The sequence below is a fragment of the Cryptomeria japonica genome, chromosome 9 (assembly GCF_030272615.1).
Source record: "Cryptomeria japonica chromosome 9, Sugi_1.0, whole genome shotgun sequence".
Taxonomy (NCBI): domain Eukaryota; kingdom Viridiplantae; phylum Streptophyta; class Pinopsida; order Cupressales; family Cupressaceae; genus Cryptomeria; species Cryptomeria japonica.
Window position 1 is genome coordinate 59,394,663 of NC_081413.1, and position 72,089 is coordinate 59,466,751.

The following is a 72,089-nucleotide window of genomic DNA, read 5'->3' on the forward strand; positions in this document are numbered from 1 at the left end:
ACACTTGACAGGATCTACCCAAGCTAGAGAATACTTTTGACAAAATAGGGTACCTAGGCTCTGATACCAATTGTCGGACACAATGGATCACTGAGACGGGGTTGAATCAGTGATTTAAACACTTTTTATTCAACATGGAGATACCGGTAATATATAAAACAAACCAAGCGCTAACCGATAGCTCAAACAGTGCAAACAAGGTGTATGAAAGGACTTGCTAAAACATTAACATAATGCATGCACAAGAATGCATCACACAACACAAGATATATGAGGAAAATTCAATTCAGGAAAAACCTCGATGAGAATAGCTATTGGAGATCTTCTTCTCTAATCTAGCCTCACAATGTAAAAGATTTGATTACAATTTTAGGGCACCAACCCAAGGAGCACCAACCCCTAATCAATTTATATTCTACAACCTAAAGGAGCTACAACCCCTGTACTAAGCTCCAACTTAGTGAAAATAACATAAAACTAGGTTGTACAAATGAAATCACTTTTGCAAATGAATTTTTGCAACCTTACAATATTCTGCTCTGTCGGTTTCAACCTTACCAGTCTGTATTCTCTCCACTCACTCTACAAATTTTCTCTACTGATAACTTTTCTAAGTCCCCTCTCACAATGTCTTCACTCTTCAACTCACCCTTGAGCACTCTTTATCAGGTACAAATTTTGTTGGCTTTTCACCTATGTGTTCTATGCTCACTCCATCGGTTTGTTCCTTACAATAGTTTATCCTTCTTCTCCTTACCGATCTAGTCTTAACTCATAAACACTTTAAGTGTCTATCTCTTCGGTTCCTAGACAACAATTTCACACTTGCCTTCACTCTGTAGCAGCAACAATCGTAGTCTCAAGTCACGATCTTTAAACTTGAGCTTCCCTACCAAGAATCAATTCAATCTTAGGGTGGTTAGGGTTTCCTTCATTCGACCAAATCTCCATCAAATCTGATCCAATCTATCTTGGATCGATCACATGCATTTGAGGAATTGTACATGTTTTCCATTATCCAATGCATATTTGCTAAAGATAGAAATCCTGACCATGATCCTCAGCCTTGATATCTATCGAATTATTGATGACCCAATTGTTTCCTTCTCCAGGTCCTCTTGCAATCAAATTTCTTTGCTTTGATCCAAGCACCAATAACTCCCTAATCTTTCTCTGTCACTCTTTCTTCCTCAAGCCTCATCAATCTGTTATCATCTTGTGATTTGTGGTTGTTTCATTAATGTCAACTAGTTGTTTCAACAACCATGTCAATGGAAACTTCACCGACCTCTGCATGCTTGCCACCTCAGCTCCACATGGTATCATATCGGTCATACACTGAGCTCACCCAAACAAGGTCGGTTTACACTTGAAAATTCACCAAAATCATTCTGACACAAGCCCTTATTGGTATGAACTTCTCTTTATGCTAACTGGTAGTGCACACTACACCGATATCACATCTTCACCTCCAGTGGTTTGTGATCATTTTACCATTCTACCTCTTCATCACAAAGAGATAGTCATCCTTCAAACTGGTTTATGCTCTACTGGTTATTACTCAACATGCCAATACACACATGCATCTCACCTCATACAGGTGAAGTTACTGATAGTCTCAATACCTACTTGTCTTCCACCATACCGGTTGACAAGCCTTCATGTTAATCTTCCTTCTACTGGTTCAATCTTCTTTATAGCGTGTGACATACCTTTATTGGTAACCTGCAATACCAGTTGTCATCAATGACAACTCAATGCTAACACTTTTAACCAGGAATATACTAGTATAGTATGAAACAAATAGAGTGTTGACCGACATACCAAACTATGCAAACTAAGTGTGTGAAAGGATTTGCTAAAACATCAAATAACACATATAGAAGAATGCATCACATAACAACAAATATACGAGGAAAACCCAATGTGGGAAAAATGTTGGTGAGAATAGTTGTTGGAGATCTTCTGCTTCAATGTAGCCTCATAGTGAAAAAGATCTGATTACAATTTTAGGGCACCAACTCAAGGAGCATCGACTCAACGGAGCACCAAACCCTATAGTAAGCACCTACATAGTGAAGACAATATAAAAATTCAAATACATAGATAGATTCCCTATTGCAAATTAAGTTTTTCAACCCTCCAATACTTCGCTCTACTGGTTTCAAAATTACCAGTATGTGAAACCTCCATGCACACTACAACACAACCTTTTTGTTGATCCTTACTCTATTGAAACCTCTCTCCTTCTGACTATTGGATTCACTTCACACCTCCGCACACTTTGCCAGGATTTTGTCTCTACCGGTTTGTTCACTATCGGTTCATACACACCTTACCGGTTTCACCTTCAACACACTGTCACTTAGAATTTTCTTGTTTTTCAATCAAACAATATTTTTTTTCTCTCTTTCATTCACCATCTTGATCACATTTCATTCCATAGTGGCCGCCTCATCGATTTAGACTTGTATATTTAAAAACAAGTTTTCCTACCAAAAGCAAATTCAAACTTTAGACAATTAGGGTTTCTTTCCTCCAACCAAATCCGTATCCAATCTGATTTGATATACTTTGGATCACTCACCTGCCTTGGGGAGATGCATATGTACATGTTTTTATTCATCAAATACATGTTTGCTAAAAATAGCAAACTTCACCCTGCTTTGCAACCTTGATCTTTGTCGACCTCATTTCACCCAACTATTTCTAACTGAAGGTCAATTTGCAATTAGATTTTTTGCCTTGATCATAGTGCCAACAACTGCCTGATCATTCTCTGTCATCCATTCTTCCTTGATCCACATCAGTTAAATATCATCCTATGCTTTTTGGTTTTATCATTTAATAACCACCAACTGCATGATAAACCATGCCAATGATAATTTCATCAACCCATGCATGTTTACCACCTCATCTCCATGAAGGACACATCACCATATATTCAACTCACTGACAAAGAAGTCTATTCTAACTTGATCAACCAGAAAACCCTTCTATTGGTAAAAAACCTTACAGGTGTGTCTGTCATATTGAACAACAACTCTTACCTACCCTTCTATCGATAAAAACCCTTACTGGTGTGTCTATCATATTGAACAACAACTCTTACCTATAGTACATCCACCTGACAAATCATCTCATCTTATTGTATATCCTCATGCACTTCTTTCTGTTCTGCTCACCAGGTGTTGTTGTGGTTCATCAATATTCCTCCTCTTCATCACCAACAACCAGCTAGTCTTCATACTAGTTTGTGCCTTACTAATTATTTCTCAAGTGTTCCAACATACTCCTGCATGTGTAGCTTCTCACCTCATGCCATTGATATCATTTGTAAACTCAGAACATACTTCTTTATGCTGGTACAATCTTCTTCATATCAGTTGACACCCTCTTCCAGTAACTTGCAATTCTGGTTGACATCAATGGCAACTCAATGCCAACAAGTTTTCCCTCTTATCATTATAAATATTGATTCCCTTATTGTTTAAACATGCAAGAATATTTTATGGAATCCGTTAAGGAAGTGACACCCATATCCCATAGTGAGGAACATATACCTATTGGCATCGCATGAAGATTGCATTGATGAAATATAGTATTGTCATTGATGTCAATAGAAACCGGTAATGAAGTTGTATTGCAACCAATAATGATGTAGTAAAGCAACTGGTATTAAAGTAGTGAAGGCAATCAACATTATTATTGAAGCCGGTAACCCTAACTAATGGAGATTGGAGAATTAGTTGTGATGATCTATGATCAAATGATGGTCGGAGATGAAGATGCCATGTATGCATGTTGCACGTGATGAGTTTTGAAGTGGATTTGGTAAGTAGAGGTAACCATTTATTTTGGGAATGATCAATTGCATGGTATGAAGTGACAAATGCATGATGAGATACAAGATCCAATGTGTGGTGATCCAAAAGCAATTGAAGTTGTCTAGAACACTATGTTGTTGATTTCTATGTAATCTAACAATCAAGATTGAACCAATATATTTGTAATCTCTATGAGATTTGTAGGTTTTGTGTTGTGTTACCGACCTAATATATTTTATTATAAGGTCAATGATTTGATTCAATGTAGTGTTGGAAATTTGGTTAAGTGTGTGAGTGCTTGTTACTGAACCAGGAGGTGTGTCAGCAGAATGTTGTGAAGGTAGATAGGAGTAGAAAATGATCTAATTAAGAAAGAAAGTGTTGTTACCATATCAGCAAAGAACCTATTGTTCTTTAATCATTACAATAGTTAAATCCCTTAACCAGGCAAGCTTTAATAGGCTTGTTGTTGAAATCCTCTAATAAGGTGATCCATTAGCTTAGATTTGAAATCCTCCACCAAGGTTACCTTTAATAGGGTATTGTAGTCAATCTGTTAACTGGGTGGTCCTTAACTGGAACTGTTCTTAACAGGAAATTATTGTAATAGCTTCTAACAAGTCTTGGCTCCTAACAGGGTGATCTTAAGAAGAGTTCAGAATAATTGTGGGTATTCATCCCCACCATGGTTTTTCCCATTTGAGTTTGAACGTGAAAAATCATTGTGTCAAGTGGTGAATGATTTTGTGGATGTGTTTTTTGATATGGTTGATTTGATTGACTGGAAATGATCTAAATTTTTTTTTTACTGATATTAGTGAATTGGTTTAGGGATTTGTCAAATGATAATTAAGTTTCAAGAATTGTTACATTGTATCATTGATGTTTTGGTTAACTAATAAAGTTTGATAGTGTAGCTGCAATTTTTGATATAGTGACTAAACTAGTTGGTTTAGTGATTGGATTCTAAGTTGAAAGTTTGTTTGGTGAAAGTTTAATTTATTTTCTATCTACTGATTCACCCCCCCTCTCATTAGTTGACTAGATCCTTATAGTTTCATTATACTATTAATTGGTATCAGAGCTATCCAGGTCCTCTTGAGTTTAAGCCTATTAGCTTGAGGAAAAGATCTAGGAGAACATGATGAAGAAAGAAGGTCTTAAGTTCAATAGAGAAAACTACAAAATCTAGAGTGATAGGATGAAGATCTATATCAAGATCTTAGGAAGTCAATATTGGGAACATGTTGTTACTAAATATAACTTTCCTAGTGGGATTCTGACAGATGATCAAAAGAAGGAGCAACAGGAGAACAATCAAGCATTAGAGGCCATCATCAGTTCCTTATACAATTCAAAATATGTTGATGTTCATGGAATGGAGACTACATATGAAGTATGGAAGAAACTGGAAGAAATCTATAGCAGTGATGAGCATGTTAAGTTATCCAAGGAAGGGAGTCTGAGAGGAAAATTTGATGATATGCGGAAGACTAAAGGTGAAAAATTTCAACAGTATGGTCAGAGGATCAAGGAAATAGTCAGAGAAATTAAAAGTGTTGGAGGCATAGTGGAGGATGCCACTATGGTTAGCAAGGTGTTAATAACCCTTCTACTAGTCTATGATATCTGAGTTGTAGCCATTTAGGAACTCAAACCTATTGATAAAACAAAGGTAACTCTTGACTCTATCATTGGTAAATTAACTAGATTTAAATTAAATAGTTTTGATGGAAGTGTTTAGAGACCAGAATCTATATTTAAAGCCTTAGTTTCAACCCCACCAGTAAGGAAAAGTAGAGAAGTGAGTTACAGTCATGAGTCTAGATCCAACAAACAGGTAGATGCTGAAGTTAGTCTGATTAATCTTCAAGCATTGTTGGCCAAGCAGTTATCTAGAGGTATCGATAAGTACAAAGATAAATTACCACTAAAGTGTTTTGCATGTAACCAGATTGGACATATCATTGCTAACTGTCCAAATGGAGATAATAAGGAAAAACATGAGAAATATAGGAAGTATAAAGGAAAAGGTAAAATAAATTGTCTCATTGCAGTGGATGGAGGAATTATAGATGAATAATATGAGGAAGATGCAAATGAGGACATTGTCTTTGTTCCTATTAAAGAAGAGATATCAGATCATAAGGCATTGGTCTCTCATATGGATAGTTTAGATGACTAGATTATAGACAATGGTTTTTCACACAACATGACTGGTGACCGAGGTAAGTTTCTTTCTTTGAGGGAATCTGGTGGAGGTGTTGTCAGATTTGGGAATGACTCACCCTGCATGATGAAATGGAAAGGATCCATCTCTCTGAATGGTAAAAGCAATGCAAATGATGTCTATTGGGTTGAAGGATTGAAACACAATCTTTTGAGTGTTGCTCAACTCAATGACAAAGGTTACCCACTAGAATTCAAGAATGGAGTGTGCAAGATTTATGGAAGCAAAGGTGAACTAATTGCAACCAAAAATAGATCAGAGGTAACTTGTTTCATTTAAACTCTAAAGGTAATAGTTGTTTAATTGCAAAAGTGGAAGATAATTGGCCTTGGCATCGAAGATTTTGTCATGTAAATTTTGATAACATTGTAAGATTCAGTAAGTCCGAATAAGTAAGAGGTTTTCCATAGTTTGACAAATTGGTGAATACTTTGTGCAAGGAATGTTAGTTAGGGAAAATGACATCCTCAACCTTCAAGAGAATATTTCTCAGCTGAACATTTTCTAGATTTGGTTCATATCAACCTATGTGGACCAATGAGGACTAGGAGTATTCAAGGTGATCAATACTTCATGATATTTACCGATGATTGCTCAAGGATGATGTGTGTCACATTCTTGAAAGATAAGACAGAAGCATTTAGCAAGTTTAAGGCATTCAAAGACTTAGTTGAAAATGAAAGTGGAAGAAAGCTTAAGTGCTTAAGAATTGATTAAGGTGCTGAATTTACTTAAGAGGAATTCACTAGATACTATGAAAAATAATGAAATTAAGAGGCATCTTTCTGCACCTAGAACACCACAGCAGAATGGTATTGTAGAAAGGAACAATTGATTAGTAGTTGAGGCTTCTAGGACTATGCTAATTCAAGGAGGTGTAGCTAAGACATTTTGGAGAGAAGTTGTTAGTACAACTGTATATACAATGAACCAGATACTGCTTAAAAGAGGTAAGGACAAAACACCCTATGAGTATTAGTATGGTAGATCACCAAATGTTAGTTACTTCAAAATTTTTGGTAGAAGATGTTTTATCAAAAGAGGTGATTATATTGGTAAGTTTGATGCCAAGAGTGATGAAGGCATACTTCTTGGTTACTCCACCAAGAGAAAATCTTACAAGTGTTACAACAACTGGACTAAGAAGATCATTGAAAGTGTAAATGTTTGAGTAGATGTTTTTCCTAAAAATTCAGGTGAAACCAATGAGGAGAAGGAAGAAGAAGAACCTTACACATTGTTTTTGGAACTAGAACCGGTAAAACCAGAAGTTGGAAAACTGAACAGAGAAGCCCCAGTTCAACCGGAAATGGAAGGTCCAGCAAAAGATGAAGAAAATGAAGAAGAAGAAGAACCCGAAAAATCAAGATCATGTTATTCCAAGGTATGTTAGACTCAATCATAGCCCAATGAGATTATTGGAGACATGAATGCAAGTGTGTTAAATAGAAGAGGGATAAGAGAGAACTCTTGTATGATCACCATTGAGCCTAGAACAACAAAAGAAGCCTTTGGAGATGAACACTGGATCAAGGTAGTGGAAGAACAACTTGACCAGATAGAGAGGAACAATACACGGTCACTTGTACCTAGACCAGAGAACAAGACTGTAATAGGTACAAAATGGGTATTTAGAAATAAACTGAACAAAGATGGAGTGGTGGTCAGGAATAATGCCAAACTTCTATGCAAAGGATACGCACAAGAAGAAGGTGAAGATTATGGTGAAACATTTGCACGAGTTACAAGATTGGAAGGAGTAAGGACTCTACTTGCATTTGCAGAATAGAGAGGATTCAAAGTATATCAAATGGATGTGAAATTAGAATTCCTAAATGGACCATTGGAAGAGGAAGTCTACATTGAATAGCCAGATGGTTATGCTTGAACTGTAGAAAAGGATATGATGTGCAAATTACATAAGGCATTATATAAATTGAAGAAATCACCAAGAGCATGGTATAAAAGATTTCACTCTCACTTAGTGAATATAGGTTTTCAAAGAACCAGTGAAGATAGTAACATATATCTCAAGACAAAAGGAGATAAGGTACTAGTAAGTGAGGTATTTGTGGATGATATCATTTTTGGAGGAAATGATGATATGTGTCACGACTTTGCTAATGAGATGAAGAGTAAATTTGAGATGTCATTGGTAGGTGATATAAAAAATTTCATAGGTTTGCAAATCCAACAGATCAAGGAAGATATTTTTATCACACAATCCAAGTTTGTGAAAGAAGTGTTGAAAACTTTTGGAATGGGAGATTGTCAACCAGTTGGAACACCAATGGTTATAGGTTGTAAATTATCTAAGGAAGATGATTATGCATCAGTTGATGAAAAGGATTACAAGTCCATAATAGGTAAACTACATTATGGTTTCCAGAGTAGACTAGATATTTCTCATGTAGTAGGATGGGTTGCCAGATTTCGGAAAAGTTCGAAGGTGACACACATGGTTGCAACCAAAAGAATTTTCAGATACCTAAAAGGCACAATTGATTATGGATTATGGTATCCATATGTAAGAGAATTTGATTTAAAAGTATATATAGATGCAAATTGGGAAAGCAATATTGATGACATGAAGAGTACAACCAGAGGAGCATTTTTTCTTGGAGGTAGACTAGTGTCTTGGAGCAACAAGAAACAAAGTTGTATCTTTCAATCAAGAACAAAAGATGAATATGTTGTAGCATATATTAATTGTACCCAAGTAATTTGGATGAAACACATTTTGGAAGGTTTCAAGTTGAAGATATCAAAATCGATAATATTTTTTTGTGATAACACAAGTGCTATAAACATTTCTAAGAACTTGGTGTTGCATTCTAGGAGAAAGCATATTGAGCTGAAGTATAATTTCCTAAGAGAGAAAGTGTGAAGAAAAGATGTGTCCTTGGAGCATATATCTACAAAAGAAAAACAAGCAGATATATTTACTAAACCTCTACCTAAGGCTACATTTGAGTATCTTAGAGGCAAGTTAGGGGTTATACTCCTACATGAAGTCAATTAAGAAGATGTTGAAGACATCAATCCCAGAGCCTATTGAAAATCTTGAAGAAGGATTGGTGTAGAGTGGAGCTACTCCACAAAGGGAGAAGCTAGTTACAGATCGATGAAGCATGAAACTATATGGTTTACCTTCACTTTGGCATTGTTGTCAAAGGGGAAGAATAAGTGTATAAAATTGATAGCCAGTTACCAACTGAATACATGAAGATACAATTGAAGGAGAGTATATGGGAAAAATGTAAACTAGGATTCCTATACCTGTGTATATAATTTAATCTCAATCATCACAATCAGTGGGTATTAATATTTGTATTGCCATCAATGCCAAAGGGGGAGAATGTTGGTATTGCATGAAGATTGCATTGATGAAGTATAGTGTTGTCATTGATGTCAATAGTAACTGGTAATGAAGTTGTATTGCAACCGGTCATGAAATTATATTGCAATTGGTAATGATACAGTAAAGCAACCGATAGCAAACTAGTGAAGGCAACCAGTATTATTATTGAAGCAGAGAGATCAACTGGTAACCCTAACTAGTTGATAAGGACAACCCTAATCGATGGAGCTTGGAGAATCGGTTGTGATGATCTATGACCGAATGATGATCGGAGATGAAGATGCCATGTATGCATGTTGCACATGATGAGTTTTGAAGTGGATTTGGTGTGTAGAGATAACTGTTTATCTTGGAAATGATCAATTGCATAATATAAAGTGACAAACGCGTGATGAGCTATATGATCCAATGTGCGGTGATCTAGGAGTAGTTGAATTTGTGTAGAATAATGTGTAGTTGATTTCTACATAATCTAATGGTCAAGATTGAACCAATATGTTTGTAATCTCTATGAGATTTGTAGGTTTTGTGTTGTGTTACCGACCTAATGTATTTGCTTATAAGGTTGATGATTTGATTCAATGTTGTGTTGGCAATTTGGTTAAGTGTGTGATTGATTATTTCCAAACCAGGAGGTGTGTCTACAGAATGTTGTGAAGGTAGATAGGAGCAGAAAAGGATCTGATTAAGCAAGGAACTGCTATTACCAGATCAGAAAAGAACATGTTGTTCTCTAACCCTTATAATAGTTAAATCCCTTAACCAGTTAATATTTAATAGGCTTGTTGTTGAAATCCTATAACAAGGTGATCCATTATCTTGGATTTGAAATCCTCTGCTGAGTTTACCTTTAATAGGGTATTGCCTTTAACAGTGTATTGTACTTAATCCCCTAACCGAGTGGTCCTTAATCGGATTGGTTCTTAACAAGAGATTATTATAAAAGCTTCTAATAAGGCTTAGCTCCTAATAGGGAAAACTTCAAAAGAGTTTAGAATACTTGTGGGTATTCATCCCCACTATGGTTTTTCTCATTTGGGTTTCCACGTGAAAAATCATTGTGTCAAGTGGTGAATGATTTTGTGGATATACTTTTTGATATGGTTGATTTGAATGACTTATAAATCTACATAGATATATTTGAATGACCAGAAATGATCCGAAACATGTCTTTACTAATATTAGTGAAGTGGTTTAAGGATTTTTTAAATGATATTTAAGCATCAAGATTTGTTACATTGTATCATTGATGTTTTGGTCAACCGGTAAAGTTTGATAGTGCAACTGCAGTTTTTGATATAGTGACTAAACCAGTTAGTTTAGTGATTGGATTCTGAGTTGAAAGTTTGTTTGGTGAAAGTTTAGTTTATTTTCTATCTACTAATTCAGCCCCCCTCTTAGTAGTTGACTAGATCCTTATATTTTTATCCATCCCACTGACTATTCACATCTGCATGGTTGAGTTCGCATCTGCGTTGACTTCCGAGATGTGAATAAAGCTTCCCTTAAGGATGAATTTATAGTCCCGAACATTGACATGATTGTAGATTAAATTGTGGGTTATGATTTTCTCTCTTTCATGGATTGTTTCTTGGGTTACAAACAGATTCATATTAACCCGAATGATTAGTATTAAACCATCTGCATGAATTCTTGGGGAACCTTCTACTATGTTGTCATGCCATTTGGGTTGAAAAATGTATGACCAACCTATCAACAGGCCATGACCTTAATATTACATTATTTCATCCATAAGATCTTGGAAGATTATGTCGATGATATCTTGGTAAAACTAATTGCTTGCCAAGTGTATATTCAAAATCTTAAAGGCTTTGGTTGTATAAGATGAGACTGAATCCCATTAAATGTCTCTTTGGTATTCTCTCACTGAGGAATCAATATAGATAATGATAAAATTGATGCAATTGTGAACATTGTTGTTATATGGAGCCTAATCAGACTTGGAGATTAAATTTTCCTTACTTCTATTCACATGGTTTGTTGGCCATTTGGAGGAATTGATTATGTGTTGCATTGATGTTTTGTCATTGATGGAAACACTAGCTATTTTGGTTTCTTTACCCATATCCTTTTGGTCCTGGTAGGTTGTTTAGTTTATGGTTGGATTAGATCTAGTATGATCCGGTATGTTTGGGTTATGGAATTGGCTTATTAATGCTACTCAGATTCATGTTCAGTCAGTTGGTCTTGTTCTAGTGATAGGATGCTATCTTGTATGCTAGTAAGCTTGGTTTGTTGTTTCGGCGAGGGTTTCACTGGTAGAGCTTTTTTGAAGATCTTTTTATGTTATGCATAAGTGGTGTTGGTGCAACTTCTAGTGGAGATTCAAGATGCTGATGGTCATCATGTTCAAGAATTGGTTGATTGGGATCATTTCTTTAGCGTGTATGGACCTAAATTGGGTCCCGATTTATCTAGGTTATGGACCAACGATGTAACATGTAGATTGGACCTCTCGATGTGTTTCTGAGATGTCTTATGGGTTGTATATTATTTGTTTGGTCTTAGGCTGACATGTTTTGTAATTATGTAATTTTTTTATTGTCTGGTGGCTGACCTTATTGTTTGTGGTCAAGGGTTTGTATATATGATGTAAGATCTCATTTTAAATCATTTATTGCATCATTTTAGATCATTATCTCATTTTAGATCATGTGTGGGTAGGGAAGATATTAGAAAATTAAATAGTAACTGAAGAACAAGAAAGAGGAACAGATAATCATAAGACTCCTAGGTATGTGAGGTTGAAGCAATCAGAAGATTAGATCATTGGGGATAAGAAAAATGGAGTGATGACAAGAAGGAGATTGACATCTAATGAGGTATGTTTAATTTATGAGGTTGAACTGGTATTAGTAATTGAAGCATGTAGAGATAAATGTTGGATGAAAGCTATGGTAGAAGAATTAGATCAATAGAGAAGAATAACTCATGGACTTTAGTTCCCCGACCTAAAAATAAGAATGTTATTGGTGTTGGCATTATGTGAACTGGTATGAGGACATGATGACATTGTATGTTGTCATTGATGTCAATATGCTGAAGAAGAGAGAACTGGTATGTTACCAAGAACTGACATATGTGAGAACCGGTATAAAATTGTGAACTGGTATATATGCCAAAGTGAAGCGGTGTGTTTGTTCAAGGTGAACCGACATGTGGTTATGGGAACCGGTACATGGAATCTTTGTATGAGTATCGGTTTGTAGTCTCAACTTTAGGGTTTCTAGTTGAAGTGCTTCAAGCCTGTGCAACTCAACCGGTGACTTTGTGTGATGTGTTAGCATTGTAATGAAGAACAGATCATGTTGCCACGTCAGCCTTGTGCGCGTGAAGGATCTTGCATGAAGGAGAGTGTTCCTATCTACCTCAGGAATGTGCGAAGTCTGTAAATAGTGAAAACGCGTGATGGGTTATCAGCTCCCATGAAAGTGGTGGAAAAAAATGATGGAGAATGTCTTGAGATCGGTTCAAGACTGTTGCATTTAATGCAATATGCTCAATAGTCAGGATTGAACCATTTGAATTGCTTAACCTAATAGGTTTAGGGTTTAGGGTTTATGCTACCATCCTATATGTTTCCTATAAGGTCGATGTTATGTTTCTTTCTGAGGTTGTTAGCAAAAGTTGTGTGTGTGTATCCAAGTGAAGAGATACGTGATTATTGCCAGACTAGAGGAGAGAAGTGATACCTGCAGAGTGTAAGTGTAGAAGGTGAAGAGGAGCTAAAGGGGATTTGCATTGGCATTGAGTTTTGTTACCAGATCATTGTAATACCTGTTGATCTCTAACCACTTCAATAGTTGGGAAATCCCTTAATAGGGTAGCTTTAACTGGCTTACTGTAAATCCTTTGACAGGGTGACTCAAAACCATTGAGTTCTTGAAATCCTCTTATAAGGTAACCTTTAACAGGGTTTAACCCTTAAACGGGTATTCTAGCCATCCCTTAACCGGGTGATCCCTAATAGGATCGGTTCCCAACAGAACCTATTGTATCAGTCTTTAACCGAACATGGCTCCTAACAGAGTGGACTTTTAAAGAGTTCAAAAATAGCTTTGGGTATTCATCCCCACCATGGTTTTTCCCAGTTGAGTTTCCATGTGAAAAAATTGTGTGTCATGTATGGTGTTCTTCATGTGATAGTTTAAGTGATGTGTGTCTAAAGGTAAATCATGTTGATCTAGCTGTTTATATACTTATGATGATAGATTACCTATTCATGCACTAGGGTGAAATGGAAATGAAGTATTAGATTGTATGAAAAAAAAAGTGTTAATCGGTTTATGCTTGTCTCAGTTATTCTGGGTTTTTGCCAGTTGTACTCTGTTTAAGACCACTGTTGCTGTTTGTCTACCAAAGCATAGTGTCTGCTAACAAACTGGTTTTAGGAATGTGTTTTGTCTATACTGATTCACCTCCCCCTCTCAGTACCCGTTTTGGTACTATTCGTTCATCATTGAGTTATCAATTGGTATCAAAGCATCCTCCAGGTCCTCTGTGTTATCAATTGGTATCAGAGCATCCTCCAGGTCCTCTCAGTATGGCTTGAGAAAAAGATCCCAGTCTAATGATGAAGAGAGAAGGTCCAAAGTTCAACAGAGATAATTTCAATATATGGAAAGACAGAATGAAGATATACATCAGAAACATGGGTGCTCAAAACTGGAGCTATGTTGAGAATGCTTCTGTTTCCCCTACCCGTATTGTCACCAATGACCAAAAGATAGAGATGCAGGAGAATGGGCAAGTCATGGAAGCCCTAGGAGAATGGGCAAGTCATGGAAGCCCTAATTAGTAGTTTATCTAACATTGAGTTTATTGATGTCCAAGATAAAGTAAATCCAAAAGAAGTATGGGATACTCTTGAAAATATCTATAGCGGTGATGAGCATGTAAAACAAGCTAAGGAAGAAATCCTTAGAGGGAAGTTTGAAGACATGCAGATGGTTGAAGGTGAGACCATTCAACAGTATGGAATAAGAATCAAAACTATTGTCCGAGATATCAAGAGTATAGGTGGTAAAATGGAAGATTCCACTATGGTAAGCAAAGTTCTAAGATCCTTATTACCGGTCTATGCAATAAGGGTTGCTGCTATTCAGGAGTTGAGATCAATAGACAAGACTAAGGTATCCCTAGACTCCATCATTGCAAAGTTGATATCCTATGAGCTAAATAGTTTTGATGGTAGTGCTCAAAAGACTGAATCATCTTTTAAAGCTTCTATTGTACCATCCAGAAAAGGAAAAGAAGCAAGCACCAGTGGTGAACCAAGACAGAGTAGAGAAATGGATGATGAGGAGATTCTAATGGAATTTGAAGCTCTTCTTGCCAGGAAACTTCCTAAAAGAACTAGTAAATATAGAGGTAAGCTCCCTTTGAAATGCTTTTCTTATAATCGGATAGGACATATTGCTGTAAATTGTCCTAATGGTGACAACAAGGACAAACTGGAAAGGTTCAAGAAATTCAAAGGAGGAAACCAGAGAAACTATTTTGTGGTAGTTGATGAAGGTGTCACAGATGAGGAATCAGAAGAAGAAGAAAATGAAGATATTGTGTTTGTTGATGTCAAGGAAGATGCGTCAGATAAAAAGGCTCTTGTCTCCCACTTTGATAATTCCAATGAGTGGATTATTGACAGTGGTTGTTTTCACCATATGATTGGTGACTAGAGCAAGTTTCTATCCTTGGAAGAGTATGATGGTGGTGTGGTTCACTTTGGTAATGATTCACCATGTATGGTCAAAGGTAGAGGGTCCATCTCTCTGAATGGAAAGAGTAGTGCTGACAATGTGTATTGGGTTGATGGTCTCAGATACAACCTTCTGAGTGTTGCCTAGCTAAATGATAGTGGTCTCACTCTGATATTCAAGAATGGAGTGTGCAGAATCAAAGGAAAGAATGGTGAATTGGTGGCCACCGGCATGCAAACCAAAGGTAACCTATTTCAGCTGAATGCAAATATCAGTACATGTCTTATGGCCAAGTTTGATGATAGCTGGATATGGCATAGAAGACTCTGCCATGTAAACTTTGATAACATTGTGAAGGCCAGTAAGATCAAGGCAGTTAGAAGGTTGCTGGTGCTGGGCAAACTAGAAAATACCTTGTGCAGAGAGTGTCAACTGGGGAAAATGTCTTCCTCAACCTTTAACAGTAAACCTTTCACTGCTGACAATTTACTTGATCTGTGCATACTAATTTGTGTGGTCCTATGAAAACTAGGAGTGTGCGAGGTGATAGGTACTTCATGATTCTCACTGATGACTGCTCAAGAATGATGCAGGTCACATTCTTGAAAGATAAGTTTGAAGCTTTTGGAAAATTCAAACCTTTCGGAGCATTAGTGGAGAAGGAAAGTGGCAAAAGGATCAAGTGCCTTAGAACTAATTAAGGAGGGGAATTCACTTTCGGTGAATTCAACAAGTACTATGAAGAACATAGCATGAAGAGGCAACTGTTTGCACCCTGGACTCCACAATAGAATGGCTTAACAGAGAGAAATAAACGGACTATGGTTGTAGCAGCAAGAACAATGCTGATTCAAGGAAAGGTTGCTCACACCTTTTGGAGAGAAGTGGTGAGCACTACAGTCTACACAATGAACCGGGTACTCATCAAGAAAGGTAAGGATAAAACTCCTTATGAGTATTGGACCGGTAAGACACCTGTGGTTAGCTACTTTAGAGTGTTTGGTAGCAAATGTTACATCAAGAGGAGCGAACACTAGAGAAAATTTGATGCGAAATGTGATGAGGGAATATTCCTAGGGTATTCCACCAAGAGAAAAGCTCTGAAGTGTTTCAATAAAAGGACTCACAGAATTATGGAAAGCATCAATGTGAGAGTTGATGAAACATCTAAGAAAATTGAGGAAACTGATAGTGAGCAAGCAGTAAATGAATTGGTTGTAACCTTCTGGGAATCGGTTGCCAGTCAACCAAGTACCATTAATAGTGTTCCTACATCGGTAGATGTAGATGTTGATACTAATGGAGATGTGGATGAAGAAGAAAAGCAAGAGGAATCTATTAAGACCATTCCTCAGTATGTCAAACTGAATCATGATCCTAAGCAGATCATACGAGATAAGGATGTAGGAATCCTTACAAGAAGAAAGGTCAGAGAAAACTCATGTAAGATCTCTGAATTTGAGACTAAATCATTCAAAGAGGCATATAAAGATGAAGAGTGGATCAAGGCAATGGAAGAGGAACTTGACCAGATAGAGAGAAATGGTACATGGTCTTTGGTACCCAGACCAGAGCATAAAAATGTCATTGGTACCAAATGGGTTTTCAGAAATAAGCTAAATGAGGATGGCATAGTGATTAGAAACAGAGCCAGACTGGTGTGTAAAGGATATGCCCAAGAAGAAGGAGAAGATTATGGAGAAACCTTTGCTCCTGTAGCCAGATTGGAAGGAGTTTTGTATGCTTCTTGCATATGCATCTTTTAAAGGATTCAAAGTATATCAAATGGATGTAAAATCTGCATTCCTAAATGGTGTACTTGAAGAGGAGGTGTATATAGAGCAACCATATGGGTTTTCCCTATCTGAAGATAGTGACATGGTGTGTAGGCTACATAAAGCCTTATATGGTCTAAAGTAAGCACCTAGAGCATGGTATGAATGCCTGCACTCCCATCTTGTGAAGATTGGATTTGAGAGAACAAGCGAAGATAGCAATATCTACTTGAAATCTGAAGGAGATCAGATCTTGATCTATGAGGTATTTGTTGATGAAATTATCTTTGGTGGAGATGACAAGATGAGTCATGAGTTTGTAGATGAGATGAAGAAAGAGTTTGAGATGTCACTCATAGGGGAGATTAAGTTCTTCATTGGACTGCAGATTCAATAGATGAAAGATGAAATCTTTATCACTCAGTTCAAGTATATCAAAGAGGTGTTGAAGACCTTTGGCATGGAAGATAGAAAACCGGTTGGTACATTGATGGTGATAGGTTGTAAACTATCTAAAGAGGATGACTTAGCATTGTTTAATAAGATAGAATACCAATCAATGATTGGTAAGCTGCATTATGCAGTGCATAACAGACCAAATATTGCACATGCAGTTGGCATTACTGCAAGGTTCCAAAAAAGTCCAAGAGAATCCTACTTGGTTGTAGTCAAGCAGATTCTTAGGTATCTGAAGGGAACTATTGATTATGGATTGTGGTATCCATATAGCAAGGATTTCAACTTGAAAGTATTCACAGATGCTGATTGGGTAGGTAATGTGGATGTCCGGAAGAGCACAACCAGTGGTGCATTCTTTCTTGGTGGTAGACTGGTCTCATGGATGAGTAAGAAGCAGAGTTGTATCTCTCAGTCTACAGCGAAAGCAGAGTATGTTGCAACTTTCATGAACTGCACTCAAACAATTTGGATGAAGCATGTATTAAATGGCTTCAAAGTTCCTGTATCTGAACCGAGAAGTATATTTTGTTACAATACTTGTGGAATTAACATCTCCAAGAATCTGGTTTTACATTGTGGAACCAAGCACTTTGAGCTTAAGTATCATTTCTTGAGGGAAAAGGTTCAGAACAAAGAGATTGCACTAGAACATGTTTCCAGTAAGGAGCAGTTAGCAAAAATATTCACCAAGCCTCTCCCAAAGGCTACATTTATGTAATTAAGAGGTGAATTAGGGGTGCTACCCCTTCAGGAGGTAAACTAAAGGTATGTGCTCCACATCAGTCAGGTATTGCATAGAATTTTTTTTTTTAGGATAGATGTGTTGAAGGATGCCACTCCTCAGGGGGAGCAACATAATGGAACAGGGAAGCTTGTGCCTCCACTTTGGCATTATTGTCAAAAGGGGAGAAGAAGTGAAGCAGAGAAGATATCTACAGAAATTGGGGGAGAAGATGTGAAGCGGAGAGATATCTTTGCATATTTTCATCAATGCCAAAGGGGGAGATTGTTGGCATTATTGGAACCAGTATGAGGACATGATGACATTGTATGTTGTCATTGATGTCAATATGCTGAAGAAGAGAGAACCAGTATGTTACCAAGAACTGGTGTATGTGAGAACCGGTATAACATTGTGAATCGATATATGTGCCAAAGTGAAGTGGTGTGTTTGTTCAAGGTGAATCGACATGTGGTTATGGGAACCGGTACATGGAAGCTTTGTATGACTACTGGCTGGTAGTCTCAACTTTAAGGTTTTCGGTTGAAGTGCTTCAAGCTTGTGTGACTCAACAGGTGACTTTACATGATGAGTTAGCATTGTTACGAAGAAAAGATCATGTTGCCATGTCAGCCTTATGCACATGAAGGATCTTGCATGAAGGAGAGTGTTCCTATCTACCTCGGGAATGTGCGAAGTTTGTAAATGGTGAAAACGTGTGATGTGTTATCAACCGCCATGAAAGCAGTAGAAAATGAGTGATGGAGAATGTCTTGAGATCGGTTCAAGACTGTTGCATTTAATGCAATGTGCTCAATAGTCAGGATTGAACCATTTGAATTGCTTAAATTAACAGGTTTAGGGTTTAGGGTTTATGCTACCGACCTATTTGTTTCCTATAAGGTTGATGTTGTGTTTTTTTTTGAGGTTGTTGGTAAAAGTTGTGTGTGTGTATCCAAGTGAAGAGATACATGATTCTTGCCAGACCAGAGGAGAGAAGTGATACCTGCAGAGTGTAAGTGTAGAAGGTGAAGAGGAGCTAAAGTGGATCTGCATTGGGATTGAGTGCTCTTACCAGATCATTGTAATACCTGTTGATCTCTAACCACTTCAATAGTTAGGAAATCCCTTAATAGGGTAGCTCTAACTGGCTGACTATAAATCCTTTAACAGGGTGACTCAATACCATGGAGTTCTTGAAATCCTCTAACAAGGTAACCTTTAACAAGGTTTAACCCTTAACAAGGTTTTCTATCCATCCCTTAATTGGGTGATCCCTAACTGGATCAGTTCCTAATAGAACCTATTGTATTAGTCTTTAACTGGACAATGCTCCTAACAAAGCGGACTTCTAAAGAGTTCAAAAACAGCTTGTGGGTATTCATCCCCACTGTGGTTTTTCCCAGTTGGGTTTCCACATGAAAAATTTGTGTGTCATATTTGGTGTTATTCATGTGATAATTTAAGTGATGTGTGTCTGAAGGTAAATCATGTTGATCTAGCTGTTTATATACTTATGATGATAGATTACCTATTCATGCACTAGGGTGAAATGGAAATGAAGTATTAGATTGTATGAAAAGATAAGTGTTAACCAGTTTATGCTTATCTCAGTTATTCTAGGTTTTTGCCGGTTGTACTCTATTTAAGACCGATGTTGCTATTTGTCTGCCAAAGTGCAGTGTCTGCTGACAAACCGGTTTTAGGAATGTGTTTTTGTCTATACTGATTCACCCCCCCCCCTCTCAGTACCTGTTTGGTACTATCCGTTCATCATTGAGTTATCAATTAGAACTAAATAGGTTTTTAGGAATAAATTGAATGAAGATGGAGAAGTTGTAAGGAATAAATCTAGATTGGTTTGTAAAGGATATTCCGAAAAGGAAGGAATTGATTATGATGAAACTTTTCTACCGGTAGCTAGGATTGAAGTTGTAAGATTATTTCTTGTCTATGTTGCACATAAGAACTACAAGGTATATCAGATGGATGTTAAGTGTGTATTTCTGAATGGGTATCTTGATGAGAAATTTTATATTGAGCAACTTGATTTTTTTTACTTTCAGATGATAAAAACATGGTTTGCAGGCTAAGGAAAACTTTAAATGGACTGAAACAGGCACCTAGAGCCTGGTATGCAAGGTTGCATAAATATCTTTTGAAGCTTGGTTTCACTAAAGGTAATGTTGACAGTAATCTATATTATAAAGTCACTGATGATGATATACTGATTACTGAGGTATTTGTTGATGACATCATTTTTGGAGGTGAAGATAAGTTGTGTATGAATTTTTCTTAAAATATGGAGAAATAATTTGAAATGTCTATGACTGGGGAAATGAAATTTTTCTTAGGTTTGCAAATTAATTAGACTAATAAAGGTATTTTCATCTATCAAACTAAGTATGGTAGCGAATTGTTGAAGAAATTTAGTATGGAAGACTCTAAATCGGTAAGTACTCCTATGGTAACTAGTGAGAAATTGACAAGGAAAGATGTATCTACACCAGTAGATCCTACAAGATAAAAGTCTATGATTGGAGGTCTACTATACTTGACTTAGACTAGGCCTGACATAATGAATGTTATTTGTATTGCATCAAGATATCAAAGTGATCCTAGAGAGAATCATGAGAGTGTTATGAAAAGAATTATTAGATACTTACAAGGTACATCTGAATATGGTTTGTGGTACCCTAAGGATGATGACTTTACTTTATGTGCATATACAAATTCTGATTGGGCTGGTGATGTTGATGACTGGAAAAGAACTTCTGGTGGAGCTTTATTTCTTGGAAAGAAGTTGGTTTCATGGATGAACAAGAAACAATCATGTACTTATTTATCTACTTCTGAATTTGAGTATGTTGATGCTGCTACTAACTGTAGACAAGTTCTTTGGATGAAGAAAGTGTTGAAGGACATTAAAGTGCATTGCATTGGACTGGTAGTTATTCACTGTGATAACTCTATTGGTATTGACATATCAAAGAATCCGGTATTTCACTCTAAGACAATGCACATATCTATCAAATATAACTTTTTGAAGGAAAAGGTGGAAGAAAATGAGGATAGACTGGTTCATGTGAACACTAAAGAGAAGATTGCAAATATTTTCACTAAATGTTTTCCTAAAGAATCATTTGAGTACCTCAAAGGAGGATTAGGGGTTTATGCCCCTCCAAAAGAGAACTGATTGATGCTCTTTGGCATCTGTCTGGTATGTATTATTAGATATATCATTCATTCTAGACTGATGTGGGGATGCTACTGGTCGGGGGGAGTAGTTAGCCTTGTGATTTAGTGGTTTTTGGTTTTCGCTTTGATATTTTTGTTAGATGGCATTGATGTCAAAGGGGGAGAGATATTCATGTGAAAAACTTAAGGAATGTATACTTCAGGGGGAGTATGTTTCATAACTTCATTGATATATTCTTTTGTGGGAGATTTATTTGGAATTTCTTGGCACTTGGACGTTTTTCACATCTTGTGTTGCCATCAATGCCAAAGGGGGACATTGTTGGCCATTTTGAGGAAATGATTATGTGTTGCATTGATGGCAACACCAATTGTTTTGGTTGCTTTACCAGTATCCTTCTAGTCCCAGTAGGTTGTTTAGTTTCTGGTTGGATTAGATCTGGTATGATCCAATATGCTCTGGTATGTTTGGGCTATGGAATTGGCTTATTCATGCTACTTAGATTTATTTTCAATCAGTTGGTTTTTTTTAGTGATCAGATGCTATCCTATATGCTAGTAAGCTTGGTTTGTTGTTCTGGCGAGGGTTTCACTGGTAGAGCTTTGTTGAAGATCATCAATTTTATGCATAAGTAGTGTTGGTGTCACTTCTAATGGAGATTTAGGATGCTGATGGTGATTGTGTTCGAGACTTGGTTAATTGGGATCATTGTTTTAGCATGTATGGACCTAAATTGGGTCCCAGTTTATCTAGGTTATGGACTGGCTTGATGTAACATGTGGATTGGACCTCTCAATATGTTTTTGGGATGTGTTATGGGTTGGATATTATTTGTTTGGTCTTAGGCCGACATGTTTTGTAATTATGTAATTGTTTTATTGTTTGGTAGTACACCTTTTTGTTTGTGGTCAAGGGTTTGTATATATATGATGTAAGATCTCATTGTAGATCATGTGTGGGTAGGGACAAGGATGTATATGAGAGAATAATGTAACAATCATTCGGTTAGAGGATTTGGTCTATCATTAGTGATCATTTTTGGTCTATGCAATAGGATTTAGTCCTCTGGTATTAAGCTTCACCAAAACTATACGCAAGCATAGGGGATGCTATCTTTGCAGTTCATTCTTTCTTCTGGATTGTAGTATGGATTTCTATGTAGTCAGTGAGATTGCTTTTGTGATGAGTAGTGCGCCCTAGGCTGTTAGCCTTCCTACAAGTACAGGCCCCTCAATTATAATTCATATACTTACTACAAAAGTATTATCTGACTGTGGGTAGGCTTCCCACCATGGTTTTTCCCTTTACCGGGTTTTCCACATACAAATCTTGGTATCATGTGGATGGTATTTATTCTCTGATTGTTGTTTATGCTTAATTGGTTTATCTGCTATTTTTTTAATTGGTTTATGCATTCCAATATTTATCTATTGGATTCTAGTATTAAAGTTTTAATTGCTTAAGGTTCTGCCAATTTGAGATAACTAATTCAACCCCCCCCCCCTCTTAGTTGTTTTCCTATTATTTGAACTGTCTAACATGATTTCCCCGAATATTTTTTAATGAGGGTTTGGGGTTAGCACCCCCAAGATGAGGTCAAGGGGTAGTGCCCCTAGCACACTCCCTATCGTGATATAGGGTGGGGTCGAGGGGTAGCACACCACGAGGCCAAAATGACTTATTATTTAATAAGGGTTTTGGGTGTTATTTTTCTATTCACTGACATGTTGTAACCCTAATTTTGTAATAGACATAAGTCTTGATGAAAAAGATAAGGGTTAGGGTTATTTTGTAGAGAATTTTGTAGCATTTTGCAGCAGTATTGAGTTGCAAGGGATTGTTGGTTTTAATCAATTTGATTTACTGGATAATAATATTGGACTATCTTTTTGGTGGACGTAGCTTGAGTTTGGGTTCAACCACGTTAAAATTGTCGCCTCTTTGTTATTTTTTTGTGTTGTTCATTCCTCTATTTAATATTTATTTTCATATAACTGATATTTTTTGTGTGTAAATTCTAACAAACATTCCTCCACCCAGGAACACTTCTCAGCTTCATAGCTTGCAATGAAATATTCAAGCCATTCATAGATTTGTGGCACAATTTTCTAATTGTACTCTTCCTTTTACATGGATCCTAAAGAAAGATGTTCATTTAAAATGGAATGAGGAATGCCAAGAGACTTTTGATTCTATTAAGAATTACCTGGCTAACCCTCCTATTCTAATGTTGGCTATGTTTGATATACCTTTCTTCCTGTACATTTCTACCTCATCTTATTCTCTAGCAGCCTTGTTAACCCAATGCAATGATGAGGGTAGAGAAAGAGCAATCTATTACATTAGTCACACTTTAATAGAATATGAGAGTAGATATTTTTCTGTGTAAAATCAATGTCTAGCTCTCATCTTTTCTACACAAAATCTAAGATAATACATCCTCCATGCAGAGATGTGATTTATTGCTAGGAATGACATCCTTAAGAATCTCTTTTCAAAGTTTGATCTCTCAAGAAGATTAGCTAAGTGGATGATGATGTTTTCTAAGTTTGACCTAGGGTTCATAACTCAGAAGTCAATAAAAGGGTAGGTCATCACTAATCAGTCGGTTGATGCCCCATTGAAAAGTCTTTTCCTACTTTAGATCTTTTTTCTGATGAAGATGTGTTAGTCACTGATCACAAATCTATATGGGACATGTATTTTGATGGATCAAGGTGTCAGACTAATCAAGAGTAGGTGTGGTCTTAATTTCACCTAAAGGAAAGCCATTCCCTCTCTCTTTTTGTTTAGAATTTCATTGCACTAACAACATCGTTGACTACAAAGCCTTGATTACAGGGTTCAATACCATGATTGTCATGGGTGTGAAAAACATCCACATTCATGGAGATTACAAGCTTATCATAAATCAAGTTGCAGGCACATATCATGTTAACAAACTAAAATTATCTCAGTATAAGGATTTGGTCACAACCATACTAAATCATTTCACTAGTTACATAGAGGACAATATTGCATAGAGGGAAAACCATCGTGTAGATGTAATGGGAAGTGTTGCTTCCTTTGTAGGTCTGAACTTTAGTCAAAATGAATATCATTTTGTGGTACAAGTCCTTCACTCTCTGGCTGTGATTGACCATATCTAATTTGATAAATTCATATGTGGTCATATAATTTCAAAAGAATGGTTTCCACATAGCTATAACTACCTGAAAACCAAAAGTTTTCTTAATGGTGCCAGTAAGAACTCACGTGTGCAAATTCGAAAGATGACTGCTTGCTATATTGTTTTATCTAATTCTATTTATCAAAGATCCTATAATTATCTCCTTTTGCATTGATTAATGAAAGATGAGATACCCGTTTCCCTCTAGGAAGCCCATTCTAGCTCTAGAGGTGGGCATTTTGGGAGAAAGTCTTTGATCCACAAGTTGATTCACATGGGGTATTATTGGAAAATAATGGAGCAATATTGCTTTTCCTTTGTCAAAAACTGTCCCGAACGTCAACAACATAGTAACTTGATTCAATCCCCCACACAGGAGCTCCAAAATCATACTTCTACATGGCCTTTTTAAACATGGGGGTTGGATATCATTAGCAAGATATATCCCCCTTCATCTAATGATCATGATTTCATCATCATTGCTACAAATTATTTCATAAAGTGAATCAAAGCTATACCATTGAGATCCACCATTACTGACATGATTTTTGGTTTCATCATGGATAATATAATCTCTCATTTTCACTTACCCACTACCCTTGTTTCCGATAATGGTATGCCATTTAAGAACAAAGAGGTTAAGAAGTTCCTCAAGAAGTTCCACATCCAACATCCTTTTTCTAGACCTTATTATCACCAATCTAACGGTCAAGTGGAAGAATCTAACAAGAATATTGAAAATATATTACGTAAGACCTTTGCCAAATGTGGCAAATACTGGCATGTTCAACTAGTATATGCATTATGGGCCTATCACATGAGTGTCTGTACAACCACCGGGACAATTCCTTGTAACCTCATGTATGGCGTTGATGCTATCATGCTCCTTGAGTTGGAGATTTTTTCATTGTGTGTCTCCCTAAAAGGGGTTATCGATGATTATTCTTATCGTACTCTTCATCTCAATCAACTTGATTTGTTGGATGAGCGAGCTATTTGAAGGCCCCTCAACATCTTCAAGATTATCAAAAATCTTTATCTCGACAATATAACCAAAGTGTGCTACCTCGATCCTTTAAGATAGGTGACTTGGTTCTTTGTGAGAATCAGAGATTTTTAATGTGCCATCTGATCAAAGAGGGAAATTTATCTTGAAATGGTTAGGTCCATATATCACCACCTTTGTTTATGGTTCAAGTGCCTATGGCTTATCCTATATGGATGGTATACCCCTCAAAGAACCTATCAATGTTGCACACCTACATCAATATTATGCATAGAAAACAAGTTATATATACCATATGCATGACACTTAGGTCTCTATAGTAGTCATGTCATCGTATATATATCTTCATCAACATGACATTTACCCATTTTCATGTTATGAGGTGATTATGTATATCGATGTCTATGTGTGTGTGAGTGTTTGTACACATATTCTATCTATATCTTAAAACGTCTATACAACAATTATCATGGAATTTAATCATGGATATATATAACAATATGTCAACTTAAATTATGATGTATATATAATATAAACCATCCATCACGTGAGCATATATAATGAGTATATCAAATAACAAGTACATCCATCCATAATAACACAAGATAAGATAGAAATGCAGAATCTCATATATATATATATATTTGTGTGTGTGTGTGTGTGTGTGTGTGTGTGTGTCTATCTATGTGTGTGTGTATGTATGAAGTCAATGTCAACATACATGTATCACATCACTATAAAACCACATGATGTTGGCATATGTGTCTCTGATATACATGAATACATCTATATATATATCAAAAGAATGATATACATCTATTAAGATAAAAAATGAGTTCATTCGTAGAAGTCTGAAGATCTCATGACCCCTGAGGATGATGTATCCTTGAAGTCACGAGCTCTAGGGGATCCTTGTCTCGATGTGGGCGTTGTCTCATTGAGTTGGAATGCAATCTCGCAATAGTGGTGCTCCATGATCGCAAACCCCTCATCTCCCCTCGTAGATTTTCCATGACCTCCCACTATATCATGAGATCCTCCTTTATTGGTGCCTCTCTGTGGTGCACCACCTCCAGATCCAACATCAACTAGTGCACTCGAGGGTGATCAAGATGACCAGTTGTACCCTATTGGGTGGCATCCACCTATTGATGGAGGTCATCGACTAGGTGCTGTAGAGCATCATGTGCCCTCTTGACACTTTCGACTCATGTCATCACCTAGTCTCTCTCTTTGAGGATAGAGAAAACCTCTAGCAACACTTGATCTATCTGACCCATCATGGTGGCCAGCTATGCTACTCCTTGCAGTAGCTCCACTTGACCCTCCTCGTATGTTGTTCATAGTTGTGTTACAGGCTCAAAAATATGGGCATGTCTCTCTATAGTCTGGAGGGTCCAATACGCAGCCAACACTGTACCCTAGGTCTATACAATAGGGATAATCTCTATGAGTTCTTGATGGACAAAACTTAGCTACTCAGAAAATCTCTCTGCAAATGAAAAAAAAATTCTGTAAGTGTCCATGGCATCAAATAATCTACATTAATACATATATATGTGTAAAAGCATATATGAGAAAGATTGAAATATGAAAACTAAAATCAAAGTGCATTCTGGGATTTCCCCTCTACTAGTTTGTATCCCACGAAGGCACTGGCAAATGCCTTGTGATAGTTGCTGGTGCAGGTGCTCGAGATGGTGGTGAAGATGGTGGTGAAACAACTGATAGTGGGAGCCCTCTCATTGCTGGCACTGGTCTCTCTAGGCTTGGGCTCCCCACCCATTTCGTCTTCCCTGACCACTCACCCTTCGCTCAAGGAGGTCTAGTGCTTGTTGTCGCCTCCTAAAGCTCTGACATCTCCTCCTACTACATCTAGTGAGAAAATTAGAGAAGGACCTACCTTTCCCCACCAACCCACGTAGTCCGGGGTGACTCCGACATCATCAACGTCTAATTATGGAGTGATTTCATCATCGTCATTGCCCATGGAGCCATCACGAACATCTCCAAGGTTAGGGTGAGGTAGGTCCTAAGGTTGTACAATGCTCCTAGCTAACCGTACATATGTAGGCATGACAAGTGGAATGGTTTTCACTTGGTGAAACTACTAGATGCAGCTTCGCTAGTAATACAAAATGACAAGGTGGTCCTAGAACCCAAGAAGGAAACAATTGTGCTGCATCTATGAAAGTTGTGTGTGGTCTATGGTCCAGACCTCCATGTCCTGAAATAACTTCTAGATGATGTCATCAATCCCAAGATGATCTAGGATGATCCTCTAGTACATTAGGTCATCGGTCTACCACTCACCACACCATAGTGGATAGTCATGTGCTCTCAGCATGTCAAGTGGCATAGGAACTAGAAATCCAACTGGCCATGTACAAGTGATATGCTCAAATACCCACACCTATACTAGCATGAATGCTCTGAGGCTCTGGTACTCATGGTGCATGTTTCAGGATAACTTGTAGTAGTTCTAGGAAAGCATGCTCTAACCCCAAGTCTACACCATGTCATGCTCCTATATCTCTCTAATCAAAGGAATGAACTCGGTGATCAACTCTGATCCATGCCCGTCTATCAGTATGTGCCATGCAATGATTTCTATCATGATGCATTGTACTAGGGGAATAGGAACTTGGCCCTGGCCCAACACTCCTCTATATATATGACCTTTCACATTGACCCTCCGATCGAGTGCGTACTCTTTCTACCTGTTGAGTTATGTTGTTGATAGTATAACGAACAATTCTCTCTCCCCCTGAATGGGTAGTCAGGGGATGTGATAGAAGCTGATTAGTGTCATGATCATCTTCCCTATCGGTAGATGAAATAACATCGTATCCACATCCCACCTCTCCACGAGAGCTTGTAGCATCGGGGTATGGAACTAAAACTCTAATAGATGAAATGTCCACCATAGTCCTACTCTCAAGAGTAGTCATTTGTCTACTACCGACAACTCCTATGCTTGGTCTCTCAATGTCTGCAATAGATGGCTTGATATATTCTCCCACATCTTTGGCAACATCTACATACGAATAAAAAATTATTCATTAGTCTACATCAATGATATGCCTAGACGCTAGCGCATCCTTAAGACAATAATGTGCCTTATGGATGCTAGCATCCAAGACAGACCAAAACAAACATATTCAGCTTTCACTTCTTTCTCTACAACCTTTTCCCTAAGAAAATGATACTTGATTGCAATGTGCTTTGTCCTAGAATGCATGATAGAGTTATTTGATATATTAATTGTACTTCAGTTGTCACACATGATGAGAATAGGATCCAAAAACTCTACCTAAATGTCCTTGAGAGTTTTCTTCATCCACAAGCCTTGTGAGCAACATGTAGCAGCAACAATATACTCTCCTTTAGTAGTAGATAGTGAAATAGAATCTTGCTTCTTGTTGTGCCATAAGACCAATATATCTCCAAGGAAGAAAGCTTCACCATTGGTTCTCTTCCTATCATCTATAGCCATTCACAATTAGCATCAGTATAGGCTTGCAAAATGAAATCGACTTTCTTTGGACACCCTAAGCCATAAGTGAGTGTTCCCTATAGATACTTGAATATCCTTCTTAAAGTATTGAGATGTGATTGTGTAGGAGTTGCTTGGAATCTAGCGACCATGCACACATCTTTCACAATATCAAGCCTTGAGGCTGTAAGATACAATAGACTTCTAACCGTGGATCTATACAAGGTCTAATCAACACTAGGTAACACATCATCTTTTCTCAACTTCCATCTGGTCACTATGGGGGTACTAACCTGTTTGTTGTCATCCATCTGAAACTTCTTTTACATGTCCTTGGTATACTTGGTTTGAGAGATGAATATACCCTTATTCAGTTGTGATACTTCCAAACTGAGAAAAATAATAACTCTCCAAGCATGGACATTTCAAACTCTAACTGCATCTGATCAACAAATTCTTTGTATAAAACATATTTGTTTCCTCCAAAGATGATGTCATCTACATACACTACAACTATGATCATGTGGTCTTTATCTACCTTGATATATAAATTGTTGTCAACATTTCCTTTTTGAAACCTTGTTGATTCAAGTACTTATCCAACCTAGAATACCATGCTCTAGGTGCCTACTTTAGACCATATAATGCTTTCTTCAATCTACAAACAAAGTTCTCATCTTCATGCAATTGAAAACCTTTAGGTTTATCTATGTAGACCTCTTCTTCAATATTGTCATTCAAGAATGCATATTTGACATCCATTTGATATGCTTAGTAGCCTTTATATGTTGAGAATACCAAGTACATCCTTGTAGCTTCAATTCTTGTAATTGGTGCAAATTTTTCTTCAAAATCTATGCCCTCTACCTGAGCATATTTTTTGCATACTAGCCTTTTCTTGTTCCTTATTACGTCTCCTTCTTCATTCATCTTGTTCCTATAGACCCATTTAGTCCCGATGAAATTTTTGTCAGCAAGTCTAGGAAGCAATTCCTATATTTTTCTCTTTTCTATCTGTTGTAACTCTTCTTCCATTTCCTTCCTCCACTCTTCACTCTTTCTAGCTTCATAAAATGTCATGGGTTCTATCTTTGTCATTGGGAATAAATTTACTTGCTCAGTGTTCCTATATTTCTTTCTAGTTTGGACACCATCAATTTTGTTTCCAATAATTTTATCCTCAGCATGATTCTTTTGCACATATTTGTTAGGGGTTTTTCTTCATGATGCTTCTTATTGTTCACTCTTAGATTGATCTTCACCTTCAATATATGGTTCTTCAATCTGATTTACTATAGTTTGTTTTCCTTTATGTAAATCCTCATCAATTCTCACATGTACACTTTCTACCACTTTCTTCAACCTTTTGTTAAAACATTTTTAGACTTTGTTGTGAGTAGAGTAGCCTAAAAATATACCTTCATCACTTCTTGATTCAAAGCTACCTACTCCATATTCATCTCTTTTGATGAAGCATTTGCTACCAAACACTTTGAAATGATTCACTTAGGGTTTCCTATCATACGGCAATTCATAAGGTGTCATTCTATTGTTCACTCTCAGTTGAACTCTATTTAATGTGTATATAGCAATATGGATTGCTTCCTTCCAATATACATCAGGTAGATTAGCTTCATTCAACATTGTTCTTGCCATCTCCTTGACCATTTTGTTCTTCCTTTCCACACCACCATTTTGTTGTGGTGTCCTAAGGGCAGAATATTGCCTTCTAATTCCATGCCTCTCACATTAATCTTAAAACCCATTTGGTGAAAACTCGCCTCCACGGTCTGACCTTAGGAACTTCAACTTGTATCCACTTTCCTTCTCAACCACCTTCCTAAAGATTTTCAATCTTCCATATGCTTGGGACTTGTCTTGCAAGAAGGTGACCCATGTCATCCTAGATAAATCATCTTTAAGTAGTGTAGATGTATAAATTTGACCACTTTCTTACATAAATATTTAATATTTATTTTAACCCCATTCCCCCTATTAATTAAATTCTATTTAATTAATTTCTTTATTTTTTATATATTTGATTAAATGAATTACTCAATTTATTTAATTAAATTCACCTAAACCTTTTCTAGCCTTTAATTAAATAAATCACTTTATTTAATTAATTTCCATTTCTGCTTTTTAATTAAGTTTACATTTAATTAAATTGATCATTGCAAATAAATAACTCTAATTTATTTATTAAATTCCGCCACTTGTCTTTATGCAAGTTGCATCTATTTTACTTGAAATAAAGTAATTTTATTTTAATGGAAATCCTTTTCTTTCATCCACTTGCATTTTCCTACATATCCCACTTTCCTCCTAAACCCCTTCTAGATTCTTCTAATCACTTCCAGTTTAGCCTAATTCATCTCCTAATTAGTGTCACATTCTTAACCAAAGAGAAGTCACTTCTCAAAACATCCAAAGTCTTCAATAACCATTAAAGGCTTTGCGTCCTCAAATGGTTAACCTTTAAAAATCTTCCAAACCATTAAAGGCTCTTACATTACCATTTATGGTTAACTAATCTTTTGACCTTTGGTTGGAGACTTTCTTCTAACTTAACCATCCTTTTGACTCAAGGGTCTCGTCAAACATTCATGCCTTTAACCTCGGTTATCCTATTAACCCTTGCACAAGAGTTTACCCCTTGGGTAAAAGCTTTATCCATTGGATAACCCTAACCTAACCTTAACCCTTACTTCCTAGGGTAAAATTTATGTCTCCTCAGGCATTTAATGCTTCTTGCATCTCTTCTCAAGAAACCTCTTATTGACAATTGTGACCATTTCAATGGTGAGAATTGTAAACATGGATTGATTAACTTTCAATCCTAGCCCTTGTTAATATTATTCAATCTTAACCATCTATTTCCCTATTTTCCCTATAAATAGAGCTCTCATTCCTCATTTTCATAATAATCCAAGTTTCATGCATGTACATTATAGTCTAATTTACAAAGCATTTTGGCCTCTCTTTATTAAGACATCATCATAAACATTTAAAAGCATTTTATTTTCATATCAAAAGTATATCCATGCTAGTATATCATGATTAGGATAATTTAGCAATATCTTTGTGATATCACTATCTTCATGCTAACTTAATCATCATAGTTTTAACATCATATAGATCTTAGAAATGCATTCATGCATATAGATCAAATATCACTCATTCTTGGAGTTGTCATTCCTAAGTCATTTTCTCAATGATCTGAGAGAAAAATATTGAATTTAGGGATCCTGTGAGATAGATAATAATGGGATACCCCTTGGGAAGTTTAACTAATTGAATTAGTTCATATTATTTCACCAAGAGTCTCATTGGTCAGTGGCTCTTCTGATTTCACATTATTCGTTTTGGTCACTGCATTTTCCCGTATACATTTCTGGCACCAATTGTGGGGATCATCCCCAAAAATAACATTATTTTTTGTGTAGGCTAAGGATTACAAGCATGTTGGAATATGCTTTTAGTGCATTTGGAGTATAATTTAGCACATGTGTGGAAAACTGTAGCGCATTCATCACACTGTTTAGCGCATAGGACCCATCTTCCGATGTTTTTAAGTTTCTTTTTAGCGCATAACCTTCTCTAGTTTTTTTTGCACATATAAGTATCAGCGTAGTGCATTCATGCATCATATTAATGCTTAGGGGTTGTGTTTTAGTGCTTTTATACCATTCTATAGCGCATATGTGCAGAACTTTAGCGCATAGCTCTGACAGAGAAAAGAAAAAAATTGTAACAAATTTGAAAAAAATTAGGCTTCTGTAAGCCCACCATATTTTTCTTTGATTTTATAACTTCTTTCCTTGCATATTTTAATAGTTTCTTGAAGGTTGGAGGAGTTACAAGTAGGGTTTAAGTTTTTCTTTCTAAATTTTTAAAAATTTGTTTAAAAAGAACTTATTTTTCATTTAGATTAAAAAGAACATCATCTTTCTTTTGTGCTTAAAATCAACCACATTTTTTTCTTTGGGTTTAAAAAGAATCAAAATTTTCAAGTTTAAAAAGAACAAAAAAAATCACATTTGCTTTCTTGCAAGATTAGGGGAAAACACTTCATTTTGGGCTCTAAAAAGAACATCAACTTTTCAAATTTCCTGCCAAAGGTAAAAATAACAATCCACTCTTTCTTGCAAGATTAAAAAGAACAATCAACTTGTCTATTTCTTACAAAGAAATTCCTTTTCAAGCAATGTGCATTACTTTAAGTTGACCAGTATTTCATTTCCTAGATTAACAAACAAATTGCTCTGAGGAATTAAAAATAACACCATTCTTGTTGCAACAACATCTCCAAATAGAGGATAGATCATCATTGCTTTAAAGGTTAAAAAGAACACTTGTTTGCGTTGTCTTGAAAGTGGAAGGTATATGCTCTCCCCTTAATTGGGTGACCAAAAATCCAAAACACTCTTTCATGCTTTCTTTTACTTCAAGCACTTAAAGCCTTTAGAAGGCATGCTCTCTCGAGTTGCTCTTAGGGCACCATTAAGGCCAGTGAGAGGGGAACAACCTAAGTGGGAAATAACTTTATCACCAAGTGTTCCAGCCCACTATAATAAAATGTGGAGGCTGACAAAAGTCCCCTCCAGCTATTTTTCTCAGCGATTATCCTTCCCCCATTATCTTTAAGATACGTAAAGCCTTTTTTATAAAGGTTGGGAAACCTCTTGAGGGAGTTTATCACTGAAGACTAAACAAAAGCCTTATTATGAACCTTAGCATTAGAAACTTTGAACTGAGTTAGTTGGCAAACATTGGCAATATCATAGTGCAAGGGTGGGGTAGAATCTGCCCCTAAGATCACTCACCATATATCTCCCAAGATAACTACCCAATTGTGAAACAATTCACTTTGGGTTAATTTCTTGCAAAAGGAAAAAAATGGGTGCCCCCTAGGGGGTGACAAGGCTCTTTAAGCTGACGGTGTATCAAGACTAGTGGGCTATGATATTGTCAATAACCATTGAATAAAGAGTCTTCTTGATCTATCCTTTTGTAATCCAAACCATTTAAAATATTGAGGATTCAAAAACATCCTCAAAATAACATACACTATTTGTTTAGCAAAGACAAGTTGTTATCTCTTCTATCTGTTGTGTTTTAAAGTCATTTTTAGAAAAATCATCCATCAAGATCACAAGATTTATTTCTCAACATCACAGGAAAAGCATCAAAATGGAGAAAGTATGACGGTTAGCATGTAGGAGCAATATCCTAGTGCATCTCAAACATACAATAGTACATTCCAACCAATAGTTAGCGCTTTCATCACTTAGATTAGCACATGATCAGTATCATACTGGTAAGAATTTAGATAGCGCTTGTTGACATCACTATAGCGTATACAAAAATCAACCTAGCGCATTCAAAACATATTATAGCGCATACATACGAAGAATCAACACGTTAGAGGGACATAATAGCGCATAACCTATCAACAATTTTATTATCAAACAGTCTACAATAACACATGGGAGAGGCAACATAGCACATGTAAAGTATTATGTAGCACATTGAGAACATCGTTTAGTGCATCAAGTCTCTGTCTTAATGCATGGTCGAAAGTAGTGAAAAACATAGAGAAAACCACTCACTTTAGAATTTTTTTTATCAATAGTTTCAGATACCCTTTTGGGTCCTCTGACAAATCCAACAACAAAACTTCAAAAAGGAATCATAAGTGAGAAAATTTCAAATCCAAAAAAGCACTCTTAGAAAGAGTTTTCAAATCTTCAAATAGGTTGAAATCCGATTTCATCCAACAAATTAAAGTATCAGAACAATGATCAAAGTTTCTACCATCCAACATATCAATCAGAATAATACCTAGTTAGGTCCTCAAGTTGTCAAATTAAGTATCTACAACAGGAAACTTGACTCATATCATTTGACACACTTTTTCATGGAGGGAAATCAAACTAAACCTCTACTTGATAAAGTAAACTTGAGTTTCCAAACAAAGTATCCATATCCAACATCAACATCAGCAACAAACATTGATCATTTGTGTATGACCACTCCTCATATTTTGAGAAGAAGAAGTCTTCATCAAAATACTAAGTTGAAGAAAAGACAACATAGTTCTAAGGCACTTATCAAAAGGAATAAATTTCTCTATATCAACCATCAACTCTTTGCATCACATCATGCATTCTTGCGTCATATGCAATTGTATATCTAAGGAAAAAAAATGAATTTGACAAAGAGCCTTTGAGAAGTAGGGCTTACATTCAGAAAGTGGCATTCAAGCAAAACCTTAATAGTAGAGGAAGGGTTAACCCTGCTTTGTTCCCAAAGTTTCTTATCACTTACAACGAATCTTGATCCGAGTCACCAACTCCACCAAGAGACTCAATAGAAGAAGAAGAATTCATTATGATAGAGATATATTAATGCCCACTATCACTCGATACCAGAGAAATAAAAAGAAGGAATTACAACCCAAATCAAGAATGGGTCATAGACTATCAAATCCTTTTGTTAAATATGCAAATATGGGAGAAACAAAGATCACCGAAGAATATCTCCAAGAATGTCAAGAAAACGCACCTTTCGAAAAACTTGTAGAGAGACTTATACACATAGATAAGAAAAAATATATACTCATGTTGACTAGCAAAGGAGTCAATATTCCTGAGCATTTCGACACAAAAAAATTAAGGAATATAGATGAGATAATTTCAAGAACAATATCGAGAAACTATGCCTATCAAGAAAAATGAAAAGAAGAAGAGGCACGTGATAAAGAAAACATATGCAACAAAGATCACACCCATGAACAAGACAACACTCATGAAAAAGAACATGCCTGCAATCGGGACAATCTTAATGAATGAGGGGAAGCTCTCATCAAAAGAAAAATGCATTCATGGCTACTCTTACACAACAACTCCAAACACATGAAAGACAAATGCAGGACATGCAACAAGGAACCACAGTATGATACTCCTTGGACGAAATTTGTCCTTATCCTTTTGATAGGAGATTGAACATGGTACCTTTTCCCCCAAATTTAGATATACCAAAGTATGACAAATACGATGGTAAGAGTGATCCTCATGATTATGTTCGAGAATTTTGTACCATGAGCTTAGAGTTTGTAATGCCCGCCAAAATACCCTAGAGAAATATAGCTAAAAACACACTAATTTTAATTTTTTTTTTAAACAATACAACACATAACATCACTTAAGGAATGCAACAATCACACAACAACATTTAAGTGTTCTGAACATAGAATAATTCACTCAAGCTACTCAAATGATTACGCAAGAAGAATACAATAAATCATTACTACAAACTCCCTAGGGTATCTTAACACCATTACTTATTCTACCTACATAAGAAATAAAAATTTACTTTCTTCTAGATCAATACCTCATAATCTTAATCATTATACACACATAGGTGCATCATAGAAATACCTAACACTCATGATATGCAGCCTACTTAATCTTCCATTTAATATGAGATTCTATCTTTCAATGCATAGCTATTTCCCTTTTTCTCTTAGGTTCATTTTATACACCAAGTCCAAATGTTCCTATTTCCATTAATCAACCTTCGACTATTAACATCACCATTCACATACCATGAATAAACCTTACATTGAATTAGCACCATTTCCATTTATGATTATCTTCCACATAATCATTTATGATTATATGCTCCTAGCATGCTTATTTCTTCATCATGATTCCTAAAGTACATAAAGCAATAATCACAAAGTCTTCCTAAACATTTAACCCATAGATCATTTAATACTCCTAAAATCTCTTACACTATATCAATTAACCAACAATCATCTTATTACAAATTAACTAACTACATGAATTCATCTCAACACAAATTAAGGTACAATATCCTAATTCCATAACAACTAATAGCATCCACCAAATGGAGATATAATTATTAAACTATAACACATACACTTACCGTCTATCCATACAGTTACTAGTAATTTCCATTAATAAGATTATTATTTCATTCATTAAGAACATCCATACAATAATTTCATAAGGAACATTCCACTACATCCTAAGAATTAAATAATATTTTCAATCCTACCATTAGATCACTAACTACGAAGTATGATACTATAATTTCCAATTCTTTAATCACCACACATAAACATGTCCTAAGATACATTCCAATATAACTCATACTCTTACATCCTATGAATGCTTAACATTTCTTTTACTTAAAGAATTAGTTAAAGACATCATTTCTAGTATATTTCCATTATCATAACACTCACACCATTTCCTTTTAACATGGATCATCAAGAATACAAAATGCATCATTTAGTTCCAAACCACAATACTTATCCACATCTCATGCATCCATTTCATTTAATATAAATCTATTACAATACAACTCAAGGGTTCATCATTACAATCATATACCATAACCAAAAGCTATCACTATAACTAGAACAACATAATCATTTTTCATAAGCATGATTTCTTTTACTTCCATTATATAAGAATTTTATTACATAAATCACACCATCATTTACATTCTTTCTGCAATTATTATCCATGAACTATTTGAAGAAACATCCTCATCCACGCAAGAAGAATCCAAAGATAGGAACATCCCAATGGTTTAAAAGAAGCAACCACCCGACCATGTGGAACCAAAAGAACCACCCCCATGCTAGAAGATGACACAAGGTCCCAACACACACTCTACACCTAAGCTAGTACCTATATCAAAATAGACAAACCACACAAGGACTCTCAAGCAAGAACTCACACAAAATAATAAGAATGAATTCCCAGAGGCGTAAAACTCATCAGGACATAAATGCATCCAATAAGCATAATCATAAATCATAAAGGGGGAACACATGTAGGAGTGGAGTGCCATCACATGCCATCCTCATAACATAATAACATGATAACATGAGGCACTAGCTTGATGGACATGTGGAGCCATTTCAACCTATGAGAGACCAAGGGAGATTAACTTACCATCTTCACGGTCTTCTCATGCTTACCCTAAAACATCCTTCCTAGGACTAAACCACGAGACTCAAAACTATTCATTATCTTGTTTAAATGAGTTATAATTACCCATCCCAATTAATTCATTATCAATGTTATCATTTGTTTACAAATCATGGAAAACTCCAATGTGCCCTGGTGGTCTAGACTTCATGCATTCTTACAGGGAACCTCATGCCAGCCTATCTCTCGTGACCCCAGTCATCACAAGGAAGCCCACTCCTACTAACATGGCCCAACAATAAATCACAAGAGGCTCTAGAATAAAATACAAAAATGCAACATTTCACTCATATGCATCCAATGGCTTACTCCCCAAAACAAGGATATTCAAGTAGCCAAAAACACAATGAACCTCTAGGAAATACCACATCAAAATCTATAATTAACCATCAATGAAAAGCATCATAAATATCATAAAAGCCTTTTAATTCAAATCTGATTTAAATCTGAGACAAAACTGAAAACAAAACAGCAACCAAACTCATATTCATAAAGTCGTATGACAAGGAAACTTGACACACTGTCAAAACTACAACAACATAAAAAAAAGAGCCTCTTCGCCAGCAATAAACATAGGAATATCAAGCCATAAAATTTCCTGTCATCAATGAAATTAAAACCATAGCAAGGCCAACTCAATTGCTACCCCAAAACAACAATACTTCCAGCTCACCAACCATAGCACATCAATATGGATGAAAGCACAATTCTTTCCCCAATAACATAGGAAGGTAAATATGCTTGATACCAACAAAATACATCAAATAAAATTAGATATAAAACTAGAAAACATACCAACACCCTCAACAATGCCTCTGGTACAAGAATTAATCCACAAAGTACTACAGAGGCAAGCAACTAGAAAATTAACCTACAAGAAAAACTACAAGAAAAACTACAAGAAACATTACAGAAAAAACCACAGGAAACCATTTCTCACATTCTAACTTGATTTCTCAAAAAACAAGAAGAATAAAAGAATCCCTTTGAAATCTGATTTCTAAAATTAAGAATCAATATAAAATTCTTTTCTAAATCCCAAATAGTCTTTTAGACACCTTGCAGACAATCTTTTAAAAAAAGTAATGCAAGTACCCGTAAAACCACCAACCTGGAAAATGCAGAAATTGGAAGAAAATCTGATGTAGAATCCAAAAGAAACAATGCAAGCTTTTAAACCAATTCGAATCTGACCACTACCGATCTCCAAATCAATCTTAGAAATTCATTCACCAAATATGCCAACCCCTGTGAATGCACAGGATGGCCTATTTATCAAAAATTAAAAAACAAAACAAAACCAAGCAAAACCATCCTCCAATCAAAATATTCCAAAAATATTATATTCCATACCTACCCTCCCAAAGTTCAAGAAAATAAAATATATTTTCTACCTACCATAAACTTCTAGCCAATCAAATCCAACGGTAGGTACAATAAATTAAACCATTGACTTGGGGTGAAAATGACTTTTAAATAAAAGAATACAAATTACCCCTTTTTAATTACCTAATGAGTAAAATAATATTACTCAATAAATAAAATTTACTTCAACATTAAATAAATAATTTCCCACCATAGATATTTATAAATAAATATTAATAATAATAGGAAATCAATAAATAAAATAAAATAAATAAAACTCCAACAAATAATAACTCAATGGAACCCAATAAATAAAAGCTAATAAATTAAATATCAAATACTCAACCTTAAATTAAATAGATCAAATAATAAATAAATCTTTATTGAATAAATAAATAAAAGATCAAGCCAATTAGATTAAATACATTATTCGCTTAAATAAATTCCTTATAAGGAGAAATCCAATTACACAATGAGAAATTCACACCTCAAAAATCACATAAGAGAAGCTAGAGGGATTTGATCTCCAAACCTCCAACTCATGACGAAGAGACTTAACCAATACACCACAACACTTACTTGACCAACAAAAAGGAAAATCAAAATAACATAATACATTAACAAATCAGCTAACATCAAGATAACCCGACAAGGTGAACATCTTAGACCTAGAGTACGTGAGGGGAACTTGTGCCAACTCTGAACCACATGCCATTGGGATTTAAAGGCACACTCAGACCTGTGGAGCCAGGTGAAGTTAGTGTTTGGTACCTAGAAATCCTACATCCACAAAGCAATGAGATGACATATGGATATATATTATAACAAACAAGGGTTAGAGAATCACAACAACACATCCCGCTCACAATGAGTGATGTGGCATTGTCTCTATCCCGAAGATAGTGAGGCAACAATCAAACACATAATAAGTATATAGTGACTAATAAATCACATGATCAATAATGATAGTATCAACATCATATAAATCATTTGAAATATCTTGTGCCCAATAATGTCTATCACACATGAATTAAAAGTCAATCTAGTCAAAACAAGTCAAGTCAAGGGTAGACACTACATCCTCCCCCCTGATGAATAATGATGAACAGTAAATACTCAATAGGTACTAAGAGGGGGGGGTGAATCAGTACAGACAAAAATTCCTCTGACAACTTAAACTGCAAAGATTGCACTAATTGGCAAACAACATCACCAACCTAAATCAAGACAATGCTGGCAAAACACAACAAGACTGTGAAAGACATAAACTGGTAACACTTAGAACTTTTCAAAACTAATATCTCTTCTCAACTTCCCCCATATGCTTAAGTAAGTAATACATCAAAAATACAATGACCATTAGATCAACATGCATTACCACTTAATAGATAACACTAAATCATCACATGAAAAAGCATCACACATAACACACTAATTTTTTCACATGGAAACCCAACTAGGAAGAACCATGGTGGGGATGAATACCCACAAGTTGTTCTTGAACTCTTCTAAAGTCCGCTTTGTTAGGAGCCGAGTCTGGTTAAAGACTTTACAATAGGTTCTTCTAGGAACCGATCCTGCTAGGGATCACTCGGTTAAGGGATGGCTAAATACCCGGTTAGAGGTTAAAACCCTATTAAAGGTTACCTTGCAAGAGGATTTGAAGAACTTGATTATTTTGAGTCACCCTGTTAAAGGATTTACAAAAATCTTGTTAAAGCTACCCGGTAAAGGGATTTTCCAACTACTGGAATGGTTAGAAGTCAACAGGTAATACACTGATCTGATAACAACACTCAATGACAAGGAAGATCCACTTCAGTTCCTTTACATCTGCAATCACACTCTGCAGATCTCTACTTACTTCTCTGGTTTGGCAAGAATCACCTCACATACATTTAGTTTTCAATAACTTCAAATGAAAATCATAATCGACCTTATAGACAACAATTAGGTCGCTGGCTAAAACCTAAAACCCTAAGCATCTAGGTTAACAATATAGTCATTCCAATCCTGTCCATTTAATCACATTATATAGGGTAAAACAATCTTAAACAAATCTCAAGACGTTCTACATCATTCATTCTTCACCACTTCTGGAAGCTAATAACTCATCACCCACTCTCCATTGTTTCCTAAGATTTTGCACATTACCGAGGTAGATAGAATCAATCTTCTCATGCAAGATTCTCAAGGAAATCCTTCACATGCACAAGGATGATGTGGCAACATGATCTAATCTTCATTTCAATGATAACTCATCACAAGATGTCATCGGTCGAATTGCATAGACTTGGAATGCATCAACCTGAAACCCTAAAGCTGAGACTACCAACTGGTAGTCATATCAAATGAAACCCCGATACAAAATTTGCATATACTGGTTCACTTGCCAGTTTACTTCCTTCAACATATAGGTTCACACTTCATCATACTGGTTCACTTGCTAGTTTACCTACTTTAACATACCAGTTCAGAATTCATCATACTGGTTCACAGTTCAACATATTGACATCAATGACAACATACATTATCATCGTGTCATCAAACTTTGCACATATGCTAACACCCCCCTTAGAATCGACTTACTCTTGGAATTCGTAAGAGTTAGGGTGATAACTAGCACACATAAATCAAAAACTTTCTTTTAACACAAACATATTAAAATGTTTTCTAACCCCAAGAAAGATAATGACAACTAAACCTTATGCTTCAATTATTTGAAATAAATGTGTTACACAAGAGGTAAATGAAGCACCAACTGCTATTAATTACAATATGTACACGAAATTGTTAAAATATTTACAATGGAGCTTGATTTTTACCACACTTGCAATACAAAACTGTAACTTTAGTCACTAAGTTAAGCATCAATAAGAAGAAATCACTATATTTCACACCAATATTCATAAAAACACTCCTTCAACATCTAGTTGCATGAAAATATATATATATATATATATATATATATATATGCACCTATTGTATTATTGAAAAAATCATGTCATAAGCCTAAATGAGGGCAAATTTCTCAAAAATAAGCTTCCTCAAGTTAAATATGTTCTAGACATCACATGATAATCAAGCATATATAACCTATTTATTTTAAAGAACAAATTTCATGGCATTCAAATATCCTAATTTTCACCATGATTACTTTGCGCTATACTTTATACAAACATTAGTTGCAATCCTTATCCAACCAAATCATTCAAAGGGCATTCTTAATCCATTATGTCTACACAAAGATTTTGAAGGCAAGAAATTGGGAATTTCTTTTATTTAACTATTCCATAAATTTCAGACTTCACAATTCCAAGGCACTTCTATCTACTATAAACTTTAGAAAGTTACCAATAAACTTCATCTTATTAATACTTTTCATTTACTCAGCTAATAAAAACATTATCTAATTGTTTTCTTAGTCTAGTGCACTTTTCCACAATGTCCTCCTTCACACACACTATAAGAGATCCAAAATGAACATGATAGAGACAACACTGGCTCAATATTTAAGCCCACAATAAATCGACACTCAAAATGACCACCATAGACAACAAAAGAGGGGGTCAAAGGAAATATCCTCAAATCAATTCATTAAATTAAAAGAGAAGAAAAGTTTCCGGTGAAATCAATCAAGAAATTTAAGTGTGACAAGTGCAACCACAAAGGAAAAATAAAAGAAAGAAGAACTCAGTGGTCATCCAAAAGTAAAGAAATCTCAAAAATACACATTAATCCTAATGACACATCACATAAATCATAAATTAACTCAAGGAAAAATAAATGATTCATTCAACCCATATCACGAGGTGACCAACATTAGTCACACTAAAGGGAGTAACCTCCACACAACATCCAAGGGGTAAATGCCTTGAATGTCTTAGAGAGTGCATGCCATATTTAAGAATTTTATTTTATCCATATGTCTGTATTCTTTTCATTATTTTTAATACAATTCAATATTTTTGAAAACCTACTCAATTATCTGTTATGAAGGTTGACATAGGTAGGAGGAGATAAAGCAACTACACACTCACACATGGACAAGGAATATACTCATACCATGACTAATGTTCAATATATCTTATCTATACCATTATCGTATTCACCAAGTTATAACAAAAATAGAGGTTAGAGCTTCAATTAATCACTTGATAGTAGACTATAACATGCATCATTTCCATTAATGCACCACTAATAACCTATAGAAGATTAGAAAGTCCTTCATAAGGATTTTAAGAAATTTAGTCAATCATATATTTAAACAAGAAAAATAGGTCTCATTACAAAAGCTAAAGTTTAATATCAATTTCTACTCTTACCAATAATAATATTCTGACATACTTCTAGTTATCTAGGTTAAGAATATCTCAATCCCACTTCCAGAACTTAGTTTTCTTTTCATCTAATGCCACTTAAATTCCAAGAATACACACATGATTCTATTTAAACTCACTTCCTATTATTACTTGATTACTATCATTCATAGACTATGTATTTTCAACATTTCAAGACAAATTGACATTTAGAATCCCAACACAATTTCATATAAATAATTATCATTTTATCTCATTAGAATTCGCTAAGGAAGAACTTCTTAAAATTCAAATAAGGAAATGATATAGTAAACTTTCTTAATTTATTCATCTAGTTAAGAGAAATATTTATTCAATACTACACAATTCCTACACAAAGCTAAAACTTTTATCTTGCCAAACCAAATAAAGACAAAATGGTATCATTTCGATTTATACATATGCAATGCAGCAATCCTTGCTTCAATAAACATATTTATCTTCCTTTAGTTTTGCAATACATTTCCTATTTAAATGATGGGATATTCTATTTAATCAATTCTTACCTTTAATATATATGAGTCATATTTATAAATCATTATCCAATCCTTCTGCTTAAAATCAATAACCCCCAAGTATTTGAATCTTTTACCCCAAAGAGAGAAGAGGAAGAAAGGGATATTGCCACACAAATCAATACACGAAAAATTTATGCAAACTCAGTTTGAATAGCCTAGTCATGCCAAATATAGCTACCACTTTTAAAGGTATGCAATTTCAACTTCCATAAGATCTCCTAGCAATACACGTGCAACTAGAAATCCCAAACCCTTTGATAGCTATGATTTCCTCAAACAATCTTTTATTACATACAAAATCACAGATATACCAAAACAACTAATAGATTTATGGGGTAATCATTAAATTACCAACTAACTTCCTTACATTTCACATATGAGATTAAAATAATGAAAAAGGCAATCCAACTACTTTTATTAAGAACCACATACAATTTCTTCGATTTTCACATCATGATCTATACTAAATTATTCCTAAATGCATAATACAAAGACTTCATCTTTCTATTAATAGGAAGATCAACATAACAAACTAATTTTATGATAGTCACATTAGTTAAGAGGATACGCATATTCTTTTCTCATTCTGCAACATAATTAATTATGTATAAGGAAAGCAACCCTAATCATTCAAGTAAGCACTGGAAATTTACACAGAAAGTAAGAACATATAGACACTTCTCTTATTCTAGAGACATGCATAAGGAATAAATATACACTTTACTTAAAGTTATGATTCCTAAAAGGAATTATAGAGAAACACAAGGCATAGATATGTAATATTCCAAAGATTCCAATAACACTTCTTCTAACACAAATATCAAAGAGTAACTTGATTCAAAGGAACTTCAAGGCACATTCACAAGACTAATAGCAACATCCTTAACCAAAGATCCTAGTGTTGCAACATGGGCTCTGATACCAAATGTAATGCCCACCAAAATACCCTAGAGAAATATAGCTAAAAACACACTAATTTAAATTTTTTTTAAACAATACAACACATAACATCACTTAATCAATGCAACAAGCACACAACAAAATTAAGTGTTATGAACATAGAATAATTCACTCAAGCTACTCAAACGATTACGCAAGTAGAATACAATAAATCATTACTAGTAACTGCCTAGGGTATCTTAACACCATTACTTATTCTACCTACATAAGAAATAAATATTTACTTTCTTCTAAATCAATACCTCATAATCTTAATCATTATACACACATAGTTGTATCATAGCAATACCTAACACTCATGATATGCAACTTGCTTAATCTCTTTCAATGCATATCTATTTCCCTTTTTCTCTTAAGTTCATTTTATACACCAAGTCCAAATGTTCCTATTTCCATTAACCAACCTTCGACTATTAACATCACCATTTACATACCAAGATTAACCCTTACATTGCATTAGCAGCATTTCCATTTACGATAATCTTCCACATAATCATTTATGATTCTACGCTCCTAGCATGCTTATTACTTCATCATGATTCCTAAACTACATAAAGAAATAATCACAGTCTTCCTAAACAGTTAACCCATAGCTCATTTAATACTCCTAAAATATCTTACACCATATTAATTAGCCAACAATCATCTTATTACAAATTAAGTAACTCCACGAATTCATCTCAACACAAATTAAGGTACAATATCCTAATTCCATAACAACTAATAGCATCCACCAAATGGAGATATAATTATTAAACTATAACACATGATACATTCTAATCCTTTCCTAAAAGACAAGTACTCATCTTACTGTCTATCCATACACTTACTAGTAATTTCCATTAATAAGATTAGTAATTCATTCATTAAGAACATCCATACAATATTTTCATAAGGAACATTCAACTACATCCTAAGCATAATAAGATTTTCAATCCTACCATTAGATCACTAACTACGGAGTACGATACTATAATTTCTAATTCTTTAATCACCAAACATAAACATTACTAAGATATCTTCCAATATTACTCATACTCTTACATCCTATCAAGGCTTAACATTTCTTCTACTTAAAGAATTAGTTAAAGACATCATTTCTAGGATATTTCAATTATCATAACACTAACAACATTTCCTTTTAACATGGATCATCAAGAATACAAAATGCATCATTTGATTCCAAACCACAACACTTATCCACATCTCATGCATCCATTTCATTTAAAAAATTTCTGTTACAATATAACTCAAGGAGTCATCATTACAATCATATACCATAACCAAAAGCTATCACTATACCTAGAACAACATAATAATTTCTCATAAGAATGATTTATTTTACAACCATTACATAAGAATTTCATTAGATAAATCAAACCATCATTTACATTCTTGCTGAAATTATTATCTATGAACTATTTGAACAAGCATCCTCATCCACGCAAGAAGAATCCAAAGGTAGGAACATCTCAGTGGTTTAAAAGCACCAACCACCCGACCATGTGGAACCAAAGGAACCACCCCCTGTGCTAGGAGATGACACAAGGTCCCAACACACACTCTACACCTAAGCTAGCACCTATATCCAAGGAGACAAACCACACAAGGACTCTCAAGAAAGAACTCACAAAAAAAAAACAAGAATGAACTACTAGAGGCGTAAAACTCATCAGGACATAAATCCATCCAATAAGCATAATCATAAATCATAAAGGGGGAACACATGTAGGAGTGTAGTGTCATCACATGCCATCCTCATAACATAATAACATAATAACACAAGGCACTAGCCTGGTGGACATGTGAAGCCATCTCAACATATGAGAGACCAAGGGAGATTAGCTTACCATTTTCACGATCTTCTCATGCTTATCCTAAAACAACCTCCCTAGGACTAAGCCATGAGGCTCAAATCTATTCATTATCTTGTTTAAATGAGTTGTAATTACCCATCCCAATTAATTCATTATCAATGTTATCATTTGTTTACAAATCATGGAAAACTCCAATGTGCCTTGGTGGTGTAGATTCATGCATCCTTACAAGGAACCTCATGACATCCTATCTCTCATGACCCCAGTCATCACAAGGAAGCCCACTCCTTCTAACATGGCCCAACAATAAATCACAAGAGACTCTAATACAAAATATAAATTTGCAACGTAACACTCATATGCATCCAATGGCTTACTCCCCAAAACAAGGATATTCAAGTAGCCAAAAACACAATGAACCTCTAGGAAATACCACATCAAAAGCTATAATTAACCATAAATGAAAAGAATCATAAATATCATAAAAGACTTTTACTTCAAATCTGATTTAAATCTGAGACAAAACTGAAAACAAAACAGTAACCAAACCCATATTCATAAAGCCTTATGACAAGGAAACATGACACACAGTCAAAACTACAACAACATAAAAAAAATGAGCCTCTTGGCCAGCAATAAACATAGGCATATCAAGCTATAAAATTTGCTTTCATTATTGAAAGTAAAACTAGAGCAAGGCAAACTCACTTTCTGCCCCAAAACAACAATACTTCCAACTCACCAACCATAACACATCAATATGGATGAAAGTACAATTCTTTCCCCAATAACATAGGAAGGTAAATATGCTTGAAACCAACAAAATACAACAAATAAAATCAAATATAAAACTATAAAACTCACCAACACCCTCAACAATGCCTTTGGTACAAGAATTAATCCAGGAAGTACCACACAAGCAAGCAACTAGAAAATTAACCTACAGGAAAAACTACAAGAAAAAATACAGGAAACATTACAAAAAAAAAACCACAAGAAACCATTTCTCACATTCTAACTTGATTTCTCAAAAAACAAGAAGAATAAAATAATCCCTTCAAAATTTGATTTCTAAAAATAAGAATCAATTTAATATTCTTTTCTAAATCCCCAAACAATCTTTCAATGCGAAGTGCCCGTAAAACCGCCAACTTGGAAATTGCAAAAATTGGAAGAAAATCTGATGTAGAATCCAAAAAAAATGAGTCAAGCCTTTATACCAATTCGAATCTAACCATCGCCAATCTCCAAATCAATCTGTGAAATTCATTCACCAAAGATGCCAACCCTAGTGAATGCACAGGAAGGCCTATTTATCAAAAATTAAAAAAACAAAACAAAACCAAGCAAAACCGTCCTCCAATCAAAATATTCCAAAAATTATATTCCATACCTACCTTCCCAAAGTTCAAGAAAATAAATATATTTTCGACCTACCATAAGCTTCCAACCCATCAAATCCAAGGGTAGGTAAAATAAATTAAACCATTGACCTGGGGTGAAAATGACTTTTAAATAAAAGAATACAAATTACCCCCTTTTAATTACTTAATGAGTAAAATAATATTACTCAATAAATAAAATTCACTTCAACATTAAATAAATAATTTCCCACCATAGACATTTATAAATAAATATTAATAATAATAGGAAATCAATAAATAAAATTAAATAAATAAAACTCCAATAAATAATAACTCAATTGAACCTAATAAATAAAAGCTAATAAATTAAATATCAAATACTCAACATTAAATTAAATAGATCAAATAATAAATAAATCTTTATTAAATAAATAAATAAAAGATCAAGCAAATTAGATTAAATACATTATTCACTTAAATAAATTCCTTATAAGGAGAAATCCAATTACACAATGAGAAATTCATACCTCGAAACTCACACAAAAGAAGCTAGAGAGATTCGATCTCTAAACCTCCAACTCATGATGAAGAAACTTAACCAATACACCACAACACTTACTTGACCAACAAAAAGGAAAATCAAAATAACATAAGACATCAACAAATAAGCTAACATCAAGATAACCTGACAAGGTGAACATCTTAGACCTAGAGTACGTGAGGGGAACTTGTGCCAAATCCGAACCACATGCCATTGAGATTTAAAGACATGCTCAGACCTATGGAGCTAGGTGGACTCGATGTCTAGTACCTTCAAATACTGCATCCACAAAGCAAGGAGAAGACATATACATATATATTATAATAGACAAGGGTTAGAGAATCACAACAACACATCCCACTCACAATGAGTGATGTGGCATTGTCTCTATCTCGAAGACAGTGAGGCAAAAATCAAAGACACCATACGATCAACTCATCATAGATAATCATTAAATATGGGCAATACATAAAAAAATCATCAAGTGCATGATTAGTATAATTCATGATTATAGTAAGGCATGTAAAATTCATCAACACTTATGTTCATCAAATCACATGATCAATATAATATTTTGATAATCAATCACATTATAAGTATATAGTGACTAATAAATCACACGATCAATAATGATAGTATCAACGTCATATAAATCATATGAAATAGCCCATGCGCAATAATGTCTATCGCGCATGAATTAAAAGTCAACTCTAGTCAAAACAAGTCAAGTCAAGGGTGGACACTACAAAGTTTCCTCACGTCGACACATACTTAAGGATTTTATTCCCAAGAAGTTCTGGAGGGAAAACAATGGAGTGGTTGTCAAAGCTTACACCTCCCATTAGATCATCTGATGAGTTGTTAAACAAATTCATATCACAATACTCCTATAACATACAACATGCAATCACCATGCTAGATGTGTGTAACACGAAACAAAAGAATAATGAAACATTCATGGTGTTTCTAGAATGATGGAGACGCATGGTCTCAAGATATCCACGATATGTGCCTGAAAAGGAAAAGATGGAAATCTTCATAGAAAATCTAAATAGTGAGATGATTTATCAACTCAAACTACAATGTATACCATCTTTTACAAAATTGATAGAAAATGGTATCCAAGTAGAAGAAGCTTCCATCAAAAAAGGAACATTGAAGTTCTTTAAGGAAGGTGTTAATTCATCAAACAATAATGCCTTTAACAATCAAAACAATAACAACAATTCAAACAAGTCCAAATTTTGGACAAGCAACAAAAACATTGTTAATGATGGGGTAATTGATACCAACAATGTGAAGCCTAAACAACTAGTGTTGACTCTATCAAGAAATCCACCATCCAATAATTATAAAAAAAGTTCTAATCAAGGCACTAACACTCACCGGTGAAATACCAACCAAGGAGCTTCAACATTAAACAATAAAACTTACCAAGGCAACAACAACAACAACCAAGGGAACTAGTACAAACCAAAAGGGCAACACTAATACTTTCCTATATCGATGAATATACATGCCATTAGGACAAACCTTAGAATCAGCGTTTTGAGAGCTATTGGCAAATAAAATCATCACATTTCTAGCCACAAGCAACTTTGAACCACAAGTCAAACCACCCTGGTGGAATGACTTAGATTATTATGATTTTCATCGAAACAGAGGGCATAACTCAAATGATTGGATGAGGCTGAAGAACATAGTTCAAGATATGATAGATAAGGGTGACTTAACAATAAATGGTCATAAAACCAATAGTGACCATGAAGCTTTCAAAAATCCTCTTCCCAATTATGACAAAGGAGGAGCATGAACATCCAACAATACTAAAGGAGCTCGAATTAATCACATATACTAAAACACCACCGATCACATATCACCATATGAGAATCAAGTAAATGTCATAAAAATCAAAGACAAGCAAGAACATGCATCAATAAATATGACCACAAGAGCACAAAAATATGTCTTAAAAAGGAACACATCAAATCTCCCCAAAACTCACTATAACTTGGTCGACCAACCATGGAGAACTCCCACTCAGATATCTATACTTGAGTTACTCAAAATTTCACCAAAACACAAGGATATCTTGGAGCAAGCACTTATCAAAACAACCATTCCAAATAATCTGAATATTGATCAATTTCAAGCCATGGTGGCCCATGTGACCGTGCCACACAACATATCTTTTTTTGAACATGATAATGTCTCCTTGAATTATCCACATAATACCCCACTACATATTGAGGTATTAGTCTATAAACATTGACTTAAAAGAGTGTTAATAAATGGAGGAGCTGGTCTCAATATCTGTAATCTAAAGCTTATATGTGCATTGGGCTTCTTTGAGAAGTCTATTTATCCCAAAAAGAAAATCACCATAAAAGCCTATGATGATGAAGAGAGATCATCTGAAGGAACTATAATATTACCCATTTAGGTAGGTCTTGTACAAAGAGACACCATGTGCCAAGTCTTGGACATAGACTTGACATACAATATACTATTGGGTTGTCCATGGATCCATGAAATGCAAGCAGTTCCTTCCGCGTACTATCAATGTATCAAGTTCTTGTATAATGGAAAGGAAATTTCAATATCTACTGATGATAACCTTTTTTAGAATTGCAATGCTATTATGGCAACTCAGGATAGCTTGGTTCCACACAACAGGGAGGCCCAAGCTTCCTCAACATCCAACCATTAAGAATAACTCAAGTCTCTATCCATGGACTTCAAGAAAAAGATGAAAATTAAGGACCAATGCATGGGGGAGTACTCTTTTCAAGCCTTATGTCTATCTAAATTTCCAAAGTCACCAAAATATTATGGACAACCTTCCACATCAAGATATCAGGCAACACAACTCATCACCAAGTTTGATGGTAAATTTATCCAACTGGACACACTAGTTGATGAATCATAAGAGAAATACATCTTTAGTAGGCTATACAAGGATGAAGAAGAAGTTAGAGCTACTACCATAGAAGTAGCCATACCAAGAAAACAGTATGGAAATGGGTTCCGGATCATGCAACGAATGGGATACAAAGGAATAGGACCTATTAGCAAGAACCAAGAAGGCATTATAGAACCCCTGCAACTTCCTTCACAATTTGCAAGAGACAAAATAGGACTTGGGTATGGACAACATGTTCCATCTAGGTAGAAGGAAAATCATGATCAAAAACCTTCATGGAGAGAAAAGAAAAATTATAAGGAAGACTCATGGAAAGAAGCACTACACCAAGCAGCAGAAAAGACAAGGAAGGAGCAAAAGTATCAAGAAAATGAGAAACGACAAGAAGAGCTCACTATTCAAAAGGAGGAAGCTTCTTACAAAAGAGTACATCATGTACAAGAACCTGATCAAACCAAGGTGGAGCCACAACCTAAATAAATCACTACTCACAGAAGGGAAACCATGTACAAACAAATGCAAAGAGTACAAGAAAGCACTAATCCTGAATTAGAACAAGCTACTAAACAAGTGTCAATCATCAATGATATATTCTCACCATACAACATACCTATCAGATATAGTGAGATAACCTAGAAGAGTGAATCTGAAACTGATTCCAATGAATATGAGTGGGATAGTTGTTTTGATGTTAGTGAAGATATGGAAGTGAATACAATCCACGCATACACACCTATTTCGTAGGAGGGACAAGGCTCAGAATCTTGTCTGCTTGAATTTGGACCACAACATATCTACGAGGCTAGTGAGAAAGAGAAATGACAATATTAACAAGGCAATATCGAAGAGAATACCATCGAAGACCTCAAAAATATCATAGACCTCACTAGTAACCCAAACGACTATAATGATGACTCCATCATGACACTTACGATAGCTGATCTTGACCCACCAAATGACTTCTTACCACTCATATATCTTTATCTCATAGACTAGAAAGAACCCGTACATCATGATATACCAATATTCCCAAAAGATGAATCAATTTTCCAATACCTATGCTCAACCAACCCGGAAATGTTCTCTACCAGTTAACAAAATAATGATATCTACAATTAGGGGAGTGCCAAGTCTCTCAGTCACAAAAATGAAATAAAAAAGGATCTAATGGTCAAAACCACTCAATGGCAATATTAGATCACATAAAAGTATAAATAAAGGACGTATCTAAAAGTTAAAACCTTTTTTAGGCACCTAAAGATGGGAGACTTGACAATATTCTTGAACATTATCAAGAAAGGTCACCAATATTGGTTGAGCCAACTCCATCAATAAACATCAACACTAAAGAAGTAGTCAAATTGATACATCTAGTAGAATCACTCACAGAAGAAGATTAACCATATTCTATCAAATTTTTCAACGAAAAGCCATTCAATTTTGCTTGGTCTTATGCTAACATGCCAGGGGTAGATCCGAATCTAATCATATATCACTTATCCATTGATCCTAGAGATAAACCTATCAAGAAAAAATTAAGAAAGATGAATCCACATGTGACATTGTTGGTCAAAGAAGAACTAAAGAAGTTACTAGATGTCGGATTCATCAAACCTATAGACTATGTTGAATGGTTCTCAAACATTGTACCAGTTTCCAAACCAGATAAGAGCATCAAAATATGCATAGACTTTAGGGATGTCAATAAAGCATGTCCAAAGGATGACTTCCCCTTGCCAAGAATTGACACTATTATGGATCTAACAACATGCCACACAATGTTATCATTAATGGATGAATTCTCTGGCTATAATCAAATCAAGATAGCTTCAAAGGATCAAGACAAAACTGCATTGACCTATCCATGGGGAACATATTGTTGGAACATCATGCCTTTTGGCTTGAAAAATATTGGTGCAACTTATCAAAGGGCCATGACAATTATCTTCCACGACATGATGCATACTTTCATGGAGAACTATGTGGATAATTTTCTAGCTAAATCATTCACCCGAGCATAACACCTGGGCATAGTAGATATAATCTTTCAATGATTGGATCAATTCAAGGTCAAACAAAACCCTAAGAAGTGTGTCTTTGGGGTCATATTTGGAAAACTATTGGGCTACATTGTATCAGAAAAGGGCATCAAAGTAGATCCAACAAAGGTTCGGGCTATCATGGAGATACCACCTCCTAAAAATATTATCCAACTCAGATCTCTGTAGGGATGATTGCAATCCATCAAATGATTTATAGATCAACTAGCATATAAATGTCTCCCATTAAATCATCTACTTCGTAAGAATATACCTTTCAGATGGGAAGACAAGTGTGCATAATCATTCCACCAGCTCAAACCATATATGATGAATTCACCAATTTTGTTATCTTTGATAGAAGGCAAGCGACTCATTCTCTATATATCAATAACAAAAGTATTATTAGGGGCACTGCTAGCATAAAAGGATCCAATATGAAAAGAACAGGAAATCTATTACATCAACAGGACTTTAAATGGATATGAACTCAATTATACATTCATCAAGAGGGCTTGCTTAGAAGTGGTGTTCGCTTCTCAAAAGTTCTACCACTATATGTTAGCCCACACAATCAAGATGGTAGCAAAAATTGATCCTCTCAAGTATCTACTCAACAAGGTAGCTCTCATAGTAAGATTATCTAAATGGGGAATTATTCTAAGATAGTACGTAGAACAACGGGCTATCAAAGGACAGGTAATTGTAGATCAATGGGTATAAGCACCACTATTAGACCAACAACCACTACAGGTGAAATTTCCAGACATGGATGTACTCACTATCACCCCCAAGAAAAGGACCCTATACTTTGATGGATCCTATATACAACATGGATCAGGTGTTGACATCTTGTCCATCACTCCAAAGGGGCACAAAATTCCAAGATATTACAAACTAATGTTTCCATTCTCCAACAACATTACGGACTATGAGGCCCTGGTAATAGGAATCAAGGTAGTTGTAGAGTGGTGAATCACATAATTGAGAGTCTATGGGGATTCTCAATTAGTTATCAACCAGATCAACGATTATTATCAAACAAAGGATGATAAACTAATGCCTTACAAAGGAATGGTGGATGACTTCAAAAAGTACTTTATGCACATCACCTTTGAGAAAATTCCAAGATTGGACAACAGAGTTGCCAATGCAATGGCCACTATCTCTTCGCTACTGCAAATTCTAGATAAATCGAGTCATTATGAGTTCTTGGTAGAGCAATTGTTTTCTGTAGCCTATGACAATTTTGCATCCCAAGTCATCTATGCCCTAACCGGTTCAGATTCACCACTATATGAGAAGATCTATGATTATCTCAAAAACAATACTTTCCCACGCAACCTATCTCACAACCAAAAACACATCTTTATCCAGCAAGTTGCCCACTATACCTTAACCATTGACACACTTTACCACCAAGGTCTATATGGTACTCTTCTTTGATGCCTTGATCATAACGAATCTGACTCTACCTTACATGATCTTCATGAAGGTATTTGTGGTATGCATTCAAGTGGTCATATTCTTACCAATAAATGTTTGAGAATGAGATATTACTAGCTGACAATGGAAAGAGAGTCCTATCAATTTGCTAAGAAATATCCTAAATGTCAGATTCATGGTAACCTTATCCATGCACCAGCACAGGAGCGGCAACCATTCACTACATCTTGGCCTTTCTATCAATGGGGACTTGATCTGGTCGGGAAAATTCATCCTTCCTCTTCAAATGGGCATAAGTTCATTATCACCACCATAGAGTATTTCACCAAGTGGATCGATGCAGTCTTGATGACCACGATGACCAAAAAATAGATCTGATCATTCATCCTCAACTATCTCATTTGCAGATATGACATTCCCAGTTCCATCATCACAGATAATGGATGTCCTTTCAAGAATCAAGATGTATGAGAGCTATGAGAATGATTTAAAATCCAACATCGCTTCTCCACACCACACTACCCGCAGGGGAATGGCCAAGCAGAAGCATCAAATAAAATAATCTTATAAATCCTCAAGAAAATAGTAAATGATGCTAGCAAGGATTGACATGTACAACTCAATCCAACACTTTGAGCCTACAGGACCAATATCCAAACACCTACAAGGGTGATGCCATATTCATTGGTGTATGGTTTAGAAGAAATTCTACCTCTTGAGGTCAAAATCCCATCTCTCTGACTATCTTTGAAGGGCTTCACACCTGATGAGGAATATCGAGTGAACAAGCTACATGAACTAGAGCTTCTTGACGAAAAATGACAGCATGCCTATGATTATCTCAAGGCATATCAGCAACGAATGCGTAGAAGCTATAATCAAAAAGTCTTCAAAAGGGCTTTCAAAGTCGTTGATCCCAACCTAAAAGAAAATCCTAGAAATCAACAAGATCGGGAAAAGAAGGGGAAGTTTGAACCTAATTGGTTAGGACCCTTTGTCATCATATCAACATATGGATCAGGATCATATTAGTTGTCAACTTCAAAGGGATATGTGCTCGATGAACCAACCAACAGTATCCATCTGAAGAAGTTTAATACTTCATTCGTCCAATGCATGGATCAAGCAAAAAAGCAAAAAAAAAAAAAAAATTAGAAAAATTAAAAAATACAAAAAAAAATTGAAAGAAAATGAAAAACATATCAAAGAGTGCAATAAAAACAAATGGTGAAAACCTGGCAACATGCACTATTTGTGAGAGAAGAGATCCTCTATTTATCAGTACTCATATCTTTGATCCTTCTAGTCTCAGCTAATAGCCATCACCGAACACTTATACAAGCAACATTATCCCAGACATACTTAGCATAGTCATTGTCCTTGATTATCTACATGGTTATGTATATCATATCCCACCATGTCTTGGGGGCAATATTCATCTCACTTTAGCATTCAAACAACAAACAAGGATCGTAGCATACTAGGGAACCATTGTTAGAACTACTCATCGGGCTATGAAACAGGATCATTATCCAACTGCAACTTCAGCACACACACAATGGATGCTTTATCTGAATTATGATTTTTTTACATTTGGCATGAAGTTTTTACTATTTGTATCTTAACTTCTGAATCATTAGATCTCTTGAGCTACTCAAGGACGCACTGAGCTAGAGAAGCAATGAAGGAATCTAATATTTTCCCTAGTTTTGTGTCTATGAGGCAATCATACATATGGTGCAAATTTATCTTGAGACATGATTGGAAACATATCATTGAAGACATTTTTGACTTTGCACATAAAAATGGTTTAAAAATCTTATCTGTTTTACACAAGCAACACTCAGGTTGTCTTGGTTCATTATACCTAGATGCTTGTGTCATCTTGCAATATCAAACATCCATGTAATTTTTACTCATTTCATTATGGTTCAATTATACCATGATGCTTGTATAAAATTTCAACATATCAAAAGCTCAATGACGACAAAAAGAGCACAAACAAGTGACTAAATAGGAATGACAATGACAAAATTAAAGTGATCATTTAGTTGCATATCATTTTGATCTTGCATTAATCTCATATCATTATCATTATCATACATCTCATTTTAAAGATACATCTAACATCATTAGCATTATCATACATCTTATTTTCTAGATACATGTAACATCATTATCATTATCATACATCTCATTTTCAAGATACATCTCATCATCATCGTCTAGTCACATTCATCATTGCATCCCTCACATGCATATCTATTGCATCATCATGGAATCTTTATTCACTTTCATATCTTCATCATTAATCCAAATCTCATCTATCATGTCTTATGTAGGATGTATCTTTCCTAAAACTATACATTCTCTCATTCTATCATGTTTTATACAGGATATATCATTCCTGAAACTAGACGTTTCATCATATTTATCTTATTTAAGATATATTGTTACCAAAACCAGACATTTTGATCATCTTCATCTTATACATGAGGTTTCATTCCTGAAACCAGAATCAATCCCAATCTTATCAATTAAATCAATCCATTTCATCTGATCCATTCTATCATATCTTATATAGGATGTATCTTTCCTGAAACTAGACGTTTTGATCAAGTCTTATACAAGACATATCATACCTAAAACCAGATATTTCAATCATCTTTATCTTAGACAGGAGTTGTCATTCCTGAAACCAAACTTAATCTAAATATGGTCAATCTTATCAATCCAATCAATCTAATCAATCTTGTCAAACCCATGCATGTCATCAACTACCCAGGCTTCTATATTTACAATGGCTTTCTTCTTCTTTTGAGAGATCATTCATGCCTTTAGTGAACAAACGATCTCCCGAGGGGACATTATCATATCGAATCTCAGCATAAATTTTATATCAGTCTTATATAGAGACTAGCTTCATATCAAATTTTCATATCAAATCAATTCTTCATATCTAGGGAATCATATCGAATCTCGACATCAATTTCATACCAGTCACATATCAACATCAATCTCATATCAAGTTTTCATATCGTTCATCAAATATACATGTGGGGCATCATATAGACACTTGGACACATAATATCATATCGATGAAATTTTGACAGTATATCCAACATTTTTTCTTTGAATCAACATGTGCACATGCATCACTTCAAAGAGGGACAAAATGTAGACGTATAAATCTGACAACTTTCTTAAATAAATATTTAATATTTATTTTACCCCATTCGCCCTATTAATTAAATTTTATTTAATTAATTTCTTCATTTTCATCTATTTGATTAAATGAATTACTCATTTTATTTAATTAAATTCACCTTAACCTTTCTAGCCTTTAATTAAATAAATCACTTTATTTAATTAATTCCCCTTTCTCCTTTATAATTAAATTTACGTTTAATTAAATTGAACCTTGCAAAAAAATAAATCTTATTTATTTATTAAATCCCCCTTGTATTTATGCAATTTGCATCTATTTTATTTGAAATAAAGTAATTTTATTTTAATTAAAATCCTTTTCCTTCATCCACTTGCATTTTCCTACATCTCCCACTTTCCTCGTAAACCCCTTCTATATTCTTCTAATCACTTCTAATTTAGCCTAATTCATCTCCTAATTATTGTCACATTCCTAACCAAAGAGAAGTCACTTTTCAAAACCTCCAAAGTCTTCAATAACCATTAAAGGCTTTGTGTCTTCAAATGGTTAACCTCTAGAAGTCTTCCAAACTATTAAAGGCTCTAACATAACCATTTATGGTGAACTCATCTTTTGACCTTTTGTTGGAGACTTTCTTCTAACTTAACCATCCTTTTGACTCAAGGGTCTCATCAAGCATTCATGGCTTTAACCTTTGTCATCCTATTAACCCTTGCATAAGAGTTTACCCCTCAGGGTAAAAGCTTTATCCATTGGATAAACCTAACCTAACCTTAACCCTTACCTCTTAGGGTAACCTTCATGTCTCCTCAGGCATTTAATGCTTCTTGCATCTCTTCTCAAGCAACCTCTTGTTGACAATTGTCACCATTTCATTGGTGAGAATTGTAAACATGGATTGATTAACTTTCAATCCTAGCCCTTGTTAAGATTATTCAATATTAACCATCCATTTCCCTATTTTCCCTATAAATAGAGCTCTCATTCCTCATTTTCATAATAATCCAAGTTTCATGCATCTACATTATAGTCTAATTTACAAAGCATTATAGCATCTCTTTATTAACACATCATCATAAACATTTAAAAGCATTTCATTTTCATATAAATAGTATATCCATGCTAGCATATCATGATTAGGATAATTTAGCAATATATTTATCATATCACTATCTTCATACTAGCTTAATCATCATAGTTTGAACATCATATAGATCTTAGAAATGCATTCATGCATATAGATCAAATATCACTCAATCTTGGAGTTATCATTCCTAAGTCATTTTCTCAATGATGTGAGAGCAAAATATTGACCCAATCTTGGAGTTATCATTCCTAAGTCATTTTCTCAATGATGTGAGAGCAAAATATCACTCAATCTTGGAGTTATCATTCCTAAGTCATTTTCGTAAGCTTACAATGTTTTGCAATGTGGCCCAAGTTTTGACAAGGATAGAATTTTACATTTAGTTTGAATGAAGCATTTCAAAAACTATTGTAAGATTGAGATACATTTCTCCTACATTCATAACTCCTATGAGGATACCCATTACATTGATAACAAATAACATTCATATCCCTAAGGGTTGCAAATTGATTTCTACTTTCAAAAATAGGTGGAGACTTGTGTATAAGTCTACATTCTAAAATTCTATGACCATAAGTATTGTATTTATAATAGTAGCCATAGAACTGAGGTACATACCAATCATTAGTGAAGTTATTTCTCATTCATCTCCTTGGAGCAACATAACTCAATCTTATTGAGTTCACCCTTCATGTATCCTTGACATCTATGATGCCACCATTATCAACATTGGCTTTTCTTTTAGGATCAGCATGTTGGTTCCTTGACTGATTCTTTATAGAAGCAACATATGTCTTCTTGTCATTGGGCTTGCTAACTATGAAGGTTTGTTTGATATCACTTTCACTTGAAGAGGTGAAAAGTATCTTCTTGTCTGATGAATCTTTACTATTAGAACATTGACAAGCCTCAAATCCAACACCCTCTATGTCTTTGGAGTGCTTTTGTTTTCTCATGATTTAATCCAAAGCATCAGTGCTACCCTCATACTTGATTCTCACCTTGAGTTTATCCTTGAACTTTTCAAGTTCCTTTCTAAAATTCACAATTTCTTCCTCCATCTTTTGATATTATTTCTCCTTGTTTTCTAAATCTGATTTAGTTTGAACCAAGGGAAACTTTCATGCAAGGTTAGTAGGTTAGTTAAATCCAAATAAGCATAAAATCTAAATGAAAATAACAAGCTAACTAGATTATACCTTGCAAGAGAGGAGTCTCTCTTGTTCCTCCGATTGAGCTTGATGAAGTAGAGGTGCCCTTATGCTCCACTTGTTTGGATGTGGTCTTCTTTATGGATATGGAATGCTCTCGAAATGCATAACAAGATTGATGAATTAGGATTGGATTTGGATGAAAAGAGATTTATTTTGGATGAGGTAGTATTTGGATATTATGAGGGCATTATGTGGATATGATCAAAGGAGATAGAGGAACAAAGGGGAAACATAAGATTATAAAAATATTCCATGTAGTTATTTCTGACGAAATGAGACTCCAATTTATATATTTGAGGAGGCCAATGGAAGGCCAAGATTGATTTTGATATGAAGGGTTAAGATTGATTTAGGCTGGAAGACATGAATCAAGGTGTATTGGGAGAATAAAAAGGAATATAAAATTCCTTGGGGAAAGGGGAGAGGAATTAAAAATTCCAAAATAAAGAATGTGTGGGAATACTAAATGGATAAACAAATTAAAAATTCCTTGGGAAGAGGATGTATGTGGAGATTCAAGGAATTTGAATTTCCTTGAAAGGATCAAAGGTGATGTGACATGAGTGGAGAAATATAAAATTGGAGAATAATGATAAGTATGGTTAAGGAAGAATTAATTAGTCTAAGTGGGCATTAGGAAAAGTGATTTGTAGGAATCACATGATTTAAGTTAATTAATTAAAACTAACTAACTAAGAGGAATTTAAAAGACTTAATGATTTGGTTGACTTTAGAAGAATAGGGAATTTTTTTTATTTATTTGATAAATTAATTATTGGACTATAGTGACAAGATTGATTAAATTTGATTTAATTAACCTTAAGAAGAAGGGAATTAATATAAATAAATTGGTTAATTATGATGATAGGCTTAAATTAATTAAATATTAATTTCAGGTGTCTACATAGTCACTTCATACATTCTTGTAGCTTCATCCAACTAAGTGGTTAAGGCAGTAAGATTTCTTTTTTATTCTTAAATATTCTTGTTTATTAATTCATGCTCCCTTATGACAAACTTCTTGTATTTCTTGAACTCTTTTCTTACTTTGTTGAGTTCTTCAAGAGCACAAACCAATTCTACTTCATGTCAACCACAACATGTGCATCTTCTTCCTCGCTGTCATCTATATTTTCAGATTGATCACCACTATGTTTCTCATTAAGGATCTCTTGAGCTATGAAGACACTAGTTTGTTTTTCATCTTCAATGTATTCCTCAACTAGCTCACTTTCATCATTAGAGACATCACTATCAGTTGAGTAAAGAACCTTCTTCTTTTAAAAATATCTTCTTCTTGATTTGTAAAACCTTTTACCCTTACCCTTGACACCTTCCACATTATTGTCTTCCTTCTTCTTATAGGGACACTTAGCCGCAAAATGTCTTATTTTACCACAATCAAAGCATTTGAAAGGTAGCTTTATTCTATACTTGTCTTATCCTTTCTTAAGCTTTCTAACAAAGTTAGCTTCAGTAACATCTGATTCATCTTCTTCCTCATTTGTAGATTATTCTTTCACTTTCCTTGTGGAAGTAAATGCACCCTCACTCTTTGAAGATTCAATGCATATTGTCCTAATTTCATATGATGATAAGGAACCAAATAATTCATCCCTAGAGAAGGTTTTTAAATATTTAACTTCCTCAATAGCAGAGACCTTTGTGTCATACTTTAGATTGAGAGATGTGAGTACCTTTTTGATGATAACTTCATCTTTGACTTCTTCTTTGAGTCCTCTTATGGTATTAATAGTCTCATCTACCCTTTAGAAATAATCTGCAATCTTCTCTTCTTCCTTCATTTTCAAACCTTCAAACTGAGCTCTAAGATTTTGCAGCTTAGCTTCCTTCACTTTGAAATCTCCTTCATATATTTTTTGTAGCTTGTCCCAAGTTTCTTTGTCATATTTCCAGTGCATAATTTTAAAAAATTCTATATTTGAAAGACCATGAAGGATAACATTCTTTTCTTTGGCATTGTATTCATATTCCTTCTTGGCATCTAGATTGGTAGGAGTAGTTGTTGGAACAATGTATCCATTTACCACAGACATCCAGACATCAAATCCAAGGGAATACAAATAGGTTTCCATTCTTCTACTCTAGAAGGCATAATTGGTGCCATCAAATTTTGGTGTATTAGCAGAGGATTCATTCCTAGCCATTGTGTTCACAAAGCAGGATCTACCCAAGCTAGAGAAATCTTTTACTATGAGGGAACCTAGGGCTCTGATACTAGTTGAAGAACACAAATTGACACTGAGAGGGGGGGGTGAATAAATGTATTTCAAAACTTTAAGTTTAGTGTGTAGATTTTAAGGATGTAATTCAAACATAAACACACATGCACAAGAGCACATTACATAACACAAGATATACAAGGAATAACCAATGTGGAAAAAATCTCAGTGAAAATAGCTGCTAGAGTCTACTGATCCAATCCATCCTCACAGTAAATAATAGTTTACAATATGTTCTAGGGCACCAACCTAAGGAGCACCAACCCTTGATATTTTGAGCAACAACTCAAGGAGAACCAACCCCTATTTTTACGAGCACCTACTCAAAGGAGAACTTACCCCTACTCTGAGTAACCACTCAAAGAAATGCAATGATTGTTCAAGTTTACAATGCAATGATAAAGCTCTGTTACAAATGAATTTTGTAACACTTACCAAATTATCATATCTTGAGAATGACTCTCTCTGTCTGCTACATTTTTTCCGTCTATTTATCCTCCTTCCTCTGTCTAGTTAACTTCTTCTCTCTACAACAATGTTTCTCTCTAGAATGCTCTATTCTTTCTCTTTACTGAGACTTTCTACTTTTATAAATTTGCATTGTTTTCTCTTGCCAACTACACACTCTATCTCTCTCTCAACAACAATACAACTCTATACCTCTCTCTCAATAGCAATACAAATCCATCTCTCTCTCAACAAAAACACATAACTATTCAGCACAATGTATATTCTCACACCATCAGTCAACTTGTTGAGATATAATTAATTTCCACCAACCAATGTTGAATCATAATTACAACTACTGTTGGATTAGATTTACTCTGTACATAGTAGATTTCTCTTATAGAACAATCTTGAATATTTTATCCAAGTCAGATTTCTTCGAGGTTTGTAACTCAATAGATTTTATTTTCTATCCTGAATAAAATCTCAGATCAGCTGCCTGAATTAAATGCATCCTGTCTATCTTCAGATCTTTCTTTGTACTTAGATTACTAATTATAGTAGTCTTCTTCTTTCCAAAATGATTTGCAATCCTTCCTTTAGCCACATAGCCTGCCTGCAACTCGATGGCCATTAATACTGTAGATGTCTAAAAATGGTCAATGCTTGTGGAGTCATACTTTAACATTTGCGCATTGTCTTATTTTAGGGTTCTTTCATCGCATTAACATTTTTTCTATGTTGCACACTTGGTGTTTATCATTTGCAAGCATCGAGTCCTTCTTCTATATTCCTCATTTTTCTCGCTTTCAAATTAGGTCTTGTCGATAGCAATCTTCAGTCATGATTTTGGTCGATCTTATCCTGTCGCATCATGGTGTGTGCTCATTTATCATCATTTTGGACATCGTTAATCCTAATCGATGATAGAATTAGGGTTTTGTCCTCTTGTCATTCTTTCAATCATCTTTAGCTTGTTAGTAATAATTTGCGATTATAAACTTTTCAATCTTGTCATTTTGCGATCGATTCGTCATCGATCCTTGTCCTTTTCAATCATGTCAATTTGGATCGATTAGTCATTGTTCCTCATCAATTGGTGCCTATCAATTTGATCTCCTTGTCAATCTTGGTCAATTTGTCATTGATTTTTGTCAACCAATCTCAATCATTTATCAACATTGGTCCTTTGTCAATTAGAATCATGATCGAACCTACATTAATTTCTTGTTGTCTTGACCTAATTCCTTGTCCTCTTATTTCTAGGGTTTTATGACTTGATCATTTAATCCTTTTCTTCTTCTTTGTGGGTTAAATAAATCTATTTATTTAGTCCTAGGTCTCTTTCATGAATTAATTAATGGATGAAAACCTATTAATTAATTCACCTAATTTATATTTCATCTATTTCCTCAATTTCCTAATTTGCTTATTTCTCCTAATTCCTAATTTCTATTTCTCCTATTTTCATTAATTTTTCTAATATTCCCCCTAATTTCATTCCCTCATTTTCTCCTATGTTTATGCTTCCATTTGTTGCAATCATGGAGGCTATTTTATCTCTTCCCTTTTGTCATGGGAATGGCATTTCAATCTTGTCATAATTTGTCATACACCTTGCATAGAAATTGTCATACATTTGTCATACTTTTGCCATTCTTGATTTGAATTTCCTTTCAAATCTCTTCATGCTAATCTTGTCCTCTCTCCAACTTGTCTATAAATTGGATGATTTTCTTCAATGAAGGGGATCAATCACATTTTCGAGTAACCTTATGTTGTGAATTTCACCTCCAATAACTTGCTTTCCACTTGCATTTTGCACTTATAGGTGAGATCCACATCAAATTTGAAGGTGAAAGAAGAACAATGGAGCCACATGAAGGAGATATCTGCATCAGTTCACTTTGATTTCATTTGATTTGAATATCTTATCTTTATGTCTTCATTGATTGGATTAGGATTGCTTTCATAGTAGCTTTAGGTTTTGTGGTTGTCCTAATTGCTATTGCTTTGATGATTTTCAGTTTCCTAATCTACATTTTTTGGTGAACCCGACGTGAACTAACTGCTTAACCATGTTTTGAGTGCTTTTGAGCTACTTGCAGGCGAAAAACTCAAGAAATAGGGCGACTCGGAGCTCTCTGGACACTTCTGCGCCTATGTTGAAGTTTTTTGCGCCTGTGTTTGATTTTTCTATGCCTGTGTTGAAGTTTTCTATGCCTATGTTGAAGTTTTATGCACCTATGTTGATTGGTTTTGTGCCTATGTTGAGGCATTCTACACTTATGCAAGGCTAGAAATAGAGGTGAAATCAATTGTTATTACTTGCAAATTTGTTTGTTTTCATTCTGTTTCTTGCATTCTGGTTTTTCTTTGGTACTAATTCTCTATGCAACATCTTGGCGTTATGTGTGATGAAGACTAAAAATGAAACTACTAACGAATCTTATGTAGGACATGGTCAAAGACTCTCTTTAAAACATCTTGCTTGCAATTATTAATGTAGTTGCACATTTCATTTCTTAAAGGATAATGAGTACCATGCATGCTTTGTCTATTTTTAATTTGATTGCATGTTTTAACCCTTAGAACTGGGCTTGCCTTCTGATTTGCCTGGCACTTCGCACAAGCATTGGTGAGAGGAAACGACCCAAAGTGGTGACGGGCTAAAGCCAAGTCCTTCCAAACCACTCTAAATAACTGTGGATGCAATGAAAGTTGTAGACAACGGGTGCTGGAATGGTATTGTGATGATTTATTCACCAGATCAATACCCACCCGAATGGATGCCCTTACTAGAATCTCTTGTTTTTAGATGCCAAAATCCTTCTATCTGTTGGCTCAGGCATTGTGATATGCGCATGCCGAAGACACCTCTCATGTACTCCTCAATTAGAGATAGAAAGTTCTTGGGAAGTGATGCCCCTTGAACTTGAAGCTTGGTATGCCTGAGAAGTGAGTGCACTGTAAGGGGGAGCCAGTGCTACCAAGTGTCTAGCTATCCGGCTGAGTGTTGTATTTTATGGTTAGAGGATTCAACAGATATTGCCCTTGCCAGCCATAGGATTTGTTGTGAATGTGCTTGAATGTCTTGAGTCAAAGTCAAACAAATATTTTGTCTTCCATGATTGTCAAAAGTCAAATCAAAAACAAACTTTCAAAAGTGCTCATAATCAACTTGGGTTTTCAAAATCAACAACCTTCAATTCAAAACAAAATCCAAACAAAAGTCCAAATTTGTCCAAGTATTCATCCAACATTTGAACATGGCTTGTCAAAACATTGAATATCTTTGTTTCAAAATTCATGTCACTTTAGGCTAGGTTTTGCATAGTCCAACTTAGGTCCTAGGGCATATTGTCATCTCCCTTCATTTTAGTCCTTTTCATTGCAAGTGTGCTCATTTTGCACTTAGGTACAAAATCATTTCCCTAAGTTTGCATTTCATTGTCATATCCAAGCTAGATTTCCATTTAGGTGACATTCATGTATTATCCTTGTCATGCTAAAATTAGGTCTTTCCTAGGTTGTATTTTGCATATTCCAAGTCATTGGTCTTCGTATATCCTTATCATTGTATTGTCATCTTGTCTTGGATTCATCTTGTCATATCATATCCTTAGATCATTTTCATGTCATATCCTAAGTCATTGTCATAATCATTGCCTTCTTGCATTTAGTCTCAAAAATTTGGTTTGTCAAACTTGAAAAATCAAAACTTTGGATGATACCCTAAGTTGTTGTTAGGGAGTCTTGACCTTGTCTAAAATTTGTCCTTTCATTAATATCATTTTTGTCAAACCTAGCTTAGTATCCAAGCATATAGGTGAGACATTGTCAATTTGTCTTATTGTCATTTGGTCCTTTGTCCTTTAAGGTCTTGGCTTCATTTCAACTTCCCAAGGTTGAGTCTTTAGGTTTGCATTCCAAAAAGTTTGTCCAAATCTTGAAAAACAACAAAAAAACATAGGTTGCATTCTTGCCATAGATTGCATTTTCATTTATTTAGGTTGCATTTAGTTGCATATCATACATCATCCTTTTAAAATCAAAAAAATCCCAAAAATATTGCATTTGCATAGTGACATGCCTGTTGAAACAAGGTCAAAATCTAAGAAGATGGGCGAACCAACATATCAACCCATTGACAATGTATCAAACTCACAGTTTCAACCTAGTCAAACATTACAAATTGAAGGTTTGTCAAACACATCATTACCACAATATGGAATGGTTCAACTTGGACCACCTCCATTATATGAGCTAGTGTTTGTACCCATGAAACTAGGATATGGGAGTGTTCAACCAATGCCAAGGGAAAATGCACCTTTTGAATGGAATCAACTGAACCTGCAACATGAAATTCAAACTCAAACTTTTTATGATGAAACAAGTCTCCAAATACAAAAACTAGAGGAGAAACTAGCTTGAGAAACAAAGATCATTGAACAAAAGGTGAAAAATAGTGAGAAGATTAGATCCCAAATGTCCAAAACATTTAAAAAATTTCAAGGTCCAAACCCAAACTTTGAGCCAATTGATGTAAGATCTCTTATTGAACAATCAAACATACCAACTCTCCTGTCACAAATAGAGATGATGAAACAATTTCAAGAAAAGAGACAACAACGTTATGTCCCTCCACAATAAGAACAAGAAGGTGTTTACTATCAATCACATTTTCAACCATCACAACCAATTGTTCAACAGTTTGAACATTTCCAACAGACACAACCAATGTTCCAACATACACAACCAACACAACCAATGGTGGAATATCAACAAGTTCAACCAGCATATCAATGTCAACAACCACAACCAAATATTCAAAAACAAAGGTTGCAGCCCACACCAAGCCAAGTTTCAAACATGTCGGAACAATTGAACCAAGTCCAATATCAAAACATGACATCAAACCAAAAACAAGTTCAAATTCCAGATACAACTATGTCAAAATCTTGAAAGAAAGGTGGCCTTATTGCAAGGATCTTAAGGAAATTACCGAGTGAGTTCTTTGAGGAAGATCAAGATAATACACTTATGTCTAGCAATGCCTCATCCCCCCACAAAAAAATTGACTCTCCAATGGCTTCTATCCCTACACCTTTAGAAGTTTCACAAGAACCTTCCATATTGTCCTCATCAAACAATACACCCAAGGATGAAATTATCCAAGGGCTATCCATAATTGATTGCCAAGATAATCCAATTCATGATGCACATCCTTGTCATGTTTCAGAAATACAAGACCCAATGCCACCATGCACTTTATTTCCATTACCTATTTTAGAGGACCCCATTCAAAGTCCCTCTTCCTCATGTTCAAGCATTGATTCCTTGCCAGAATGCATCAAAAATGTTCAAAGTGCATTTCCTTCATGCCAAAACATTGATCCCTTGCCAAAATCCCCCATGCATATCCAAAGTCCAACCCCATATCAAGAGGATAATTTAGAGCATGAAGAAATGTGTCTTGAAATAGATGAAGATCAAGATCTTGAAACCTTATCATCCCATCCAATTGTTGACCAGGATCTCATCTTCCTAGACACTCGCAATGATTCAATTATTCCTATCAATTCTATCCAAGAACACAATGTCCTTTCAAATCCCATTGACATTCCACTACCTAAGAAATATCAAGATATCCCTTCCATCCTTTCCGATGATCCCATTAAAAGTCAAGAGAAAAGCACCTTTAAAGAGGATTCCAATGATCTTCCTCCTTGTCAAGATCAAATTATTCCTTTAAATCCTCCACAAGATCCTTTTGTTCCTCCATCTCCTTGTCTTAATCCTCCATATACACTCCAAGATCTCATTTCTTTTGATGATCCCATTATTTATCCCATTCCATCTCTTGAATATCCTGTCATTGATCCATGTCCACCACACAATCCTAGTCCCCCTCACAATCCTAGTCCCCCTCATGATCCTAATCCCCCTCATGATTCTAACATGGTGCAAGATGTTCATGAACCCCTGACATTAACAATGGGTTCTTCCTCTTTGGTCCAATCTGATCCACTTCATGATCTCATTATTTCTCTCATATCATATCCACCTAATAATGGACTTGCCTCTTCCTCTAAAAGAAAAGAGTATCCTACAAGTCAAGATATTCATAAAGGACAAGGGGTAGACCTTCACAAGAAAGAACTCCTCAATATGAAAGAAAATGTTAAGGGTTATGTCTACACAACTCACTCTCAAGATGTTAGTATCCCTCCATCAAAATCAAAACATACACCTTCCCCATCATACCTTCCATCCATCTTAGGTCCTTATATCCCTTCCTCCTCTATGCAAGGTCAGCAAAGGCACAAATCCTTGAGTAAATTTCATCCATCCAAAAGAACTCCATTTCATTCATATCCATCCATGCATTCCTTTCCCCCTTCAAGCAATTTGGATGCCAAGTATAAAAGTCATGAGTCTAGAAATCAACATTTATTCAAGGATCAACATGTCCAATATAATCAACATGTCAAAAAAAAGAAAAATTTGATCTATAAAGCAAAGGAAAAATCCAAAAGGTCACAAAGGCCCATTTCTCAAAAACAAAATTTAAAATCTATATGGGTTCCTAAATCCCTTGTGTTGGCAATGCACTCCAAGGAACCACAAAAGCATGAAAAATCAAAAACCATGTGGATCCCTAAGCAGCTCCTTGAAGCACAAAAGCCTAAAAAAACATCCAACTTGGCATCCAAAGTTGCTATTACTCATCCAAACCTCTCAAATTTGTTCCTCCATCACCTTCTTCATCCATTTTGGGCCCTTATGTCCACAAATCCCTAGCTATTCCTTCATCAAAATCTCCATATCCAAAACCCACTCTTCCTCCATCAGTCCATCACCCCTCAAGGTCTGTGCCAATGTTGATCTTGCCTTCATTTCCATCCACTCAAGCCCAATTCTTCCAATACCCTATCCATTATCCAATGCATATTTTCCATCCTTCGATACCTTTGGTCCAATCCTTTGCATAAATCCTTTCCTTAGTTCCATCTCATTTTCCATATCCTTATCCTACCAATGTCTTTGAGCATGATTTTAAAGGTCATGGTCCATTTATTTCAAGGTTACTATACAACCAATAATATGCTTGAGTCCTTCTTCCATCCCCTATCATGTGTCCAACTTCTATTGAAAATATCAAAAAAAAAAAAAGTGAGAAAAAAGAAAAAAAGAAAAAAATTAAAGCAAAAATAATTCGTCCACTAGTGAAAACCTGGCAAACAGGCACCTTGGGCAAGTACCATGATGAAAACCTAGCAAACAGGCATCATGCATAATCTATGAACTTCTTGCATACCATACTTGGGGACGGGTTTTATCCTATCATATCCTTTTGTCCTTCATTGTTCCATTATCCTATCACACCCCTGTCATTACCCTTCATATCATATTTTCCCTCATGTACATATCCCATTTTCCACCTTTGATCTTGACAAGACTGAGGATCTTCATGAGCATCATGCATCCTATTCACAACTTTCAGTCTATCATAACTTTTGGTCTTTATCTATTGGCTTATTACAACTTTTCATCCATATTTCATTGGCTTATCACCAACCCTTTGTCCATATTCCTTGGCTTATTGTAACCTTTTTTCATTGTCCCTTATTCTATCATATCCTTATCCTATTCATATCCTTTATCCATTCTTGGTCTTGCTTATCTTGTCCATATCCCATCGTCCATACACTCTTTATTTCCCTTGATCTTGACCTGACATAAGGAAATGAAATGCAAAACATGTTTTTCAAAACCTCTTGACATATCCCTCATGCCATGTCACTACTTTACATTGTCATATCCAGTTGCTTGTCCCGTTGTCTCCATAATAAAAGACCTTTGTCTTCCCTCTATCCAACAACATTTCAACAAGCCTATTTATTCACCTGTCATATTCCTTGCCTTGCTAGACACTGGGGGCAAAATCATAAAAATCAAATAAAGTCCTAACAAAAAAAAAAAATCCTAAAAAAATTGAAAAATGTCCTGAAATAATCCAAAAACATTAAAAAATGTCTTGAAATAATCCAAAAACATCAAAAAATGTCCTAAAATAATTCAAAAAATCAAATAAAGTCCTAAAAAAAAAAGGTCCTATAAAAATTGAAAAATGCCCCAAAATAATTCAAAAACATTCATATAATGTCCTGAAAAAATCCCTAAAAATCAAATAATGCCCTGAAAAAATCCCTAAAAAGTCAAATAAAGTCCTAAAAAATGACAAAACAAAAAAAATTGTAAAAACCTCGAAATTCCTACAAAGTGAAAAACATCAAAATCCAAAAACAATTTCTTTGCAATTTTGCATTTTGTCAATAAATGGTCCCCTTTATGCATAGACAGATCGTTGAGCATACATCCAACGACAATCAATCAAACATTGTGCTTTAATGAAATCACACATTAACAGATAAACTGTTCGACCAAGCAAGCATTCAACCTGATCACAGTTGTCACATCAATCAAAATAGCATCAACATTACCATTGGTCCTTGTCAACATTATCATGGGTCTTATACAGGGTGTGGTATACTCGAAACTAGACTGTGTCCTATCTTCTATGGGGTACTGCATTCCCTGAA